The sequence below is a fragment of the Poecilia formosa genome, unplaced genomic scaffold, assembly GCF_000485575.1.
Source record: "Poecilia formosa unplaced genomic scaffold, Poecilia_formosa-5.1.2 Scaffold94, whole genome shotgun sequence".
Classification (NCBI taxonomy): Eukaryota; Metazoa; Chordata; class Actinopteri; order Cyprinodontiformes; family Poeciliidae; genus Poecilia; species Poecilia formosa.
The window spans coordinates 342,003-414,091 of NW_006800033.1; the positions used below are offsets into that span (position 1 = coordinate 342,003).

The following is a 72,089-nucleotide window of genomic DNA, read 5'->3' on the forward strand; positions in this document are numbered from 1 at the left end:
ATTAGGAAAGGTTACAGCACCAGAAGCTTTAAATGAGCGTTTGAGGAAAGCCCCATTAGGCCGAAAAATAAACAAGACTGCAAATTACCGAGAGAGGTTGTGTTAGTCCGAAAAATGTAATTATTCTTTTTCAGGCAAAAACTAATTTATTTCACTACAGAACCAGATTAAACAATGAGTTACCCTGAAACGTATGTAGATGTATTTATCATTTTATGAAATAGAGACTAGCACAAAACGAGACAGCAGTTTTCTGGGATCTATCTTAGAGTGAAAAATGTTTAGCTGGATAAAACACAAGAAGATAAACCTGACGAATCAGGTGAAATAAGGAAAACAGCTCAGATTCTTCAACAGATTCTGGCTGAAAGCTGCCTAGACGTCTAATGGTTCTGCTTTTAGCCCGATGGCAACAGTTCAAAACGTCCGCAGAGAGGGTGTGAAGAGCGTCTGACAACATTCGGAACCAAATTTAGGTTCTGAAAAGAACGTAGAGACTCTAAAGATGTTCTCAGCTCCCCTCACAATCTGCTGCAGGACAATAACTGTTGAAATGCAGCGTCAAAATCCCAACTACTGATGTTCTGAGGACGCCTTACAAAACATAACATAGGAGCAAAATACAAACCATGTATTATATTTTGATATTGCTTATACTGCTAATGTTGCTATATATGTGGTTGCTGCCACAAGAGTTGAAGAAAAGCATCTTTAAAAAGGTTTTTAGTAGCTGAATGAAGTTTGCCAAACTTACTTTATTAACATTTTCTTTAAAACTTGAAACTTACTAAATTAACTTTAAATGTAATTTCTTGTGACTGATTGTTCTTTTTCTTCAGTGTAGAGTTTTTTTTTCTTTGAAACCAATGGTTTACTTTTTAAAACTTTCAAATAAAAACAGATTTCAAACTTTGGTTTATTGAAATTTAGACTCAGGTGAGTAAATTTTAATCGTCTTCGATTAGTTTTGGTAATTTGTAATAAGAGATTTAACACTCTACTACTGATTCTGTACTTTTTTTTTTTTAAACCCTCCCATGTGCTTAATTTTTTCTGGCTGCCACATAGATATAACATACACATAAGCGTTTCTTTATACGATTCATGAAAATAACTGCCATATCGGGGGATCCAGTTAAACTGAAATATGTCAAGAAATGTGACTTCTTTTAGTTTGAAAGACCTGGTTCAGAAATACAATGAAGCCTCCTTGCCATTTCTTTTATATCATCACATGAAAGTTCAGCGCAGACAGGCCGCCTCCCAGCCTCCTTCAATCTCTGGTCTTGTCACAGCAGATACCTTTGATCTGTCTAATCAGTGAACATCAGGAACCATTTTTGACAGAATCCTGGGTGGAACATCTTCTCCACACACAGACGCTCAGCATCCAGCTCCATGTGAACCCCAAGATGCTGGAAGCTGATGTTTAGACGGGAGCTGGGAGGGTGGGGTTCTTTCCCACACAAGGTATGAAGAAACCTTGGAATATGGACGTGCAAACAATCTAGGCATGTGTTTTTGCAAAGCTAATGTCCGTCCGGACAGCTGGAGAGCAAAGACTGGCAGCCTTCCCTGAGAAACAAGAGGTGATCCTCTGCCTAAGCCAGCAGGAAGAAGAGTGTTGAACCACATTTCCAGAGTGTTCCTCCTATAGGGAGCGTATTCTACACAGAACGCTGCAGCATGTGTTCTCACAGGGGTGAATGACATCAACTGGATATGATATGATAAACGCAAACATTTGGGATTCCTAAAACCGCCGGTCCCACAGCTACAGCGCTGCTAGCTGTTGATGTAAATTGCAGAATGCTAACACTTACAAATGAATTCCTGTCAACGTAAAGGGACATACGCACCTGCACTGGCAGGCTCCCAAGGCTCTTTATCATTTTTTTATTTTTTTTGTTCCCCATCGAGAAAAAGGCCAGATTTCATTATGTGCTCTGAGCCATTTACACCCACACATGCTGTCCCAAATCTAAACGCTCCATTCCTAGATCCTCCTGCACATAAAAAGTGGGAATGAGAGGCAAAGTTATAATTTAGAAAACAGGAACAATATCCTTTAACTGATAACCTCCTTATTCCAGCTGGCCTGACACGCACGCACGCACACACACACACACACACACACACACACACACACACACACACACTAAAAGCTTTCAGGCTCATCGCGCCCCCAAACAGGTGCCTGCTCTCCCTCAGTCCCCATGTTTCTTCCATCAACTCAACCATTCTGAACTTTGACCTGAAAGCACAGGTGACAGGTGTGCTTGCATTAGTGCAGTCATACTGGGAGGAAAACACTGAACTACATCTCACACCAGTGAACAGTGGAACCTTTTCCAACAGCTTTGAGGTCATTGCAAAAACAGATGCAGGATGCCAAGTGGCCTTATTGCATTAAGGGTTTTAAGCTTAATGCAATTATGAGAGTTTAGTATTTTTTTTATTTAAAACCTGTGTTTTCATGGTATGACTTAATATTCCAATATGGACTATTTGAGGCCATTTAGGGGTTCCAAAATGGGAAATGAGCTTTTAAGATTGTGCACTTTGTATGTTAGCACTGGTTTTATATCTCCATGCAGCTTTTGAGTTGTTTATTTATATTTTTACACCAACCTGTAAAATTATCACAGAGACATTTTGTAAATTATAATGAAAACAATTTAAATGCACATGTTCAGCAGAGCGAAAAAAAAAAAGAAAAAAAAAAACATTTAACTTTCAGTGTTTAAATTTCCATTTCACTGAATTCATACATTTTTAGTTAATCCTCACATGACTCTGTTAGCAACTGACTGGAAACATGTGTGAGGCGGTGCTGTACCTGCAGCAGCATGGACCAGGACGCTCTGGTTCGGCCGCAGGTTGCCAAAGTCAAACAGCATCAGGTAGGCGGTGATGTAGTTGACTGGGAGGGCAGCTGCCTCCTCGAAACTCATCCCGTCTGGGATGAGGAAGGTGTGGCTGGCTGGAACCACAGCCACCTCCTGCCACAGCCCAAAGCGGTTCAGCACCATCACCTTGTCACCAACCTAAAAAAACAAGACGGCGAACGATGAGACGGACTCACTGAAAATCAGAAAACAAATGGTGCCGAGGAAACATTTATTGTCTTGGCTCGTAATTCCCTGTGACTCGCATCCTAGTAAATGCATAAAACGACCCTATAACTTTTAAAGCAGTGGTTCTCTGGAGTTTTAGCTGTTACTTTTCTAATTTCCTGCATGAGTTGGCTGTGCAGCAATGATATTGCTAGCTTGAGCATAAATGGAAACACCTTGCAGTGATTTGGGACAATGTTGTTTTAAGGCTATTTATGTCCAATTCTTTTTTTTATATAATACTTAGTATGTTTGATTTAAAAAAATATTTATCATTTGCTCCTGCTTATGTGTGGATCCCTGGATGTTTGTGGTTTAGTTTTTGCTCATTTTTTCTGTGGGACATAACTAGAGCACTAGTTTAACCTAACCTTTATTCAAAAGAAAATTTAGCTTAGAAGCTGAAATACTTTGGCTGGTGTTTGTAAAGCAGCCAGGAAAGTAGCAATCAAATCCTTTGGCACTGATTGGTTTTACCCCCCCACCAAGAGTGGCAACAAGGAAAGCGATGGGGGCTTACGCTGTAGTGCCAAGATAGTTTAAACTATACATATTCCACACTAATATGATATGACAATTGACAAAAATGTTACTTTAAGGCTGTGGAAAAATAAGGAGTAAAATCATGAAGTCATTGGTGTCCTACCTGAACTGTTTCTTTGATACATTTGTGAAAGATGCAAATTGCATGCACGCCTGGGAAGAATGGGAAATATAGTTTGCTCAGACAAGGTCATTTGCTGAAAAAGAAACACTGGGCATGCAAGGGTGCAACCATAAGTAGAAAATAAAATTAAATTTGTATGGCGGAGAACATGGACGGTTTCAATGGCTCAAAAGTCATCAAGAAAAAAGTAACAAAGTACCCAAAACAACACGTTTTTTAAAATAGAAATAAATGTGATTAGGGATAAAAGATTAATCATGATGAATTGATTGTTGAAATATTGTCAAATAGTTTAATAATCAGTTAATACAAACTCAACATATTTGGGCCAGTAATTAAGCCAAAACTGTGCAAAAACTATATACATTTTGCATTGAAGATAATAACACTTTTGTCTGTAAACATGTTTTTTTTCCCCAATACTCCTAAAGTGTCATAGCATTCACTAAAGGAATTATTTGAATTATTTCTCTAATTAAAATAAAGGAATTGAATAATTTGTTTGCATCATTAAAGTATTTGTCTTACTCTAGAACAAAGGTTTACGTGGTTAGATGAAAAATCTGCAGAATGTAACAACTTTTTTAACCATTTAATCATCAGAATAAATCAACAGAATAATCGATTACTGAAATAATTGTTAGTTACAGCCCTTAATGTAATTTTCACCAACAGTTTTGGTTCCTTTCAATTTTTAAAAGCAACGTGTAGCAACCTGCACATTCCCATCTCCTCAGCACCCAACCTTTCCTTATCAAGGCAGGATCCTCAAATACACAACTGTCTCTTTCCAGAAGAATGAGCCATGATATAAACTTCCCCCCCAGCCCCAAAACCAGCCAATCAGGGGAGCTCACTCGAGGGACAGAGGAAACAGAGACGACAGCGGCATTATAACTCTCTTCCTGTTTTCTTCCTCCCCCCTTTATCCAGCCCTCCCAACACAGCCTTCCCTCCCACCCCGTTTCCATTCTCCTCACTTTTTCTCTTCCCTTCTTTCTCTTTCACTTCCTGAGTCGTTTTCCTCTTACAACTTTAGAACGTCTTCCTTCCCCTTCTTCAGTTCCCCTCCGTCTCATCCTGTCTGTCTTGTGTGGCGCTCCTGCTTTCATCCCCAGCTCCTCGTTTTGTTGTCTTCTTTTTTCTTCTTCTCCCCCCTCCTTTGTGAGGAGTGTCCCCCTTCCATCCCTTCTTCTTCATCAGCGTAACAGGACAATGGGGCCCATCTTCTCCCCTGGCTTCTCTCCACTCATCAGCCTCCCTGCCAGATTCTTCCTCATGGCTGAGCATAAGACAAGCCCTCTCCTCCTGGGAACAAACTCTCTCTCCACCTGGACCTCTCTAATGGTCTGGAGGGAGCCATGCGTCTCGCTGTCAAATCTCTCCAATTAGAGAGATTCCCGTCTCGTTCTTTCCGAGCCCTCGACTCGCTGTCATTTGGTTTACTTTCTAAACTATATATAATTTAATTTTGTTGCTGTCGCTTGGTTTCTTTATTCTGTCTACATCTCCATCTTTTTTGTCAAGGCGTTGGAGTCTTCAAACTCATCAAGCTCACTGGATAATTGGGGTGCAGTGCGGTACAAAAATCGATATGCGGGGGAGTTCAAGCTTTTACAGGGAGAAAAAAAAACATGACTCACTCAGTCAAAAGGATCTGCCACCATTCTTTCATGCCCATGCAAAGCATGTGAGTTACTGTCAGTCATACAGACACATTAGTAGGAACATTCAAAGGCAAGCAAAAAGGCCTTGTGACACTTCTGTTTCAACATCTTCACAGCGTGACACAGAAACAAGCAGTCACTTCTTGCATTTCCTCTCAGCCTTCTTTCTGAGCAGTCTCAGTCGGGGTCAGGAGCGAGGGGGGAGGTCACCGAACAAAGACACTTCCAGTTAACTTTATATGAATAGACTTAATCAGATGGTGATTCAATTTTGGGGTATGCAGCCCCCCCCGAGTCAGCTGGCTTTGTAGTTCGGAGCTTTGACAAGCTCAGCAAAAAATGTATAAGGGTGAACAGATTCCTTTGAGCCGCGTTTCTGAGTCAGGCAGAGTCAAAAAAAAAAAAAAAAAAAAGGTTAAATGTAACACTTTTGCAGCAGCACACTCAGCTGTGACTAAAGCCTGTGGGGTAACTGAGCTTTAAACACCCATCACATGATGTTAGGATAAACGCCAAACTCAAAAGTGAAACAATACGAGTCTCGTTTTGCATCAGTTCAAATATTTGAATTAGGTTAAATGTACTTTACTAACAAGTTAAATTTTATACTGGTTCATTTGCACATTTTCAAACTTTTGACACAAATATTGTGAAAAGAAATTAATTGGTTGAGTCTGGCTCATGACACTACGGTTAAAGATGACGGATGAACAGATTCTCACTGCAATGGATGACGCCAGTTTTTCATATACACCAAATGGACAGTTGCCCAGGATCAAACAGACGATTTATCGCAAATGATGTTGTCATTGCAGTTTTCAACAATATCACCACTGCTAGGTTGGTTAATATCATGCAGGGTTAATGTACTTAACATTCTGTATGAGTCCCAACCCCAGAAAGCCATTAGGCTGCAACATGTGCAGTCCGTTTTTTATTTTATTTTTAATTCTCACCTACTTTCATATTCATGTATTATTCTGTGAATAAAACAAATCTGGATCTACCAAAATGAATGCATTAATCCACTGCTGAGATGTTCCCAATTAAAAAGGGCTGCATCATGTGACCTGCTTTTTTAGCCTTTTGTGCAGGAAGAGCTGTGCAGAAAGCAGCTGAAACACTAGTCACTAATAATTATGATGTTCAAAGCAATTTTATGATGTAGAAGACTAACTTTTTTGTTCAATTTTAACACAAGATTAACTCAGACCGACCCGAGATATTTTTTTACAAGTTGATCTATCAACAAGTACATCAAAACAGAGAGCGAGCATGTTCGCGCTAGCTTAGCATTTCAGTAACATGTGCCTCATGAAAACACAATTGAAGCAAGATGCGTTTACTGAAGACTGAAGCTGCATGAAACTTTGACGTTTCTCTTTTACTATTCAAATGAATGTATCACCTCATCTCATTTTGCAACTGGACAAACAAAGTGAAAGTTTTCACCTTAGAAAATCAATTAAATTTTACCGTTTGCCTTGTGTTGTTTTTTAAAAGTGAGCAACGAGTCATCTTGCTTGTCATTCGAGGTATTCAGATATGACCAGCGGGTAAAGGGGGGTTTCTCAAGATGACTTGAGACCAGATAGATAGGGAAGGGGGGGGGATGGAGGGGGATGACGGAGGAAATACCAGACTGACAATGTGGACCGGAGGGAGGTAATTGAGAACATATGGATCAGATCCCTCCAAAACTTGCCAATGGAGAGTCTCCATGTTTTTTAAACAAGCCTGGAGGAAGTGCTCCTATTTGGCATCAGGGGAGCTTTGGTGTGATTTGTGATGTTTCCTCTCTCTCTCACCGCTTACTCTCCATTACTCTCCCAACAATCCCTCTTAGGTCATGTCGGGTGAGCTCACTGCAGGCTCACTCAACATTACCGAGGATCTGAATGAGTGCTTATTTTGTAAAAGTTATAGGATTACAGCAAAATATGAAATCTGCAAGACAAAAGAAGTGGAATCAATCATCAAACGAATAAGTGAGCCTGGATGGCTTGGATGTGTCTGTCAGGAGACATCCAAGCCATCCAGCATAGATTACAGTTCTATACCAAAGTTTATTTTCAATAAAGAAATCTAAATGTTTCCAATATTAATATCATAAATTCATATTACAATGTATTTTATGGTTCTGAGAGGCAAACAAATTAAAGAGTGAGAAATGTCAGAAAGATGAAATAAAATCCCATTTGATTTGCTGCATATGTTACTTAATCTGTTTAAAAAGCATCATGTGTTTGGAGCTTTCTTAGAAGGAAACACTCAGACACACCCATTGTGTGTCTTTGTGTGTGTGTGTGTGTGTGTGTGCGTGTGTGTGTCTGTGAGATGGATAGAGCAGCAGAGAGTGAACCTCCCTAAATAAAAGCTGCAACATCGTGGTCAGCAAATTCTCTCTGACTTAGAAGTAAAAAGAAAAAAAAACGGATCTCAGAGATCTCCAGTCATTAGAGGGATTGGCTCTTAATTCAATTAGCTAAAAAAAAAAAAAAAGAAAAAAAAAAGAAAGGCTGCCAGTGGATGTGGGAGTGTGATGACAAGCTGCATATGTGTGCGCGAGTGTGTCGTTTGTGACCTTTAAATCCAATCAACATCACTGACAATGAGGAAAACAGCAATAAAATAATCTGGGCTGAACTCTCACCGCCGCGTGCATCCTGCGCTCAGACGCACGCGCCACGCCCAGCCAGGTGAAGTCAGTCTGCTCGCGCTTGCATCACACATGTGCTAATCAGGGTGTTATCCGGAGTATGATGCTCAAACAATGCGAATCCTCACCGCTGTGTGTGAGAGGTGAAATTGCCTTGCAGAGAACGTTGCCGTGGTGATGCCATGCAGCCAGGAAAAGAGCCACGAGCGACCACTGACCTGTGACTCATCATGAAATGCAAAAAGACGCTAAGCCCCCCGTTCCCCCCGCCACTCAGCCCAACAATCTTCTTATAGTAAGATTTGAAATTTAATTATGCTATAATTATTGTTGCACATATATTCGAGCCTGCAGCCTTGCAGCTGTGAGGACAAAGACGGCCCCACTGCTCACACCTGACGGTGTCTGTTCCTGCCGCGCCTCGCCCTTTTCCACTCTGCGCGTTTGTGCGCCACCGTCGCTCCCGGTAACAAAAGGCGTCGCTGACTCCGATCTCCTCCACCGGTGTCAAACCACATCAACCACTGTGAGCTCCTTCCGATGACTCTCCAAAATAAATTGCTGCCTCTCCACCAAAAAAATCAAACGTCTTTGAATTCACAGTTGCCACTTACGCAGATTCTGGCACTTCACAGTGTTTGTTCCACGCCCCTCCCCTCTCCGTTTATGTTTCCTTTTTTTATTTTTTATTACGTTGCGCTGTTCATTCTAAGTATGTGTGATCAAAAACGGATCCAATTCGCAACGGACAGAGGAGAGCTTTAACTTTGAAGGCAAGAAACTCCAATTTCCTGTCTCGCCGCTTGCCAGCTTAATGCAGCGCTCCGCACCGTGGCGCACATCAAAGCGCACAGCAGCGTGGGTGCAGCGACGATCGAAGGCATCGCGTGGATTTAAACGGTCTTATTTAGCTTTACGCTTACAACACACGCAGCTTTGGACAGACAGAAACAACAAACTGCATCTTTGCAACTTATTTGCAGCTTATAATGGAAGTTGGCTTAAGTTGCAGCTTTAAAAAAATGGTGAGACAGAAGGGGCGACGCCTGCTTTCTGGCGGCGTTACAACTTGTGTCATCAAAACACTTTTTACAGACATTAAATGATTCCCGATCCGACAAAATAAACCAATAAACTCAACTTTTATGCTCCTCAATTATTCAGACGTGAGAACTAACTGAATAAGCTGCATATTATCAAGTATAGGGCAATCAAAATGCACAAACGGATTGTAATTATTGTTACGTTCGTTTAAAAAAAAATCAATTTGAGCCTTGAAGCTTGAAGTTCATTACATTGTGCCACTGACACAATGAGGCTGCGCTGCCGTCTCCGAGCAGCGAGTGAAGCCTGACACGCCCATATCTCCACAAAGCACCCCAAAACGAGCTGCTATTAAACAATATCCATCACTTTCGTATTAAAAAATAAACACAGAAACAAATATTCATCTGAATGCAAAGAATGCTGGAGGGATGTGCGCTTACTTTTCTGTCAGTCACTTCTTCCCCCACAGCCTCCACCACCCCGGAGCACTCCATTCCCGGGGTGACCGGCGGGGACGGCAGCCGGTCGTAGAGACCCTGTCTGGCCATCAGGTCGGCGAAGTTGAGCCCGCAGACCTTGACCCGGACGAGCACCTCGCCGGCTTTGAGCGCCGGCTTGCCCTTCTTCACCTGCAGCTTGACTTTATCATAGCCTCCGTAGCCGGTGAGCACCAGAGCGCGGTAGGTGAACGTCTCCTCCTCGGGGGCCTTCTCGGTGGTCGCCGCCGGGGTGGCCGCTGCCTCCGCGGACTCCGTCTTGGGCGGCTCGGCTTTGGGCTCCTCGGCGGGCTTGGTCTCCTGCTTCTGGTCCACGGCGTTTTGCTGCTGAGCAGGTGCGTCCTCTCCAGACATTGTTGTGCAGAGACGGTGGGGGGATTCTAGAAAAAAAAAATTAACTTTAAAAGGTTTTCTTTTGTTTGCTTGTTTTTACTTCTTTCTTTTTTTTCTTCTTTTTTTTTCTTTAGAGAATTCTGCAGCCGTGGACGGTTTCTCCGGGCGGGAAGTGTACGATTTGCTTTGCAAGAATAAAAAGAAAAAAAGTCAGAGTTTCTCTTTTCAGCAGTCTTGCATGGAGACACAAACCCCGACAAAGTGGGTTGATCAGTGGCTGTCAACGCCGCGCTCTGACTGAGAGTGTGAGTGGGGCGAGACGGAGGCAGACTGGAAAACACGGAAAAATGCAGGGATTGGCTTATGTGGCTGTCTGGGTTTGGCTGTTCGGATGGAGCAATAAATTAAGTCCATATAGCATTAAGCAGAGAGATCAGCTGGAGAAATAGTCACGGGGAAGCAAAGCCAAGCTTAATAAAGCTAAAACCTGCCTTAAAACTGCTGGCCAGACTATTCTATTAAAACAGTTCAACTGCAGATAATAAATGCTTCTATTTATTTGGCTATGTTTTTTATGATAAGGCTCATTAAATAGAAAATCCATCCTCCTACATCTACATACAGTGCCTTGAAAATGTACTCTTAATCCTTGAACAATTTCATATTTCTTCACATTACAACAAACTATAACAGACCGACATTTAGCATCAGTGTGAGCTGGATAAAAAAAATAAATAAATCTTTAAATGCTTTCAGAAATGCTAATCTGTTAAGGCATTTCTAACAGTTTTTTTTCCCCAGAGTGCCCCTGTGCCTGCTGAAGACACAAATTCCCAGAGGATGATGCTGCCACCACCATGCTCTGACCAGAGCACCTTCTCCCACTTTTAATGGGAATCCTCATGACTTTCTCTCCTTTCTTCCTGCTAATAGCTGCTAAGCTACATTTTCCAGATTTTAATCGGTAAAATTTTTTAAACCTATCTCTCGTTTTCCTTTCACTTCCGTTATGCACTACTTTTTGTTAGTCTCTCATGACATTGGAATAAAATACATTGAAGTCTGTGATTATAATGTGATAAAACATGGACAAAAACTCAAGGGATTAAGAATTAAAGCTCTGTATTCCTGGAGATGTTTTTTGAGACCATCTATTTGAGATTTTTTTTTTTTTGCTTTTTCTTCTTTATTTGCGTGTTTTTTGTTTCAAAGCTCTCCACTTTTATTCTGCATTGATTCAGCAAAATGTTGACATTTCAAGACAGTTTGTCAGCAATAAAATGTATGAAAGCATGTGGTAACCAATGCCAGCTAATCAGCTTGATTCTTATACTTCCTGTGACACAAATATACACACAGGTTTTTACCCAGCTGTGGTTTGTATCAGTGCATATTTGTTAGTGTTAGAGTTTGTTTTTTAATAATAAAGACAGAAAAGACAAAAGTTGTTTCTTTTTCAGCTTTTGCTGACATTTTTCCCCCCTTTTTGGTCTGATTGCCAGATAAATCACGAGCTGCACTGACACAGTTAAGGGATTTTAATTTATTGCCACTTGCATCTGCATTCTGTTTACTGCGGCGTGTTTAGCAGAGAGGTTTTTCAAACTCCAGGAATGGGAGGAAACGTCTGTTTATGTTGCCTATTCTACAGTAGGACTTGCAGGAACCTTGGGCCTGCGTATGGCTCATTGTTGCTACTTCCCTGCACGGCACCTCAGAAAAAATATGAGCTAGTGTTGAGGTCAGGCCAGTTTCTCGGTGAAATAATATTATCTGCTCCGTACTGCTTGGCCAGGAGTGAGGGGGAATCCGGAGCTGGCATGTGGGATGACCAATGAGCGATCACAAGAGACATTCACTGAGTCGGATTGTGTACATTTGGGTTTTCCTGCAGGTTTTACAGTTAGAAAGAAGCGTGTCTTTGACGAAACCAATTATCGCTGCAATTCATAATGGCCCCAAAATAAAATAGAGTAGATTTCAACGAACCGCATAAAAGTCTTGCCCAGTGTCCATCAGGGAGACTGACCACAGGAGGAGTGCAGAGACACCTTGTGGCTCTAAAGTGCCACTCAGCACTAAGTCAGCAGAGTCCCAATCAATATGCCACAGGGGCTTAATGATGTATAATGCTGGTGATATAGATCGGCTGCTTTGACACAGGCAAAATGTTACAAAGCAAAATGTTTTCTCCAACTGCTCTGTAAATACTCCGCAAGACTTGAGTGAGGCCTTTTTATCTTCCTTTTTTTCTGCCAAGGAGCCAGAGTTTAATCTCTCAAGTTTTTTCTTTGCCATTTTGCAGAGCATGTTCCAGCAGCTCAGCCGGGTGTGAAATGCATCCGTCACAGCTTAACATGGCTGGAGTTAAAGGACGAGCACGACGAGGGAACAGATACGTGCACACCTGACGTCGTCAAGAAGCTTCTTGTTGCAGTAGGCCGCAGAAAGCGTGATGCTGCTCAGCAGGATAATCAGCCTGGATAAACTCCTGTGTTCTGTTCCAGGCAAATAGACGGAGTCTGCAGGGAGTCTCTGAGGATGTGCTGTTTGAACTGTAAACACACCCACATTGCCGTTCCATTAAGTTGAGCAAACACTGAGATTTGAAAGAGATCTATGAAGATAAATAAGTAAGATTCAAATCCCCTACATGGCTGCCTGCATGACTTACTGCTAGAGATTTAAAATTAATACCTTTGTGTGGCTTCAGTCACTTATCTGCTCATCAGTCAACTCATCGTGTTTCAATGACAAGTTAAACCTGTTCACCTTCTTTCACCATGAAACTGTAAACCACAATCTGAATAAACAGATTGAATTGCATATATAAGAAAAACAAGATAAAAGCCTTCAAGCCTCAATCAGTCCAATCCAGTAACTCCATTTCACATAGTGCAATAAATAACACGTTTCTTTTTTTTACAATATTTATTTCATTTTTTTTGTTGTAAAATGTTATTTTTGTTCTGCCATTTTGTTGTATTTTTTTAATCCTGTTTCTAATCCAAAAAGCAAATAGACTTCCCTTTAACTTAATAATTTTTTAAGTTTAAAAGATAGCAGAAAAAAAAACTATTTTTCAGTTTTTTTTCTTCCACAGTTTTAAAAATACAAACGTACTGAAACACCGATTTCCTTAAAACCAAGAGTTACTCTTGATTCATAACAACTGGAAAATTGATTACTATATTTGAGGGATTTTTGATGATTATTCTTGATGATTTTGGTGATGGGAGTTGACAAAATGTTTGTTTGTTGCGAGTTTCATAATTGCTTACTGTATTATATGTTTTATCACATAAAGCACTTTGATCTCCTTGTCACTGAAATGTGCTGTACAAATAAACTTGACTTTATTTGACTTATTCAACAGTAACTTGATCTAAAACAATAAAAGAGTGGCTTCATTAGAAGAAGATTAAAGTTTTTATACCGGTGGCCCAGACCTGAAATTCACTGAAAGTCTGAAGAGGGTTCTGCGTCAGAATCTGACTTGATTGGAGATTTTATTTTCTTTTTTCACAGAAGAGGAGGTAAATATTCCCACGTCAAGATGTGTCATGTTGATATACTGCTATTCAAAAAGATTGAGAACTGTGATAAAATCAAAAGGTGTTTCAACAGATTATCAGTTGAATGGTGTACTTGTGCAACCACATGATTTAGTTGCTTTTTTTTCCACCATAAAAGTGACAGCTTGTTTTTCAACTTTCTCTTATTGGTCAGAGAGAAAGTGCAGGTATTATTATCTTTTTTCTTTTCTTTTTTTCCCCCTCTAAAACAACCACTGTTATTCTAACAGAAGCAGATAGACCTTTTATATGATATATTACTTTTACATTAACTAGACCTTTGGGTCAGTTGCTCTGCTCTGTAAAGGAGTCAGTTATGTAAAATGTTCTTTACCTAAGTTGAATTGTATTTAAATGATTAAACAAGTAAAAGTACAAATACTATTTAATCTTCACCTTACAGCATCATGGACAACGCAAACCTTTTCAAAATAGATGCATTCACATATTATTGATCGAACAAAAGTCATTGTTCTGTTTTATGTAGAGAGTTTCTCTTATATCAGGGATCTTTTAACACCCGTTTCCATCCCACACCTAAGAAAATAAACCACTTGATTTTTGCAGCATGTGCACAATGCAACAGCATGCTAGGATTGTATTTATTTATCAAAGCTTGTGACCGTTCTACGATGACTTTTGAGTCCAACACTTAAGCACATTTTAACTGAAAGAAGATCCTCCGCTGCCATGTCAAACTTTAACATTTTCGTAGCTCAGTGCCACAGTCTGTGCTGTAATGAATGAATACTGCCACCTTCTGTTTTATTGCTGCCAACATTCAAGACATTTAAGGTAGAGAGTGTTTTTATTACCAATAAAACGTTATAAAGCCAGCAGACACTCACAGCCCTTATGGTCGGCTAAGAGAAGCTGTTCCAGTAGGATTGACCATAGAATATGGAGGACATGGATTCTGTCATATTAGTAAGGAAAAATTATGGTATTGGAAGTCATGTTTTGCCTAGAGAAATTTCACAAGATTCAAAGTATAACTATTTCTTTATTTAGTTTTTTTTTATTGCTTCCTTTCATCATTAAATGTTTGCACATGTCAGTAATTAAACTCTAAATCGTTTTAAGAGCTTGTTTATTTGCAATGGCAGTGCTTTTACACTTGTATCGTTTTCAAGCAGGACACATTCAGGTTGTCTCTCATTTTGTTTTTTTCCCCATCACTCTTCACCTTGAACCCTAGATTTCTAAAGATTAGGGCAGCGGTTAGAGAAATGACCTTTATAGCCCTTGAAAGGGAAACTTTTTGAGGCTGCACTTGCAAATTTCTTTGACAAACACTCATTCAATAAAGTAGAATATTACTGACAAGATAGTTATGTTTTTCCACCAACTAAACAAATATGATTACTATTCAATTTCTTCTAATTTTTGGCTTGATTTGCTGCTTTTATTTCATAGTGATTTCTTTGCATCTCATGTTTTGCTGTGCATTTCCTTCATTTTGAGATCAGCTTGCATAAATTATGTTTTATTCATCATGGGTTGTTTTTCTTCTATTTGTAGATTTTTTTTAATTCAATTTTGGTTATGTTTTTGTATTATATAATGGTATTATTATTCTTTAATAACTGTTTTAAGATGTGGCATGCCATAGTTAGGATGCTTCTGTTGGTTTTGTATTGGTAATTCTCTATACTTGGAGGCAGTTCAGTGCCTCCTAGTGGCCATTTTGAAGATATGGTCGTTAATCATGTTCACACCCACTTATTCCAGTGTTTCTTTCAGTAGCTGAGTTTTGCAGCGCTTTGGTTAAACGCGGCATCCGTAAACTCATTTTTGAAGTGATTAATAAAACTGGTTATTCACTACTGAGTCCTAATGAATTCTATATAGGTAATGAATTCTATATAGGTAATTGCATCACATATTTTTTTCAGAAGATGAACAACCTGATTAAGCTTAAACGTAATTTTTTTTTTCTGCGTCCTTTTTTTTCCCTTTGTTTGCACTTTAAACTGCAAAAAAGTCTAAACATTTTAGGCTTTATGTCACCGTGTAGCTCAACAAAAGATTCAGATATTTTTTTATAAATAAAACTCAAGGTTATTAGAGACCTATATGTTACTCATTAGTAAAATAGTTTCTCTTTACTTGCAGAAAAAAGACGATCAAAATTAATTTCATACTAAAGATTCTGAAATGAATGACTCATTTCAAACAGTTAGTCTCCACAAGGGGGCGCTGTCGGTCTGCAGTGCCAAAAGAATGACTGAGCATTGGCGAAGAGGTGCTTCGTCATTCATTCAGAAAAACGCGTCAAAGGTTTCTTTAAATGAGCTATTAAGTTTAACTACCAATACTAATTTTTTTTTCTTTGCTACAGTAATATTGCGATTAAAATGTCGTGCTTCCTGTAAATGAATTCGCTTTTTAGCCATAGCCCATATTTTATTTAATAAATATAAAAAAAAGAAGAAAAAGAAAGTCGCTTAACATTGCAGAGGGACCTAAAAACTGTTTATTTTCTTGCGTAAAAGTTGTTTATCAGTTTGGATTTGATCTCAGCTGAAAAGGTAAAAATAGTTGAGGGAGGTAATAATAATAATAATAATGGCACTCAGCAGCAAAAATGTCCCCCCAGGTTACGTGGATTCTTATATATAAAATATATTTCCTGGCCACAAAACTTAAAAAAAAAAAAAAAAACATTTTTTTTTAATAGGCAGAGTGATTTTAGCGCACATCACCAGAGGGGAGCAAGCAGCTGTATTTTTTTGCAAATCTATCAAATACATTTTTGATAACCCAGATAATTAAAAAAAGAAAAAAAATGTCAGAGATTCTTTAGTTTCTCCCTCGACCCCAAAACGCAACCTCATGTGTGTCAGACGCCAGTATTGGGAAGGCGTGGTCAGTCATTAAGTACCAGAGTTTCCAGTGGAGGCTCTGCGCGTCTTGCTCCTGGTTTCGGCACCTACAGGCTCAGACAGAGTCCGTCAGTGGAAAGCAAAGGGCTGCGCGCAGAAGACCACAGACTTTGGATTAAAAGGCGCACCGGTCCTGCGCATGAATTTGCTCATTTTTATTCTCGCTGTGCGACTCCTGTGCGCGTTTTATCGGAGGCTGGATGCAGGCGCTCGCAGTGTCAAGAATCCAGCTCTGACGGACTAACCATGGACAGCATAGGCAGCAGCCGCTGCAAGATCGTGGTGGTCGGGGATACCCAGTGCGGGAAAACGGCGCTCCTGCACGTCTTTGCCAAGGACTGCTACCCAGAGGTGGGTTTAGAGAAAACTCTCAACTTTAACTTTTACAATTTTTTTGGCACTAATTGACAGGAGGATGTAGAAAAAAGCAGAGAGAAACATCAGGTCTGATTCAGCAGGTTACATCCACCTGCCCAACAGAGAGAGACAAAGAAGTGCAGATGCATGCAGGGGTCTGAGGAGGGGGATTGTTAGAAAATCACAGAACAAACTGCCTGTGTCCTTACATGATGCATCTATGTTTAATCCTTAAAATAATCTATGCATGGAGAACTTTTTACCGGTTGTAGTATTTGACTGGATTTGACTCTTGAATTATAAAAGCTGAATGGAATCTGTGATTGGATTGCATTGGTATGAATTGGGAAGTCGTGAAAAGTGTCAAAAACATTTTAAAAGCGGCTCGTCGTGCTCTCCGTCGCTGAAAGGGATCTTCTGTTTTCAGAACTATGTGCCCACCGTGTTTGAAAACTACACTGCCAGTTTTGAGATCGACAAGCACCGGATTGAGCTGAATATGTGGGACACGTCAGGTAAGACAGCTTCATATTTCTGTGTGCGCCTGCTGCTGATATCAAACCCTGCCATGCTGCCTGTCTGTCCCAGGCTAAGATCGTGAGAGGTCTGCCTCCATCTCCCCCTCTCCAACTTTCACCACCTCCCCACCCACCCCCGTCATCTCTCTGACAAATTGCTTTGACCTGCCAACTTTACGTTTCTTTTTTTTTCTCTTCTTGTCTCCGCTTGGAGGCATTTGGTTTTTATGATTGTTTTCTTTTCGAGGAGACTCCAGTGCCAGCCGTGCTTCTGTGCGCCTTGTGTTTGCATTCCTTCCTGGGCAGGCCGCTTGTGTGTGGCTGACTCTTCCCAGGCTCCGGCTGAGGGTCAGGCGACACTGGGGGAGGAGACAAGAAAAGAGGGTGAAGGCATGGATAATTCAGACAGGATGCGCCTGAAGGGACCAGTAATTGCTCTAACTGTTTAAATGTTTTCATCCGATTTAGATGAATGCAGTTTTGCCAGACGGTCGGGTCAACTATGTGGTTTGTCGTCTGCAGTTTCACAGTGTCTTGCAAAAGAATCCATACCCTTTGAGCCTCTGAGAAGAAAATCATACTTGGGTTTCTATTTTTTTATTTTTTTTCCCACAAATGAGAGTCAGAAAAGTGTAATGCAATGTATCGTTAACTTTTAGGGTGTTTTCCCCATCTGATAGTTTGGTAGGCTTGGTTCAGTTGAGGACAAAAATCACATTTGTTACATTTTCAGCTGGTGTGGTGAACCAAACAAAACAAAGCCTTTGAGCAGCCTGTTCACCTCCTTGCCTGTGGTGGCGCTGCAGCAAGAACCACTGAAGGAAATGACACAAAAATATCTGAACAAGACTCTGAGTGCAACTTCCTTCTTCACGAAATGCTTGCAAAAATGGTGTGGCGTCAGATTTTAGCGAAGGAGTTTCAGATTTATTTGTAAAGCACATTTCAGCGTCAAAGAGCTTTATATGATAAAAACTTCATATGGTGGTTCTACTCTGAATACAGATGTAGTTCAATGTTCAGATTCATTCATACGAGTTTCAGCTGATGGTTTTAGTCACCTGATCTCGTTTTAAAACGGATGACCCGTTATAAAAATAACAACTGCCGGTGACATCAGTGGGAAATACGGTGGAAACGGATAGCAGCTGAATAGTTAAGGTTGAAGTAACCGGTTCTTGCTGAGGAAGTAGATTTCCCCATCATGCAGCCCAGCAAGATGAACTGGTGAGACTCTATTTTGCTCTTGTCAATGTGGATGGATTTACTGCTCTGAGCTACCCTGAGACTTTGCATGTCAAAGCAGTCTCGGGCCAAATCGGCTCCTGTCAACCAGGCCGGTGACATGGGTGAGCACTTCTACTGGATCCTCCCACGGGGACTCCTTTTTTTGTGTTTGTTTTTCTTTTAACATAAACATTCCCAAACCTGAACTGAAGCCATATTCCAGCGGAGAAATGATGGGAGTATTTTTGTGTCACATGATGAGTCATGGAGGAATGTTGTTTCTCCTTGAACCGAGCCTCGACCCAGAGAGTAAATCAGCTTGAGCTTGTCACTCAGAGGGTTGAAGTCCTCTGGGGCCCGGGGGCCACAGTTTAGAGTTGCTTATCTCTCAGCTGTAAGAAGTTAATGATGCAGTGGGAATATTGTGCTTCTGTCCATCCTTGAAACCCCGGCAAACCACCTCTGGTGATTTCAGGCCTTAATCTTCAGTCAGGAGACGCCTAATTGACTACAAACATGACGTCACCAGCCCACAGGGCAAATGTGTGTGTGTGTGTGTGTTTGCGTGTGTGTGTGTGTCCTCAGAGGTCCTTGCGCAGTGCGGGATTATTCACTGATTCACGGCAAACACAGATGTTCATATTTTCTCTCAGCAAGAAGGAATAATTGGCTCACACTTAGATGAAAAAAGCTTTCAAGTAGAAAGCGGTCCGTCTTCTATCATTCCCCGTTTAGACACCAATTATTTTTTTTTAACAGTTCTTCCCCTTCTTACCTTTCACCTCCTTATTGTTTAGACCATTTTCTTCTCTTAAGACACAATCACTGCCAGTTCAGCTACGCGGTAATTACACCAACATTCAGACCAAAGCGTGTTTTATTTTTGTTTTTGATCAGTTGTAAAAGATAAGACTCACTTGGAAAACAGGTAAACGTTGCAGCTTGAATCTCATTGTCTTCTTTTTTTGTATAAAACTTGACTATAGAGTCGGAACTCAAAAAAATCCAACACCAAAAAACACTTACAGGTTGTGTTAACAGCACTCTTCAGTGTGAAAGTTACAACTGGGGGAACAATACTTATCGTGAGCTATTTTCAGTATCCGAGGGGTTTAAATACAAAGTTGGAGGAAGAAAAAGCCGTAGCTGTTTTTTACTGCTAACTAGTGAGGTAAGAAAACAAAACAGTAGTAAAAATGTCCTGAAATGGACTAAAGTTTCACCCTGATGGATAATATGCAGTAAACTTTAATATTTTGAGTTCTTATTTAAAGGAGCCACACCTCAGGTTTTCAGGGAGTTTGTTCCAGAGCTGAGAATCATCAAACCAAAATGCTGCTTCCTCTTGTTTAGTCTGTTCCTGGGAGTCAGATGGCCTGAGAGGTTTATTACATCCATCTTGGTTCTCTCATCGAGCAAGTCCACTGATTTAAGGACAGTTGAGATGCGCTTCGTTTTCCTGGTGTTAGTCTGAACTCTGCTGGAATTTCGGAAAAGCAACTTTCCATAAAATTTCCTGAGACACCATTGAAATAATCTAACTTATTTAAAATAAAACGATCTCTCATTTTGGGGTCTTAATCGAAAAATCTTTAATGTGGCAAACCTTTGATGGACTGTAGTGATGTGGTGACAGAGATAAAAAGTTGTGTGTCACCACCAGACGTATGGTAAGATATGTTGTACTCCATAATTTAGGTCACATGGGTCAAACTCGAGGGCCGGGGGCCAAATCTGACCCACTGTAGCTTTTTATTTGGCCTTCTAGACTCAAAATGACATCAATAAGTCCCTCTAGTTTTTCAACAAATTAGCAAAACTCACTCAAAAGTTCACACAAAATTTACAGATTTCCATACTTTTCTTCTGATTTTTAACAGTCGTTCTTTTCTTAAAGCTCTTTAAGAACAATCAGATTTTTGATATGGCCCAAAATGAAAATGAGTTTAACACTCCTGATCTAGATGGTGGAGAACATGGATACTGAATAAAAGTGTCCCATCATGTAGCCCACTTATGATCTTTGTTTGTGTAGATTCATATTCAGCAACTAACATTAAATCTTCCTCTGCCAGGAAGCTCTAGCTAATTCCTAAAAAAACCCACTCACCTATGCACTCTGTCAATTAGTAAGTTATCATTCAAACACTGGCATCCAGTCAAACCAGCACAGAAGTTATAAGTGCTTTGCTGCTTGACTGTAGTCATTTACCAATGCAGACTCATTTCTGTGGAGGGATCAAAATCATGACGAATAGCATTAAAAAGAGCTAAATATTGTCATGTCTTCACCGTTTTGTATTTTAGCAGTTTTGGATGCTTCTTACCTCAATATTACAGGTTGGCAAGTCTGTCTGTCATGGAGCATGTTGGATTAGAGCTTTTCAGAAATTTCTTATGGAAGCTACACTCTCTTGGAAAATGGAGACTGGGGCTAACCATTGCAAACTGTGCTAACTGGCACTATAAGATGCTAACTGGCACTATAAGATGCTAACTGGCACCATAAGATGCTAAATACAGTTTAAAAGACTGCTTTAAATGAGTAAAACCGTGTTTTACAGTGACTGCTGTCTGAAACATGGTGAAAAGTTGCCTGTGCTGCTAGCATAAATAATTAGTGAGTGCTTGTAGGAGGATGGTTAGAAAGAAATATTTTGGATGCTGTTAATTAGAGAGAATGTAAGTGGCTACAATTCATTTAGGGAGGTCAAAGCTTTACAAAAGCTTGAACTCTCTGATGATTTTCTACCTACTTTCTGTCCAGCTACAGTCCACTTGACATTTTTATGTCAACGAGAGGTTTGCTTCAATTTTCCACCTGCTACATCAAATCCACACTTAGATCTGATTTCCTTTCCTCAGCCCTCACATGAAGAATTGTCTCCTCTTTAATTGCCTCCAAAGTCAGGCTTCTGTATTCTGGCTTTGTCCACAAAACATTATTGATCACTGCTTGAGGCCAGGCTACTGCGCTGCACCCGGCTCACATTTCTCTGATGTGGTTATGTAGTATTACCGGTATTCATTGCTGCTGCATGGAAGTTGGCCATTGATTAGTTTGCTTTCATTAAATCTAACACTTCCTCGAGGTCAGAGCAGGAATGGTGAGCTTTGCATCGGAGTGAGGTTGATGTTTCTGCATGTCATCAGATCTGGGTTTTTGGAAGAATTTAAAGTTTTAAGGTACTTTTTTTGTCTGTCCTGCAGCTTTTGGCCATCTGGAGAGTTAAAAAGATGAAGTGGGTATTACAGACTCATGCTGCAGAACATTGCTGAGCTGTCACATAGAGATGAACAGGAAAGTCTGATTCACAAAGCACTTATCTTTGTGTTTTTGATTAACTCTTTAAGTAACTCAAGCTGCCAACCAGTCGAAATGTCAATGCAGCTCGGTGATAACCTGTCTGAGACCCATTAGTGTTTTCTGTCAAACGCTCCGGGGCCCCACTGGTAGCCAGCATGTCTGGGGTTTTACTGTGCCTGAGGTATTATTGCACTTATTTTGTTCCCAACATGCTAAGAGAGCCTGGGAAAAGGTCTCTGTGGTTCTGTCGTGGGTTTGAAACCTCTCAAAGAGGTCGGCGTGTTGCCTCTAAAGCCTGGGCAGGCCAGGCTCTCCTTATGTTTCTGCTGTATGCAGTGTAACTCGTGCATCTCCCTGTTTTACTTCCAGCTGCCTCATTTATGCCTAACGTGATTCTCACTTGAAACTCTTGCGCTCTGTTTAGTCATGCGGGGCTGTGCTGTGAAGAAGCAATCCGCAAGAATCTTGCTTCTCTATCTTCTTTTGAAAACATCTTTAGTGCTACTTTTCATGTTAAACTTTAAAGACGCGACTTTTCATCCAGACCGCGTGTCCATCACGCTTTTCCTGTTGGTTTCTTTCCTCACAACGTGGAAAATTACCCTAATTTTTCAGCCATCTACTTCTTGGAGTATAACATTCCTGCTGTTTTAATTTGAGATAATTCTATGCAATGGGTCCTCAGCTTTTGAACTCATTTTTAATTTTCCCATTATGAAATTTCCTTGCAATTATATTTGACTTATGAGGCAATAACAAGATGGTTACAATGCGCTACGCCGTTCCCAGTTCCCACACGCTCTTAAAATCAGCCTGGTCTGAAAGAGTCTTCTTCGTCTCGTGTCCGACTTTCCAACATTCCTGGTGACTTTATGCTCCTAAAGCTCCACATTCTCAGCTCAGTGGACCATCAGTGCATCCAGCGGCATATAAAAACACGCTGAGGTCAGTGGGCTTTGCGATCCTCAACACTTTCCACTTGATTAATCTTTAATGGACAATGAGTGAACTCAACCCACAGTGCAGAAATAAAATCAACACTCCCCTCAAGCATGCGGCTCGCTGGAGCAGCGGGATGCTCGGGAAATGCTCCAAGATCCGATATGATCTAAGTAACCACAATACGGTAGCCTACATTAACTTCTCACAGTTTAAACAGCTGCTCAGATTGGCCTCTCTGAATCACAGAAAGACTGGGGCTGGGAATTGAACCCAGAACCTTCTTGCTGCAAGGCAACAGCTCTACCAACTGCGCCACTGTGCAGCCCATCCTGGAGGAATGGATGGTGAAACCCTTTCAACTCTGGTTCAAAAGCCCAGACATAAGCGAGAAGCGTTGGCCTTAAAAGTTGTTGCTACTCTTTGCCGAACCTGCCTGGGGCAACAGCTGCCTAAACGAAACCTGTTTTGATGATGCATGCAAGGAAGAAAAGACAGACACTCCCGTCTACTGAAGAAAAGTGTCTGCCAGACGCATTCATCAGCAAACTAAAGCACAAGATTGAGGAAAAACTAACATCAAGATGTTTCTTTTTTTTCTCCATTAACTTACAAATTTTATAACTATGTAGGTTTTATTTCTACATCAAGTGATTAGCTTTAAAAGACTGCAAAAGCAAAATATTTTACCAAGTAATTTTGGTCTAGTTTGTAGAGGAAATACAGTAGTATTTGAAATAAGACGAAACTAAATGAAAAGCAACCTTTCAGCTTTTTTTTAAGTCAATAATTACTTAATATTGATAAAAAAAAAAACAGTGCAGGTTCCAATAGCATTTGCAACAAGACATTTCCCCATGTTTTAGGTGAAATAATCTGCCAGTGGAAGTAATACTTTTTTAAAGATCAATATTAATGAGTTATTTACTAAAACAAGCTCCTGTGGCTTGTTAAAAAGTTACTTGTAAGTTCGATTTTTCTTATTTCTAGTGTACTAAGATATTTGCACAAGAAAATAGACACAAGTAATTGGTTTTGTGGAAGCCATCTAGCAGATGAATCAAGATGTCTATGTTATTTTTGAGAGGAATTAGTCATTTTGAAATCATTTCATAAAGGCTTCTATTTTTAAGTTAAAAGGCACCAATTGTGCTTTGTGTCTTTTTCTGGAGAGAATAGCATGCCTCTTCAGGTAAAGGAAGGAGGTATCTTCAGGGTTAATGGAGTTGCAGTTATTTTTTCGCACCTTCTGTTATTGTGGGGTTACTTAGCATTAGCTAGATATCAGCTTTGAGATATACAAGGCTTTTAAAAAATTAATATTTCCCCTCGTCCGAGGCCCTTTGGCTGATATGACCTGCTGTAGTGATCATTTCTTTCCTCTGGCCCAAACAGAGCATTTGGTCTCAAGAAGCCCGAGGAAATGTATGAATTGTCTAAGGGCATGCTTTTTTCTTTCTTTCTTTTTGATAATATATGTGTGGATTTTATAAACCCCAGAACAGAAAGGATCTGTCCTTCTTTTTTCTATTTAAAAACTGACACACACACAAAAAATTGTGAGCACTTGAAGTATCAGCACATTAGCGTTGACATTGAAGACTGAGCCTGGCAGCACAAAGACTCCTTCACTGAGACACAAATATGGCTGCAGATTTTATAAATAATGAAAATGCACATTGGGGGAAGAAACAACTCTACAAATTAGATAAATGTTTCTGTTCCCATCAGAAATGTTAACATAAGAGCAGCTGGAGCCAGTTTAGAAAAACATTGCTGGATTTGTGTGCGCTCTGTTGGATGCTTACGAAAGTCTAACATTTATTACATATTGTGGCCACTTTTAAAGCCACATATTTGAAATCTTGCAACGATTTTTTTTGACAGAAGGACTACTGTTCTGTCCTCTTAAGATGTACAAGCTCAAAAATAAAATATGTATAAAGTGCATTGTTCTTTTTACTGATCACTTTATTAACTGTGAGCACATTTGAAATTCAGCCAATCACAGAGTTGCTGCTCAGATATTTGGTGATGATTTGTGGGAGTTTAAACTGAGCCCAAGAATTTGGTTGGTGCCAGATTGGTTGGTATGAGGATTTTATGTTTGCAGAAGATGGAAATTATCCAGCTATGTCTTATTTCTGTCAGAGGATAATGTGGAGACTGGTTTCAGATGATAGGAAGGCAACAGTAGCTGTGTTTCCATTACAAATGTGCAAAAAAATAAAAAGTTAAAATAACAGTTTTGGAACTGTGGTCTTTCCATAAAATACAAAAAGCCAGTTATGATCACATCTGAATAAGTTTGTTCACATGGTGAGTTATTTATCATCATCCTCCTTCTACTTCCTGTTCACCATCTTTGTCTTTTCCACTAGTAGTAACATCCAGTTGTTGATCACATGACTTGTGTAATGCGGAAAAAATGTTTCCATTTCATTTTTGCGAAATACACTAATTTCGATGTAGCCGAAAAACCAACTTTTTTAATAAAAACACCTTATTTTTTTATTTTTATTTTTAATTGTCATGTTTCTATTTAGCAAATTTATTTTTGTAATTCCAATTAGCACAATTAAATGGTCCTCTTGTTATATTATGCAGAAAACTACCTGTGAACCTGGTGAACTTTGGGGGCTACACCAGCAGAGGATCACAGTAGGTGCCACTCCAATCAAACTGAGGCTAAGACTCAAAATGTAACAATAGGAGATTGAAAATTATTGCCTGGTCTGATGAGTATTGATTTTTACTGCTGAACTCAGATCAGATTCAGGTGAATCTGCAGCGGCTGTGTGATGCTAACATGTCAGTATGGTACAAAGATCTCGAGGGACATTTCTAACATTTTGTTGAACCTAAGTCATGGAAAAGGCAGAATGGAGTCAAAATCAACACCATTGATTGACGACTACTTTTTTTTGGCTCTTTGATTTAATCTTTCTGTCATCAGATTTAAAATAAGCTTGTTGTTCTTTGTACTAAGCCTGATATCGTAACCTCAAACCCACATAAACGAAACATGTTTCCTTTAAGAAACTGTAAATTTGCAACATTTTTGGCATAACAGAGATCACCATATTCGAAATAAATGAAAAGTGATGTTGCTACATTTATTTTAAGTAAACGTTTGTGCACACAAAAGAGCTGGACAACAGCACTGGCTATGGGGAGTACATTTTAGCTTGGAATTTTTGAATGAACTTTCCATTTTTCTTCCAGAAACCAAACGATTAGTTTGCTGCTGATCCATTTTTAGGATTTATTTTCATTTCCAGCACTTGACCCCAAAATCTGCTTCCAAAAAGACCATTCCTACAGCAATACCAACTCTATGCTGGGCCAGAACAAAGAGCCTATTTAGCTTTCAGCCAAGCTGACCAAATCCTAAAATATTAAGAGGACCATGTGTAAAAAGTAAAAGAGTGAATGTAGCATATGACTTAAATCAGCACTGTACTTGCATGAGATTATAGTTTATTATTTTAACTGTATAGCATCTTTCAACATTATTTTCATTTTGTTAGTAAGATCACCAGTTGATATTTCTAATTTTGATTAAAAACTGTGCTTAAATTGTGTTTGTGATGTCATTTACGGTTAAAGTTCATAATCAAAAATCTTGTCTTAATTAAAATCACCTTTCAAGAAACACACAGCTTCTTTTATAATACATTTTTAAAAAATTAAACAGGTAACAACTATTATTGTTTGTCCAGATAGCTTGACTTCCTTCACTATGATCCAATTAAAAAAATACCACAGGGTAAGATTGATTGCAGAAAAGCATACTGGTGTTTTTTCAAAAGAAAAGCCCAATCAAACTATTTTGGAGGTAAAAAAAAAAAAAAGAAAGAAATAAAAAAAGTACAGTAATTGCTTCCTATATCTCTGAGGCTTTTTAAGATGAATGTGATAAAGTGAACTAAATCATGAAAGACGGCACCGGAGGAGTTAAAGCTACTCATTTGAAGGTGAACTGTCAAGTACATCTTTTTTCTCAATTCATCCTCCGCTCTTTCTTCTCCCCTGTCTGTGTTCTCCATCTCTGATAGCCCATTAGCGAGGATGGCGGCCACAGCATCGGGGTTAGGTCACTCGCAGTTAGCGATTGTACGGCAGCTGGTGGTGGGCAGATGTGTAATTACCGCCAAGAATATGCTGCTCTCCTCAGCGACACATAGCAGCACAAAAAAGCACACACCACCTCTGCTCATAACGTAGCACAGCTAGTTGCAAGAGCCCAAGAACTTCACACACTTTTAAATGCACACAAAGGATTTAAGTTGCCCACCTGCCCATATACAATGAAACAATCACCTTAGAGGATGCAACTCCCCACTATTTCTGAACTCCTATTTAAGTCGGATGCTGCAAATGTCTCTATGGTTACAGCTACAGGTTGATCTTCCACCACATCAGAACCTCTAGTTACAGTCGTCCTCATTGCTTAGCAGCAGGCAAAAGTGTATAATCTGCTTGAAAAGCACAGCTGAAAAGCACTGCACATGGCTGATAGGCTGCTTTCAGCTTCGACTTAGTTAATGTCCCTATATAGGAGTCACAGCGATAAGTGGGTTGGGAGTGAACATTGATTGGACAGAATTAAAAGGAACTCTTTTGGTACGTTGTAAAAGAAAAGGAACACTTCGAGTTCTGATGGCTCGCTCTATCTCAAATTACAAGCACTTTCTTAAGCCTCGTCATGGAGTGCTATTACCACAGAGCAGCTTTGGCTGTAACAATGACTTGCAAAGTGCAGAAGGACAAAATCAAGAGTTCTTATAATTTTATAGGCGAATGAAAACAAAAGTGCATAGTGTGAAATATGAGAATGAAACAAAAGTACACTCATCTGTCCTTTTGCAGTTCAGATCATCTACTTCGCTGGCTTTAATAAAAATGTAAATATTAAATGTTGATTGTCGCAAATGGTGTGGTTGCTGTGTTTTGCTGAAATGACTACATGCAAGAGATAACAGGGTGAGGAGTGAATACGCAGAACATGTCAGTTATGTTCTGAGGCAGTGAGGCAGTTTTAATGGTTAAGAGATATTTTTACTTTTGATACATTGGTTAGATTCAAAATACTCTGTGAAAGGAGATGTTGTAGAAATTGATAAATATCTGACTGGTTGTTCTGTTTGTCATGAAGTGATTTTTGCTTATTTTCCTTAAAGTTTAAGTGAATTTGGTGTTATTTACACCTCTCCAGAACATGGACGATTTAGACTTAATCTTATATATTTAGTAAGCTGTTGTGTTGACTCAACTGTCAGGAATTGAAACTCCAATGAAAACTAAAGTGAGGCAGTCTTTTCTATCCACAGTTTCCGGTGAAGCTGACTGATCACAAAGGTTTTCCTGAGATTGATGTGACTCCATTTCCATTTTCAGCTGTTCCCTCTTAGATCAAAGTCATGTACTGGAATACAGAATTAATTATTAATTGATAATATCCCTCCATTATAGCTTTTAAGGGATAAGCTGTTGTATTTTTTAGACATATTGATCCTTTAGTGTTTGTTTTGAGGGTGTTATTTAGTTCTACAATCAAGAAATTGATTAGAACTAGTGTGGTTTTGATTTTTTGTATTTTATGCATTTAAGTAGAAACTGTTTGGATGGTAATAAATGTGAGTCTAAATTTTATTGGATTTCAAATGTTGCAAGATTTTGCATTTAATTGCCATGTAAAATCAGTTTACTTTAAAAGAAACTGAATACTGGGAAATATATGAAAGACAAAGTACACACTTTTGACAAGTTGAGTGATTAATTTAACATTATTATTCAATGTAATTAGAACTTCAATACACGTCTGAGAATTAGTTTTCTACACACGTGCATGAAAAATATATCTTTTCCGCATCTTTAAAGAATGACTTTAAAGCCCCCAAATCCCTCGAAAGTTTTTAAATTAAAGAAACAACTTTTTCCACATCTGTAAATGTTTTTTTGTTGTTGTTTTTTTTAATTGTATTTCTTATATCAAGAAGTAAATTTAGGCCCAACTGATGTTAATTAGCTAACATCAGTTGGGCCTAAATTTAATAAAACTTAATAATTATCAAAATTATCTGCTGGTCCAACTAAAATGTTACAGTCATGACAAAATTGGGTTTTCTTTGTTTGCAACCAGAGAAAAAAAACAAACAAAAAAAACCGACTTAAATTGTTGAATGTAAAGTCAGTTTAGTTTTTTCTCACATACCTTCAGATAACAAATACCATTTTTCACTATGGAGTGCAAATAATAGATGACGGATGTGTGTGACCACATGTACTTAATCATATGCATGATTGAGTCAGTTGGTGTGTGGAAATTCCTATAGCTCTGAGCTTTTGACCCTTCGTATTGTTGCAGAGCTGACCCAAGGCGTAACAGGGGTTGTTTAAGGGCTTTGGGGGGGAGCAGGAGGCACAATAAGGCCCAAAGTACATCTGCTGCCCTGAGCAGTGGGCAAGAAAAGGTGGGGGAGTTATGACTTCAATATAATAAGTACAGAGGGTGTGAGTGGGTCGCCCTCAGAGCAGGATGTGCATGCAGCGCACTGGATTGAAAACTAGAAGGGATAATGGGGTGGAGAACAAGAGTACATCTGTGGTTTTCCCACTTCCATCCAACAGCCGACTGTCGGAGGCTTTGTGTTGCGAGTAAAATTTGTTGGTTGTCCCCTGGAGACCTGACCTGCCCTGGTTCACAGAAAAACAGATGCCCAACAGCAAGCCGTGTCACATTTTAAACACGTGTAGCCTGTTGTTAGATGGTGAACTTTCAGCGGCATGTAGCAAAATAAAACCGTCCTACCCGGAGTTTACTGCTCTCGTTTCGTCAAGGGCAAGTGTGTCTGTGTTTACAAGATCCCAAGTGGGAAAGGACACCAGCAATGAACATTTGCTGCAGATTATCAATCTGGAAAGGGTGGAAAACATTTCACTGACATTTTTTTTGTTTTTCATATGTGAAAAATCACCCCAAGGTAAGAACCCAATCTGAGAATCTGCAGGCCTCAGTTTGCATGTTAAATCTTAAAAAGCAATTTAAAAAGTCTGAACAAGGACTGGTTATTTGGAAAGATTATTAGGAGAAAGCCCCAATTTGAAAACAATGTCTTTTGGACAGACCAAACAGCAAAACGGGTCAAACCAAATGTGCACGGTGGTGGAGTAGTGGTGATTTGTATCTCACCAGAAACTTCTCTGGATGTTTTCCTGGTGGCTTTCCAAACTCGGTAGCATCAGAATGACTGTAAAAAAACAAAGGGTGAAGGACTGAAGCAATTAATCGTGACTAATAAAATATTGAAATAATCATCAACTAATTTAGTAATTGATTAATCATTAACTGAAGTGTACAGATTTTTTTAAAGAGCCATTTGTTAAAAAAAACAACATATTCATAGCAGTAATTAAGGCAAAACTGTACAAGCTAAATATAGATTTCACATATAAAATAAACACCATTGTCTATGAATATATTTTACCCAAAACTCCTCAAGTGGCATTTTATATTCACCCAGGACAAATTCACTAATGCTATCTTATAGTATTTTAGGCAATAAAATGTTTGATTTCTCAATTAAAAAAAATAATTTACCATCTCGTAGTGAAAAATCTGAAGAATATGCCATTTATTTTGTCTGCTCAATCATCAGAATAATCAATAGATTAAAATAATCATTAGTTGCAGCCATAGATGTTACAGTGACCCAGTTAAAGTCCAGACTTCAGCTTAACTGAAACAATGAGAAATGTTGAGATGACAACTAAACCAAATAAGCTGAAGCAACATATTTTGATGAAGTCACAATGCCTCAGTGGTTCATGCAGTCACGGAAACCTGAAGCAAGAACCGCAGCTCTGTGTGTTTTTCTTGCGATCCGTTCCCTCCTCTCCGTACCACAGTAACTGTTTCAGCTCCAGCTTCGATCAGCTCTGAATGGTTTGGCCCTCCGAGTCCCTCTGGCCTCATAGCTTCCACATGAGCAATACCCCTTCAGCGTCTGTCTGCTACCCATCCAAGCGCGAGGAGATACGGGATGCCTCCATCCTTCAGCCGCCGACCTGCACCTGGCTCAGATACTTGAAAGATCCAATCATTTATGAATGACTTTATTTATAAACAAGGTCCAAAGCGCTCACTTTCTCACTGCTGCTCCTGGTTTTTTGCACTTAAAGTGGTTCCCTGGCTCCCTGGTGGCCTTCTTTGGAGATTGCAAAGTGAGCTGCGGTATAGATAGCACCATGATAGGGATGTGTTTGGATGGTTATACACCAGAGGAAGTTGAGTTGATGGGAAATGTTGTCTTTTTTTTTCCCCCTCCCCAGTTTTCTCATATGTCTGAGCAGGAGCTGACTGGATATTCATTTTCCTTCTTTCACATCAGACAGACAGCTGTGGACAGAGGAGAAGCTGTCACAGTGTTATTACAAGTTTAATGAAAACCTTCAAGTTGAGATACAAGTTTTGAAAGATGAATATGAGATTGATCGAGGAGTAGGAGTGGATGAAAAGGCTGTGATTGCCCTTTTCAGGAATGTACAGATGAAGTTAAAATTCTGCGGGTGTGGAGTGCTCTTTCTGCAAAGCCAGGAGTGCTTTGAAGTGATGACAGTTGACTTGGTGAGCTCCCAAATAAAGTAGAACTCATGCTTCAAAATAAAATTTTGTGCAGCTTGTCTTAGTGTTTAGTAGTCGGTGTCACGGATGTCAAGTAGATGATTTGCAGAAAAAAGGGAAACGATTTCAAGAAAGCCATGTACTCCCTTATCTGCCATTTTGCACCACACATTTGAAGTATTTTCTAAAGTGTAAAGTCATTTTTAAAAGAGACTTCAAAGCTTTTCGCTGTTTTATGGGTCTTTCACATATGGATGAACTTTGAAAAAATGGATGCCTTTGCAAAAATAATGTCCAGGTGCTAAGCTGTAAAAGAGAAGAGCAGAATTGATTGTTGGATGTACGTCAGCTGCCAGTGAAGCATCCCTGCTTTTGATTTTGACGAGAAAAGAAAGATGGATGTGAATGAAATTGGATTTTCGTTTATAATATCCTTGGGAGAGAACAGGAGGTTCTTAAAGATTAAAGTTCTTAAAGTTCAGTCTGTTCAGGAGAGAAATATAAAGCATAAAACAAAATGGGTAAATAAGCTTCTTAAAAAAAAAACCCCGCATAGATGGGACATGTAACTGTGTGTTGTGCTCACTTCGACATAGTTTTTTTTTTTTTAAATCATGTAACGGCAAGAGAGGAAAGGCTTGGCAAAATTAAGTGACGAAACCTGCCATCCTTGCGTGCAATTAGGAAGCAAATTATGGATTACATGCCATCCTCCAAGTAAAAAAAAGAAGTATGCAGTATCAATTTGTGTTATCAGTTGATCTGATTGGATCATCAGCGGGATGATGATTCCATGAAGCTGCAGACTGCTAGTATCATTTCAGATAAAGTCAGCTAAACCAGATGCACACCATCTGATTCAGCTGATGTCAGTTTATTTACTTTCCAACAAGCTCGGGTTGAAGTGACAACTAATGTCGATCATAACTTCAGAGTCGCTCATTTCAGAAAACGCCAACTAATCCTTTACGGTTAGGCTCAGGATGGGCCAAAATGCCTCTTTACGAGGGATCCAAGGTGAAACACACTGATGACCAACAAGAACATAAACGTAGATTTCACAAAAAACATCTTGCTTAGTGCCAAGACTCTGACTGATGAGGCAGAGGTGGACTCTTTAGATAATTTGCATACCATTACCTCTTGAGATAAAAACAAACAGTATTTTTCAAACCAACACTCAGACTGACTTGGGCTGATTTACATCATCACTTCCTGGTCGACTTCCTGCTGAAGTAGAAAAATTGTAAAAAGGAGATTGAATGTTTAATATTCATACCCAGTTTTTACTGTTAACAACTGGATTACAATGCTATAAAAATTAATTAAAGATTAACTTCAGCACCAGCAGCGGTTAAGTAGTAGAATTTGGTGAAACCCCTTTTGGAACCCAACATTTAAACCCAGTGCTATATTTAGTTTGCACTTCCTTCTATCTCCTTTCGTTGTTTGGTGGTACTTGGGTAACAAAGCTAGCTGGCTCTACTATTCAGTCTTTTGTTTGGCTCAACTTTTCTACAATATTTTGGATTGATTTTTTTGTCTTGTAAACAATTTTTGTGTTGATTTGTCCAATGTTTTTGAAGGAGAAACAGTCCCACAGCATCACTGATCCTCCACCATACTAAACTATAGGCAAGAAAGATTTTTTACGCACCTTGCTTCTATGTCTCGTTCCAGCTGAAATGCCGGTAGCATTATTTATTTTATGGTTTTTAAACTCTGCTTTCCCAGGGGGAAACTTTACTTTATACGAATGCTAATGAATGATCTGCAACACTTTAAAAGAGGAAGGTGATTAAATAAGCCACCTCTCTTATTACTGCTTATTGCAGGCAAACCTTATCCAATCATCCTCACATGGCTGCTGGTAAATGTCATACTGAAGGCAGGAGGAGGAAGAGCAGGAGTCAAATTATCTTATGGGTTTAGTTCTTAATTAATGTCTAGTTTTTAATTCCACCCTGATTGATTATAAGAACTATTACATTACTCTGAATTGTGGAACGCACGTTGCTGCGGGTCAGTTAAAATATCCGGACTTAACTTTTATAAAGTTATATGTAAAATTCTTAAGTGACAATTAGATTACCGTCTGTTTTCAAAAGATTGCACAGGGTACAAAAGTCAACTGATTCCTCGGCCAGTTATCTGACCGTGTTTATCTTTGATTCAATTTTACTTCACTTTTATGTGTGCCCCTTTGAAGCTCTGTCTCCTCTGATCTGATCTGATCTGATTTGCACTGGATTGTGTAACATCCCTCCTTTCTTCACAGAAACGGCCACAGTTTCTCCGAGGGCTCTTCTTATTTTACATGCTTGAGCCAAGCGGACAAAACCGAAACTGTGTGCGTCTGGAACCATGTCCGCTCCAAAAACAAGATTTAATACAGTCGACTGTTGTCTGAAATTGCCAAACTTACAGAACAACAAGAATGAAAAGCGGACAAAACTCTTTTCTTCATACACATCCTGCACAACGCAAACAATTATTTACAGTCACCTGCTTTTTCCAGTCAATTGCCTGCAAATGTTTGCAGTGCGGCAACAAAGACGACGCACATCTCTGAGGAATAAAGGTTGTCACTGTTCAGGCTGCCACACATCTTTTCAGTTTCAAGCAGTTGGCAGGGGAATAAGTCGAGCAAAGCTGGAGAATGAGTGTGCATTTAGATCATCAGAAGACGTCTGTGTGACAAAGAAGCTCAGTGATCTTTGAAAGCAAAGCTCAGCATGAACCAGAACCCGAGACAGACACAGAGATCAGACAGCGACGGATGAAATGCATAGCTGCTACTCTGGTGAGATGAGTGTGTGTGTGATAATGAAGGAGATGCTGGAGTTGAGGGAAACTGAGAGCAGACACTCTTCCATCTCTATTCCACTGAGGCGTCTGGGATGCAGACGGCCATGATGCTCTGTCTCCTACCTCATCGCTGTGAGTGCTACTCCATAAACCTGCAACAGGACAACAGTCATGAGCATTAAATCAGCTTAGAACCATAAAAGCTGCTTGATGCCCTTCAAAGGCTGCACAGTCTACAAAGGAAAACTGCTGCTTTGATCAATATCTCTCATGCAAAGGCTGCAGACATGGAAGGTTAATGGACATTTAACCTCGTGTCGCTTCCCCTGCCTAGTCTGCCTGCTAATGCTTTTGAAATCTTGAGACAGCCATAATCAACAGCTCAGCCTTGTGTGTGTGTGAGACTGGAAGAGCAATAAAAGCATAGAAGCTCCGGTTCTCGGCCGAGGCCAGCTGAGGTAGCTTCATTACACGTCTAATAAGGACTTACTTCTCTGAGCTGAGTTTATTTTCTGACAGCCTCAAGCTCCTAGTGTAAAACTGCAACAGTGTGTGTTAGTCAGAACTGTATGTTTCTTGCACTTTAACAGACTGAATAAACTTTTGACGTGTTCGTCTTATGAACTCTGCAGCTTTGAAACAACCAGCCAGCGTTTTAACTCTTCCTCTAATGAAATCATATTTCCCAGCCGTCTGTAACTGAAGCCATTTTCAGCTCAAGCAATTACAGTTAAATCCAGTTCCAAGCAACTAAAACACAATCCCATCACAATGCAGCTGCTGCTCAGTCCAGCTAACCTGCAAACATCGTTCAGTTATTTTGGAGGTGCAATTCAGTTCACTTATCAAACAACTCAAATTCAGTGCAAATAGAATTCAGTCAAGTTAATATGCATTTTTATCCCGTATAAATGCAATTCAGTTCAGTTTTAATGAAGTTGCCATGAGTCTAATGAGTCTAATTCTATTGCAATTGGCTGATTGGAATCCCATTACAGAACAGATTATAATGCAAACGCAACTCAGTCCAGTTATTATACAATATAGGTAAATATCACAAGTGCAATTAGAATAAAGTAGTCTACAAAACGTTTACATGTTTCCTTATTGTAAATTCAAATGTGATTTTTAATGGCGGTTAAAGAAATAGTTATTTTAATTTAAATCTGAGAAACATTTGACTGTTTGACAAATGACTCTCGAGGTTCAAATTGGGACCGGAAATCCTTGGAAAATGCTTGAATTTTAGTAATTTAACACTAAAAGGCCTGCTTGGAAATTTCATTTCTAATTTTAATGTGCAGCTACAGTCATTTCCTTTTTTAAAGAGGAAGTATTTTTGATTTAAGCTCCGACTGCTACTTTGTGATGAACAGTTTGCATGAATTGAAGGACAGATTTGCTTCCCAACTGCACGCAAGAAAACGTTTATGCACATCTGCCCAGGCGGGTTCTGCTTCATTCTGAAGTGTGAACTGACAATTTTTGTGCTGGTAATAAGGTCAGGGGCTTTTAAACTAAACAATATTGGTTTCTGGAGGTGGTGACATTGTAAGATAAAATTTTGTGCAGCCCATCTTTCACATAATGAAACACATGCTGGTTTGTATTGGAAAGGGCTTGCACCGTGGTCACAGTAAATCCACCTCATCTCCAAAAGGTGCATCAGCAGGTTTTTGCCTCAAACTGTTTACCTCAGTTTGAGGCAAAACTTTTACGGGGGAAAAAAAAAAGCCACAGTGGTTCAGAACCTGTGAAAGAGAGGAGCAGCGACTGAAGTCACTTCCTCTTTCAGAGCGTCCTCTAATCACCGAGGCAGCGGAGTGCCGCCAGAGCCCCGTCGCTTCTCCTCTCTCCTCCTCCTAACTTCCTTTTAATGCCTCACAATGAAACCATTTGCCTCCCTGCAGGTTGCTACGACACTCTACCGGCACAACTTGAAATGCCTCCCCTTAACTTTGAAGGTGGATTTTGAGAGGGATACAGCGGCGGTAGAAGAACAAAGATCAAGTGGCTTGCTGTTGTCGTTTGCGCAAGCATTTTTCAGACATTTACCAAGGCTTTTTAGAGGTTCTTGATGGCTTAATGAGAAGTTCCATTGCATGAGCTCAACGCCGGTTTAATGGTTTCCTTCTTGGTTACGAAGTGTTGGAAGGATATAAACTATGCTTTGAGGTTACAGAGTAATGCAGTGAGACGGGCGAGGCTTCGTAAAGTAGCGACACACACTCTGCCTCCCCAATCAAATGCCTCACTTCAGTTTTACTGTCTTGTTTGTTTTATTGTCTGTTCTTGCATAGCCAGAATATCCCTAAGGAGCTGTTCAACGAGCAGTTAGAGCGATGTCAAGTTTCAGACAGACTGTCCTTATGGAGGGAGTCCATTTCTCAGGAGACAAAAAGCGTAAATGAACTCCTACCGCAAACCCTCAGGCCTCATTAAGGTACTATACCAAGTTCCAGTTCACCTCAGCATCCTACGGTTTATTCTCACCGTTTGGATGAAGCCCAACTGATGGGTGATGTTTTCCTCCCTCTTCTGTCACCTCCTCTCTGCAAATACGTCTGCAGCTCGACTCTTTCTGAAAGGGAGAGAAGATTGCATGCGTTAAATCAAGCGAACGCAGACTATTTCTTTTTGAGGGATGTTTTATGCTTTCACTTGGCACGCTATGGCAGGGTGCTCCCTCCTTGCCAGGCATGATGGTTTTTAATAGCCCCTGCCAGGGTGTTTGCTCCTTCCTCCTCGCCCTGTTCCTGCCACATCCATCTCACCCTGCCCCCGTCTTAAATTCAATTGACCTTTTGTTCCACCTCACATTGAATGGGCTCAAACCAGCTTCACCAAGACTTTTTTTTTCTTTTTTTTAATGTAATCTGTCCTACCGAGTCCAAAGCTTTCATTTTGTGTCCATGCAGCCGCTCATCCTTTCCTCTGCAGTGCCGTTCTCCTTTTTGCCTGGTCAGGGTCTCTTTTTGCTGCTTCCCTCTGTTGTTCGTTCCCGTGATTGTTACGGTGATTGCTGTACTTTATTTGCACCTCTTCAACTTGCTTCAAACACTGCAATTTGCTCATCCTGTCCCTCAGTGCACTTCTGTGTTTTTTTTTAATAAAGTGCTGATGTAGCCTTGCTGTCACTCAGGACAGAAACGAGCTCTGCATTGGTTTGGCTTGACAAGACTTGTCTGGTGAATTACCTGCCAATCATTTTCAGCAAATTCGCCCCAATGGGCTCAATTCAGGTTCTTATTACATACTCATTTCAAACGAGTACAGTTGTCTCATCTTTGCTTCATTTGCCATTTCCTCAACTTTCTCTGGATTCTGCTTTACCTCTATAGCTGCTTCTCTCGCTGTTGTCAGAGTCTTCAAATCTTTTTTTTACCTCATTCCACCCCAAGTACTCACTTTCTTTTCTTCCCCAACTCTATACCTTAATAGAGGTCTGCAAGTGCGTGATACATATTAAAGACAAACTTGCACAGCTACAGCACTTGAAGTGAGACCGGCACCAATCAGGGCCTGCTGTCATACAATGTAAGGTTTGCTGACTGTTGGACTTTCATGCGATTGGTTTCTTTTAGCTGTTGGTCTGCAGTCTCAGCAGTACAGAAAAGAGGCAATCTTGAGGTAATGAGATCGAGAGTGGATTTCCTGATACCGTCCTGTAATATTTAGCCCACTGTAAAAACTGTATGTGGGTAGTTTCTAAAGGCTTCTCTGTGACAACATGAAATGTTTCAAACTGTTTTATTTAGGGGTTTTCACTTCACAGTCTTTTAAAAAGCAACAACAAATCAAAATGAGTTGTAAAAAGAGTTTTAAAAAGGAAAATCAAGCATTCAACAATAGGGATGCAAGTTATTGATTAATGAGTTACTCTAAAGTTAATTGATCGACTTACGATTAATTCATAGGTGGCAATTCTTAAAATCTGAGTTTACTCTCGTATCAAGGGTGCCAACTAACTTAAATAGCTAAATATTTTATCATAGGCTACGCTGAATTAAAAAAACCTACATTATTAATTATTTGTCAGTTGTACTAAATACTGACTGAATAAACAGGAAAAAAATATGGCTTTGTATTGGACATATAACATAAAAAGTACAAACCTATTGGATTACTGAAAGAAAATTAAAAGATAAAAAGGATAAAATATGAATAACACTTAATCCCACGTCAATTAGCAGAGATATCTATACAGAAGTATTTTCTGTAGTTGCTCTCTGAGTAATAAAACTCGACTCCGTGAAGAGCATGAACTCACCCTCAAAATCAACTGTGCTTATTGGCATTATGTATTTTTTTCCATCACATTATAATTTTTTGCGTAACGCTGTCATTAGATCCTCACATTTGTAGCACATGAGTAATTTTTGAATGAGAAGCTGATCTCGTCCCACAGCGGACTCCGTTTGGACCGCATCTCTGTCCTGTTCTGACATGGCTCCGCCATCTTGTATCAACCGCTGTGGTTAAGGATTACCATCGGCGCCCTCTGCTGGATGGCGGCCAAAGTACGACACTAAAAGAATGTCTAAGCAGACTTTATTAATCAATTTGGACATTTTTTTCCCCTAATTTATCATTACTAGACAGTTAATCGTAAGTGGATTAACTGTCACAATTAACCCTAGCTCACAATTAAAATAGTTCTGGCCGCAATGTGGCTAAACGTAGTTGTTTCATGATTTAAGCTTTTCACTGGACCAGGTTGGTTTTTATCACTTTTTTCTGCAGTAAATAAAATCCTCATTTGAAAACAGTTTTTTTCACTCACCTTTTTTATTTATTTATTGAATTTTAAATAGTTTAATAATCTGGATCATTTAAGTGTGACACTGGAAAAAAAACCCTACTTTTTCACAGCACAACATTTTTAACACAGAGTAGCACACTTTAATCCACAGAATGGGGAAAAAAACATTCTAAGTTATTATTGCCAGCTGAAGTGTGCAGTAAACTAATGCTTTTTGGTATTCAGTGCATTTGTAGCCCAAGATGACAAAGTGCTATAAGGCGAGAAATGAATTCAGAATTAAACTGCGACTCTTATTTATTCATCCAGTGATTTTGCAACAGATGCTCTGATCTACTGTCCAGCTGTCACTGCAGGACAGCTGGATAAATGACGAGGGGATGCAGATCGTGTGCAGCTTTTGTCATTGTGTCATTCCATCACTGACAAAAAAGGACCCAGCAAATGCTAAAAACACTTTTTCTTTTGTGCAGACTCGATTTACCTCACGAGACAAAGGCACAAGTGATTTCCTGCAATGTGCTAATCTTTCAGCCTAAACAAAATTAGAGGAATAAATCTAATAGTCAAGCTTTTCACCTCACTGACGTGTGCAAATATTTGATTTAATTTGTTAATTTCCCTGCATTCCAAGGGGTGTAAAATGGGAACATTTGTAGCAAACAACTGCTTCTTTGTGCCCTGAAGTGCAGTTGTGGACATCAACCTCCTGTCAAGTCCTAATGGGAGGAAGAGGGTTCCCTCCACAGCCGCAGCCACATTCCTACGATTGCCCAGATATTTTTACAAGTCTCCTAATGAGAGCTGGGTCGCATAATCGAGAAGTCTGTGGCTGTACATGTCTCTTTAAACTTGATCCAGGCGCAATAATAAAACTCAAGAGTTGGGAAAATGCAGAAGTGGATTACACAAATTCATTAGAAAATGTGCGATTTGAAAGAACAAACAAGGTTTTTTTTACCGAAAACCAGTGATTGAAGAGCGTTTACTTCAACCTCTCAAAAGCCATTTTGAGATGAGTATGGGTTGAGATGAGCCTTCTAAAATTCAGTTTTGTGTGTGTAATTCTCTGAGCTGCCCCCCTCATGTGACAAGAAGAGGTCACAGCTGTTTGGAAAAACCCAAGAGGAAACTACACAAAAATATGCACGCATAACTGTGAAGATCAGGACTCATTTGCATCTGCAGAGTGTGTTCGAGTGCATGGTACTGTGAATGCTTTAACGTGTTTTGCATGTACTAATGACCTTTCAGTCACCTCTCAGGAAATTTCTCATTGATAGGACGAGCCATCTCACTGAGATAAAACAAACTTGAGGGGTTAAATCTGGTTCAAAATAAATCCTTGCAAGATTTTTTTCCCAATTCTCCATGACCTTATACTATGTGTCGATGTGTGTCCACAGGTTCCTCTTATTACGACAACGTAAGACCGCTGGCGTACCCCGATTCTGACGCTGTTCTCATCTGCTTCGACATCAGCAGACCAGAAACATTGGACAGTGTCATTAAGAAGGTCAGTGTTTTTATTTCTATTCTCAAGCGCTTTACATCAGCACTTAATATGTGCTTGTGGAGGAAAAGCAACCAGAAAATCCACCCGATCAGCATCTCATAATGACGGATTTCTGTGCCAGCAGCTTTTCATGCTCCAACGGTTGATCAAATGAGAGGCTACAGCCTCCCGTTCTTTTCTTTCATCAAAATGTCCACGGATACTTGACCTGCATCGCCTTAAGAAATAAAAGGTCAGCGTGAAGAATGAGAAAGGAGGCTTCGCAGCCGGGTGTCTTCGAGAAATATATCTAAAATGCAAATCAGTCAGCCATATCCAATGGGTTGCTTCAGTGACTGCTACTACAAACTGAGCTTTTAGAATTTCAAATTTAAGTTTAGCTAAACAGCTGTCTGGATGTTAAAATTCATTGGTGGAGTTCCCCCTTGTGGTTTGTGAAATTTTTACAGCCAGTGGGCCACAAATGGAGAAATATCTGAGGTGTTTAAATGACCAACTTGATGAGTTTTCTGTGCTTGCATGTCTATCATGTGAACCTGGGCTTTTTCTTTTTACTAGCGTCGCATCTTGAATCCATGTGTGTGTTCGCCTTTAAATTACACACTCTGCAGACTAAAGACTTTCCCACAGCTCCCCTGTTGACGTGTTTGGAGGTCTGTGGGGAGCTGGTAAAATTCCCTTGAAGTTTTTGCAGGTCTAACCCTTGACGGCGTATCTCGGTGGCCTCTTTCAACAACGGGGAGCATCGCCTGCTTCTCGTTTTAACTTTTTTTTTTTCCCCAGGAATTACTTTGCAGGAGGGGCTGCCGTGACCCCTGGCCCCTCGTTGTCACCCCGGTAATCCCTGAAACTCAGGGGGCGCATGGAAAACCTGTTGCACAATCCGCATCCCAAATTAGACTTTTGACCTGCAGAAGCGAGGAGGCCTTAGAGGTCGCTGGATGACAGCTGGGGGAGGAGAGAGGGTTAAACAATCAAAGCTTTTGACGGGGCCATATCAACAGAATAGGGGCCCGTTTGGAAGGTTAAAGGTGGCGCTAAGCGTAAAGGATGAGCGGACACCGTGACATTTTGCACGCGGCAGGCGGTAAAACTCTGAGCCGTCTTGTATTTGGGTCGCCGGGAAGAGAGACGGTGTTGGTTGAGCCGTGTCTCAGAGTGACATTTAATCTTGAAGTGAGTTTAGAAGGGAGACACCTAGACTTTGTTCTGAGGAGAACTTGAAATAGATCTGTTGACGGAGAATGCATGAGGAATGTGTAATGTTTTCTAGGTAGAGTGGAAATCTGAGCTGCACAAGATAACACACGGATCAGCTCGCGCAGTGAAACACTGAACACTGCTTCAGACAGAGGCAGAAGGAAACTGATTTCAACAAATCGTTTTTACTTGCGGATATGACAAACATCAGTGCAGCCTCTTGGTAAATATGGCGGCTGATGAAAGGAAAAGGGCAAAAACATTTTTCTCATCATAATCAGAGAAGTTGTTGTTTCTGAGTAAATTTTCAGTGTTTCCATTTTCTGCAAAGTGGAAACGCTTAGCAGACAACATGTGAATGCCAAGCGGACCGGAGACCTTCCATGTGAATCAGCTCACAGGGAAGAGCCTCCATTTAGAGCTGCAATAAAATAAACAATGAGAGGCCAAGTTATTTTTTACTAAGTGTACTTTAATAGTAAAGTAATATTGATTACTTTATTATATATTGCATATTTCTTTATAGTGTTCAGCTCCAGCATTTTGAATTCAGCTGGCAGCATCGGACCGAGCTACTTGGACAACCATCAAAAGGAAATAAAATATTCAAACTCTGAAAAAACAACAATTGCTAGATGTTTTCTTTTTGTGGTTCCAATTCTGGCTGATATTTTAAACACTTTGTTCTGAGGGCTCTGCCTCTGACCACAAACAGCCAACAAATCCTACCTTTCATCAACTATAAGGCAGCTTTCCTTCAATACAAGCCTGAGAGACGGAGGAACTGACAGTGACCCTGAGCCAGGCATTGCATGACATTTATTTCATTTTCTTTTAGGGTGATGATTTTCAAAGCTTTGTAAAACTAAATACTTCCCCTAATCATAGCCTGATAAACTCTTTAACTCAGAGATTTCCAAGAATCTGCAGCTGTATATCACTATTCCAGAATAATCAGTTCTTTGCATTAATGGTCCAGATTTGTTAAAGTGGAGTTCTGCGGGTTATTTCCAGAATTCACAATCGTATCTGTTGTAAACAGCATTCAGCCTACTCTCTTTCTCAGAACTTTGTTTCACTCTGGGTTTGAGCTGTTTGCCAGTCAGAGTGGAGCTGCTTCCAAAGCAGAGTTCTGATATTTTAGAGTAGCAGCATAAAAAAAAAGAACTTTCTGGTACATGCAAACATGAAGAGATCTTAAAAACTGTAAATTTGGCAGATTCCCCTTAACAATGGTAAGATACTGACAGCTGATAACAACCCACAGAACCCCGCATCAAAATGTCCATAAATGTTTTCTCAGTTTAATCAGGACTTCTTGCGTTTTTGAATTTCTCATTTTGCCTTCCCTATATAATAAACTACTACTGCTAATAAATAAGTCATTCCAAGACGATTTATGGCCTTCCAGATATATTTTCATATTCATCTGCATGTTTGTGGATTGTTGGAACAAATTAAAAGCAAGTCTTTGTTGAAAAGACTTTCTATATATCAAATTGAAATCGGCAAGAACTTGAAAATGTACAAACATTTTCAAGGAAATCCCAAAAAGTATGCAACGTAAAAATGAAAAAGCAGTTTTGTTCAAATCCCAAAGAAGATGAAATTATTCTCTTGGTTGTTCATAAAAACACAACTTTCAAGGTTACATGCAAAGTTTTACACAACTAATCAATTTTCATTACTCTCCAGCTCCTCTGCATGACCAAAGAACTGCATAAATGCAGCATTAAACTCCATCTGGGAGCCAGAAGTTTCAAACGTACCTCGCCTCAGCTTTTTTTGTGTTTGTGTGTGACGTGTGAATATAGATTTTTTTCCTTTTTCCTTTTGTCTCTGCAGTGGCAAGGAGAGACGCAAGAGTTTTGTCCCAACGCCAAAGTGGTGCTGGTGGGCTGTAAGCTTGACATGAGGACAGACGTCAACACCCTGAGGGAACTCTCCAAGCAGCGACTAATCCCCGTCACTCATGAGCAGGTAAGGATGAGCTGGGGATGAATATCTGAGATGAAAAGGGGCGGTTGGGATAAATACACAGATAGCGTTTCCTCCAAGATGGCTTCCAGAGAGAACCCTTGGAAGAAACACTTCTTGAAACATCAACTAAAGCAGAAGGGAAGCCACCAGGGGTTTTGCATTCTTAACAATCAAATACTACAGGAGCACAAAAAGTGCAGAGTAAAATCCCCTGAGGATGCTTTCTGTGGTTGGCACACTGACCAAGAATGTGCTGATATGTAATTCAAGGCTGCTTTTTTTTCTTTTTTTCTTTTAAAAGGCCACAGAAGAACAAGCGGCAAGTGGAGTTTACGTCCACAATAACCATGCAGATGTAGAGGGTTAAAAAAAAAAAGAAAAAAAAAGCAGAATGACTAAAAAACGGACGTTGATAAACAGGCGAGTCCTTTTATCGCATTCAGCCTTGGCCTCCAAGTCAAGGACGCGGGGGAAGAGAAGAGGGCAGGAGGCTGATGATAAACTGTAAATCTGGGAATTTTTTAATCAGCTCTCATTGTGCTTTTGTTACTGTCCTTCTGTGTTCGGTGTTCAAGTCAAGGTTTTTCTCCAAAGCTCAGCCACATAAAAAGATTAAACAAACAAAATCCAGATAAACAGAGGAGCAGATCGTATGCAGACCACATGAAACACTTGTTTTGGTTTCAATTTTGTGTTTTGGGGCAGCTGTGTTTGAAGATACCACCCCCATCCCAAATAAAAAAAATAAATTAAAAAAATCCTGAGTCTACCAGCAGAGACCAGAGCTGCGCACACAAACATTTTGGTGCTCTAATCCAATAGCTTGTGTTGTTATCCTGCTGTTGATCTCAAATTGATTTAGAGCAGAGCTGAAGAGTCGCCAGCGAGAGTGACCACTGGGTGAACTCCAGGTATTTCCACTCTAATCTGCTGGAGATTCGATCAGCTGGGGCCCCCTCCAACCTGCCGCAGCCGAGTCTAAAACCGCTTTTCCACCCGATGAAGGCTTCGCTGCTCATTACACGAACCTGGGAGCGTGCGCCGCGATAGAAATCAAACCGCGTCAGCTGAGGATGTAAGTGCCGTTTGGAGAGCATGCGGTTTAAGCTGCATCCCGTCTCCCACAGTCTCTGCATGCGAATTAAAAGCCGCTCGTGAAACACGAGAGATCAGCCGAGTCTGAAGTACACCGCTGAGTGGGGCTGAGGGATTTTAAAATTAAATTTGCTTCACTCGATCTTAAGTAAACAATTTGCGGTCTTAATTGTCTCTGCATATTGTTAGATTACTCAGGGGTAATCTTCAGAGCCAGATGAGTTCTGTTTGAGTTTAGGCTCTCTGAACGGCTTCACCGACAACATCAGGCGCTTCCTCTTCCTCAGAAATCAGCATCTGTGTTCATCTTGTGACAAAAGGCCTTTATTTATTCACTAATTGTTGCATTCTGCAACCTGAACTCTTTGTGCAAAAGTTACATTTAGCAGTCTGAACTGTCCACACATTTAAAACTGAGTGTAATTTCTTTGCTATGGAGCCTCCAGGCTATTTTCTATAATCTTGAAGTAAACTTGGCTTGGTGTTGCCCGGGTTTACATCTGCTTACTTCAGTCTTAGCATCGACCAGCAAGGAAGAATCAGATGGAAATTCAGATGAATATCAGACTTTAAACGCAACAAGTTTCATGTTTAAAGTCTGATATTGTTGGAAATATCTTATAGAGTTGCAACAAGCTTTGGGATTTTATAGATTAATTTTGGGCTAATAGACTAGAGTTTTAGGAATTTGTGCTTTGAAATGTTGGAGTAAAAAAATTGAAGGAACCCAGTTCAAGGAAATATGTCAATCTTTGAGTTACATGGGACCCAAGAGATTCAGCTTCCTTCAGTTGATTACCTACTGTATTGTAAATTACTATTTGGTCCTAAAATCCTACTTTTTCTATGTCAAAATGTTTATTCTTTAGTATTTTTAGATCTAAATAAAGAACCAAGACTAAGAAATGCCTTTGAGTCAGATTGTTGGCAACCAAGTGTCTGAATGTGTGATTTAAACTCGGTTCTTTGCCAAGTTATCCGTTATGTGTAGACACAACACTCATTTATTCATGAGGATTTACATGATTTTTTTTTTTTAAGGATCAGATTTAGTGACTTATAAAGCATAAAACACTCATCTGAAACAACCAAGTACTGGACTGAGTGCAAGCAGAAAACCTCTGATCAAAACAACTTTTAAAGATTACAACAAACATGAAGATGTCAGATTGCATTTGTTTGCAGTGAGAATCAAGTAACAAAAATGTAACTTATCTGTTGGTTGCACCTTCAGTAATCTACTCAAACGACATATTTCTATTGTGTTTATGCATGTGACGTCAGTGGGAAGTCAGTTCTGCCCATTTCCTGTCAAGATTAGGAGTAGTATTTTACATGCTTGGTGCGAAGCTGCTCTGTATTTTATCCTGCCAAAGAATTTAGACGTTTTTCTACAATATGAGTGTCGAGGCCTAGGACACTTCCATCAAAAATGTTTTTTTACGTTGTTTCTGTGGTTGGTAAGTTAAACTGTGCCGCTTTCTTAACTTCATCTCCTCCCTTTGTTTGTTGCAGGGAAGCGCGATAGCCCGACAGATGGGGGCAGTGGCCTACGTGGAGTGCACCTCCAAGGTTTCGGAGAACAGCGTCCGCGACGTGTTCCACATCACCACCTTAGCGTCGGTGCGGCAGCCGCATAAGCCTCAGTTAAAACGCAGCAGTTCGCGCAGAGGCCTGAAGAGGGTTTCGCATCTGCCCCTGCCGCCTCTGACGGGTCGGACTGAGCAAACGGACCCCGCCCCGGCCATCCAAAAGGACCGGGCCAAGAGCTGTACGCTAATGTAGAGGGAGCCCCAGCCTCAGTGATATGCAGTATATATGTAAATACACAAAACAGAAATATATGAAAGAGAAAGTCTATTTATTATTTGAGAGGGTTTTTTTGTGCATTTTCAATTTTTTTGCACTCTAGATGAGGGAGAAGAGAAAAAACACCGCTCAGTGAAAACAAATGCTTTGGATTTAATTTCCCTATTTTTGCTGTGTGTGTGTGTGCGTGTGTGTGTGTGCGCATACTTTAGAAGCTGTTTACTTCTTTGTGTTGTTTTGAAACCATGGCAAATTGGACTAACCCTCTGGAAATGCAGAAGCCTCGATAGTGGAAGTGCGGTCTCGTCTGAGGGAATTAAAGTGAAATTAATTTCCTGAGAAGGATGGCGCGGCGGCGGCGAGCGGGAAGTGGCCATGTGAGGGGAGCCGTGTTGATTCAGGATATCAGCGAATGAAACTTGTTGTTTTTCACGGGAGGCGTTGCTCGGCTGCCTGAAGTTGCTTCTCCTGTTGCTAAATTTGGGAGGAAAACAAGCAAATCCATCATTTATGCTGAAAGTGGACTCTGGTGTTTATCTGAATGATGACGGTCCATTAAGAGCAGGTGGTGGAAGGAGACTGAAATGTTGTTAATGGTGCGTGTGTGTGCGCGTGTGAGCACTATCACCAAAAGTGCATCTTAGGAACAAAATATTGTATTTCCTTTTCTTTTTTTCCCGCCTAATTTAACACTATTTTTCCTCATCTGCTCCATTTGTGCCAGTTTGACTCACTGGAATTAATGCTGTTAACACAATTTTAAAGATTTGTGGGAAAATAAAATGCTTAAAAACCTGGGCTATTTTGTTGTGCTTGGACTCTGGGAAAGTGTAATTTCTGGTTAAACTGTATTTTATTGTTTTCATTATTTCAGTGGCATTGAACTTGCTACAGATGGATTTCTTCTGTTTTTGCTTTTTCTTCCTGACGAATTTAAAGGTTTAATTTAAAGGCTTAATAAAGTGCATCTTGAATATCTGAGCAAACTGAAAAAAAAACAGGTCTGAAATTATGATTTCATTAACTACAGAAATCTATCCAGAAAGTTGTTGCCTCCTAGATCTAATTTGTTGTGCCATCCTTGACAACACTGGATGAGTTTTGGCACTATTTTATTTTCAAAATTGTTTTATTTCAGCCTCATTTGAGTTTTTTTTTTTTTTAACGTAAGCTATTTGTTTTAAGGTTATGCCACTGAATTTCAATCATGCTTATTTCTGGACTTCCTGGGAATTCATGTTTCTATTAAATACTGCAAATGATCAAATTCCTGAAGCAGCCCCAGACAATAATGCTTTTTTTTCTGAAATCCACTTTTGTCTTTTTGATCCAAAGAATATTTTCTAAAAGTTTTTGGGATCAACAAGGTGTATTTTCATCATATCAGCATCATATTTCTGTAGCTTTTGACCACCAGTAGTAACCTAGTCTAGTTCAGTTTGTTAGACAGGTTCAACTTAAGCGGTCTGTTGAGTTGTGGGATAATGAAATTGCCCAAAAAATCTGGCTAACAACAATGAAATGATGATTTAACAAAGAGGTTAGTTAAATGACGTAGAGCCATTTGGTTTGCACAGTTTTCTTCCCTCTTAATGAATGAAATCATCATTTCAATTCCGCTTCTTATATTTGATTAGCTCATCATTATCTAATAGGAAAATATATTTGATGACCTGAAGCTGCCAAGTGTGACAAAAAAGCAAATAATTTTGCAATGGGGCAAATGCTACATCTATAACCAAATGTCATGCTATGCCCAATCTAATCTAGAAAATTCCCTCTATTAAGATTTGAAAATCTCTCTTTTCTTGTTTTTTCTTGTTTCAGCATGGCAAGAGTTAAACTGAACAGCTCCGTTGCTGAAGCTCAACTAGATAGCAGCTCTGATTAAAACGACAGAATCCATCCTTTGTCAGAGATTTATTATCTTTACCTGACAACAGTTTTACCTGTAGGCTGAATCCAAAGCTGAAAATTAGTTTCTTTCTCTCTCTGAAATGCTGAATTAGTCAATCTTACATTTGTGAGGTGTCAAATAAGAAGAAGAAGAAAAAAAATCTTATTATATATTTGGAATGCGAGTGCGAAAACATTGGTGGAAGACGTCAGTTTCGATAAACCTCCTTCCCCTCTTATCATATCTCTCTCCTCTGCCGTTTACATCACTCCCACTCCGTGTTTCAGCATCTGAGCCGATATAATCTCCAGGCCATTTAACTGGAGTGATGTGGCCACAACATGATCATTATGTGCGCTTACATAATTAAACTGGCATTGCAGAACCATCAAGCAGCAGCATCCACGGGTTACAGTGGAGCGCCGCCCCCCCCCCCCACTCCCTTCTTCCTGCTAGGTGAATGAATGTCTGCTTTGGCTTTCTGAGAGAAACACATTTCCACTAACGCGAGAAAGAGGAAACAGCAGGTCGCAGCAGATGCTCACTTCCCATGGACACCTGCTTCAACATTTTTATCTGATTAGGCCTCCTTGATTACTTGCTCAGTCAGGTCAGTAGCAACACTACTGTTTATTGGAGAAAAAAAAAACATTTTCAGTTGTAAAAACACAGAGAGGTTTTACCACTTTTTAAAAAAGTACTTCTGCGACAAATAAAAATGCTAATATTCTCAAAGTAAACTTCCAGTGGATTTGATGACATAATCTGCATCCTCATAACGTCATGCAGAGATATTATCGCTGATAATATCACTGATGTTTGCAGCAAATGGAAGATTCTACTCGCTTTGGTCTGAAGAGAACCAGAAAACTGCCTGGTGAGCAAATAAATAAATAAAAATAAAAATCACAATTTAAAATGATGTTTCTGAGTTGTCCTCTCAGCCAAGATAAAAGCGTCCAGCTGGTTCTTTATTAGCATGAATACATGATACACATCCATAATCTCACCGTTAGTGCCAATTAAAATAAACAAGTACAACATATGTTCCCACATAGATGTTTGCTTATTATAGCCAAACAAATTCCTCATTCATTGGATCTGTCAAACTCTAGAAAAAAAAAAAAAAAAAAAACATTTTATATTTAAGAACTGAATGAAATAATTTAAACTCCTGGTTTCCCTATAAAAACACGTTGACATCTGTAATCCTCGGCTCTAGGCTTTCTCTGAAGAGACAAGCTAAGGCAGCAGGGATGGTGTGTTTTAACATAATGCTGCAACATTTTGAAATATCAAATTTTAGAATGTTTTTTTTATTTTTTATTTCCCAGCAGGGTTATAAATATCCACAGCATCTTTGAACTGTCTGCCCACAGAACGTAAAAGCATTTCATCTCAGAGAATATTTTCTAAATCTTTAAAGTGTGGGTTCTTCACTACTTACTGTACATCTGTCAATATTTTCAGACTTAATGTAGTAGTTTTGTTTCTCTTTATATATTCCTTTATTTTACCCTTGTGACCCACCAAGGACTGCAAATGGAGGCTTTTCTGTCCCTTTCAAATAATAAAATACGGTTAGAAACTTTTTTCCAGTTTTTTGAAGACCTAAAAAACGTATTGCTGCTGCTGCTATGGTTACACATTTCAGGCCTCTGAGGTACAAGATTTTATCACGTTAGAAAAGCAGAGGCTCATCAATTCTACATGGATAAAGAGATCAGTGAGCTGTAAGGAGGGGCTGACCAGGGCTATAAAGGTGCGAGTCCTGCTGTGTCCCCACAGTTTAAACTGACACTTGAGAAGATTAGTCCAACACCGCCTGTGTTCTTCACAGAGGAAACATCATCTCCGCTGCTTTGTCTATGAAAGCAGTCATCCAGACGCTGATTTAGATGCGTCCTGTCAGGATAAATACAAATCAGCAGCTGCTTTGTTAGACGAATCAGATGGGCATCAGACATTATCTTGACAATCTACTCCCACTCACACCCAGGATTATTACTGCAGGATGTCTCGCCTCCGTTTCAGCAATCTAATCAGCCGCTTGCCCTTTTAACGCCCAGACCGCACGGGAATCAGAAGTACCTTTGTGGATTCTCTCCTCTGGTTTTGCATTCTTTGGTTTCCCTGCTCTCCTCTGATGTCCCGAGCAGAAAGAGTTCAGTCAGCTTGTGCCTGAGCGAGCAGAGTTGACGTCTTTCGCACATTAAACCCATCATTCTAGATGTTCCTGGCTAATTATGACAATTTGCAGACAGGGTCACGTCCCCATGGTGTTAAAAAAAAAAAGGAAAAAAAAAAGGAGAGTAATGAAGAGGAGGAGGAGGAGAGAGTTGGCACTTCCTGCCTGCTGACAAAAAGGCTGCAGAGCACGGCCACAAATTGCGTACAGTCATCAGAGGATTTGTAATGAGCAGCAGTATGTGAACTCAAATGCATTTTTACCAGGAAGTCAGCAGAGGGTTTTGGCATTTCTCATTCCTGGTGCTGGAATAATCCATCACTACTGCAAAAGCAAGAACCTTGTAGAGTATATTAGTATAACTGCGTCTCCTCTGACACCTTTTAAAATGTTCCAACTTTATATTTCCATATTTGCCTGCAGATAAATCCCAAAAGGTAGAGATGGGCCTGGATTCGTCTCCGAGGTGTTTAGGCAATGAAAACCGGGACCAGGGGGATTAATTAACCTAATCTTTAATGCTTTCTGCCCTAAAGTCATGTTCATTAAAATATACAAGCCTGTGTTTATCTGTATTTCCCCACATGTCTATATTAGCTCAACTTCTCAGCATGTCTTTACATAGAATTACATCACAATTTCAAATTGTTTACTATGAACTGTGAAACAGGAAGAGTCTGATTAACATGAGCTAGCTTTATTTTGGATTATTTGGTTTAAAACGTCTGAATGTTTACGTGTGTGTGTGTGTGTGTGACCGAACTGTGCGAAAGTAGATCAGAACTCAAGAAAATACTGCGATCAGTTTCCCATTGTTTAGATTTTGAAAACGGAGGGCAGACTCTCTGCCGTGACTCAGAGCAAAAGCTTTCAAGGCTGTTGCCGGGCAAATCAAACAAACTCCTTCTTGAAATGAACAAGAATCTTTTCACTTGATAAATTGTAATTGATTTCCACTTTGGTATGAAAATGCGAAGCCCAATGTGAGCAAGAGAGAGGGGGATTGTTCCAACGCTCTGTTTATCTGAAGAAAAATTCTCCCCAAACATCCATGAGGTGTGGAAGATGAGTATCGCCATACAAGAGGGGAAACAAAACACCTTTCTTGTGAAATACTTCAACATCTGCTGAACTCGTAGGAGCAATTCTCACTATAGAGAACCGTTTGTGATGAAAAGTTAAATGCTACGCGATGTACTTTGCTAACTTTAAAGAAATGACTTGCAGGCAAGACGCTTAAGAAGGAATAAGTATTATAGATACATTTATTGCCAAACTATTGCAAAAAGAATTCTGTTAAAGACACAGAATGGACTGTAGTGCTGTAGAGAAATTTAAAACTAAAAAGTACAAGAATAAATTACAAAAGTAGATTAAAAGACATAATTCAGATCTTCTAGCGCTTTCCCTGGCCAGAGATACGCAAGAGCAAACACCAAAGGCATGCAGACTACTTCTAGACAGATTTGTGAAAGAATAGGTGGCTCTCAAGAGCTCAGTAAATTCCAGTTTGGGGAATTATTTAAAAAACTAATCCTTCTTTAAACTTCTTTCTCCACAGCTTCATCCCTGACCTGTCTGCCGTGTTCCTTCGTCTCCATGATGCCGTTTCTTATCTAGTGTTCTCTAACAAACCTCTGAGGCCTTCGCGCTCCAGCTGGATTTATTTTGTTAGACCAGTCAAGTTTAAATTATGCACAAGTGGAATTTATTTAGAAAACGTATGGTTTCAACGTATGGTATGAAACCATACGTTTAGAAAACGTATGGTTTCAGATTTAAATAGACTTTATTCACAGACGAAACAGTAAAATGGACTAAATACATGAGCAGTAACACACGTTACATTTTTATTTGTACCATTCCTCCCTCCCTGTTAAAAATGATGCACTGCTTTGTGTTGTTCCATCAAGTCCAGTCTCAATAAAACATGTTAAAGTCTGTTGTTTGGGTTGAAGTTTGAGACTAGGGTTGGTGAGAAGACGTGTGTGACTTGGAAAACATTTCAGTCCAAATGGAAAGGTTTTGTTTTTGTTGGTTTTCTTTCTCTCTTCATAGTTTTATTGTTGCTGCAGGAAGCTGACAGCAAAGAGACCTGATGGATAGACAGGCACATATGACTCAATTTAAATCACAGTTTCCCCATATAAAGCAGGAAACTCTGAGTTGAAATAAAATCTTTATTTATTTTGAGGAAGAAAAATGTCACAAAAAAGTCTCATAATAAGGAAACAGAAAAAAACCCCTAAACATTAATATCCTGTTGAAAAGAAGATGCTTATTAAATCCTACCACCAACTGGATAATCTAAATATGTCCCACATTATATACATTTACTCCATGTCACAATTTCTACTCTTTTCAAATTGTATCTGTAAAATTCTTATATTACATTTCGATGCAATGTATCAGTTATTAAAGTCAAATAACATAACTTTGGGACTTGGATGGAAACTAAATAAACCAGCTTAAAAGCAAATAAAATGTAAGAATGCTTACTATTTGAATGTATGTAGTTGCTAAATATGCAACTAAGCAGAAATCCACTTCACTGTGATGGAGTTTTAACACCACAACTGTTCACCAGCAGCTTTTTACTGGGAAAAACGTCTCGCACCAACAGAGTCTGTTGCATGAAGCCGATTTCCTAAGACCAGAAGAAATATTTTAAGTCTGCCTAATCAAGCTGCCACACACACCACCTGTCAGCAGATAATTACACAGAGAGCACAGCGAGATGTTGCTGTTTAGATCTGTTCTCACCCAGGAAACAGATGCTCGGTATTTTTGGATCATCAGCAGATTGCTTGGACTTAACGTTTCAGTGTTTCAAAGCGAGAGGTCACCTTTATGCTGTCTATCGTCGCCATAGAAACTGAGTCAGCTAATGCAACTTCTGTATCTGTGTGTGGCAATTAACGAGTGTAAAACAGGAGCAAAGCTGTACTTTCACTGTACCTCGAGTGTCAGAATACTTTGAAATAAAATAAATGATTGCCCAAAAATTCATATACTTGCTTACCTAACTGGGGATTTTTATAATACTTGCATGACGTCGTTTATCTACACGTACACACATTAGGGAGATGGCCTTTTAGCTGTTTGTTATGTGGCCATCGAGCAGCTTGAGGTGAGTGGCTGGGGGTTTAGCGCATTGACGAGGACACATCACTGTCGTCCCCCCAAGAGACAGAAGAGCATTGCTTATTCATCCGTCCCAAAAGGGTAAGATCCCTTGAAAAGCTGCGACCTTACCCTTTGCTTTGAGCTCCTAAGAAAGCGAAAACATCAGTTTTGTAATTTTGGACGTTTGTGATTATGAGTCAGCTGATCTTTGGTATAAAATTAGGCCATCAAAGTTAATCTGCAGCTGCAGACGCGCGTGTTGGCGCCTTTAGAGACGTGGTGTTGAAATGCGTCAAAACGAGACACACTGCTGGGCAAAAAAAAAAAAGTCAAATTTACAAGTACAGATGGAGAAAACCAGAATGACGTAGTCTTTGACAGAAAAAATAGGCGTAATGGGAAGATCTGTGAAGAAACTGACAAAAAAATGGGTTTGTTAATTGAATTTACTGAGTTTTAACTTTGCAGAAAATATTACTTTTACAGAGCGTTATTCAACATGTATTCACATTCACAACAAAAGAAGAAACTTACTTTGAGAAAATCAAGAGCACAATCTGTGACATTAAACTTCTTTAATGTCAACCTGAAGGCATTTTTCAACTGTTCTCATTAGAATAGTGGAGTGTTTACATGTCTGTAGAAATAAGTGTAGTCAAGGTCAGGTATTTTGTGTTTTTTGACACTGCACTCATTGTTATGGGATTGAAAAATAAAGTGTACGTTGAGCTTTTTGTCAGCCATTAACCCAGTGGGTTAATCCAGGAAACGCACACAAGGAAAGAAAAGGAAAGGAAGCAGTGGACCTCGTGCATCTTAAAAAAAAAAAAAACAGAGGGAAGAATAATAGCACCAATAATTTTGACAAATAACAGCTTTTTTTTTTTTTTAGAGAGACTGAGGAAAAGCGGTCAGCTTGTTCTCAAGCAGTGTCACTGTAGACTTATTTCCACAAAGTTCACCGGTAAAGGTGCATCATGCCTTTTATTTCTGTCGTTTATCCTAAAACGAATGCTAGCAGGTAAAGCCACCAAAGCCCTATGCTTTGTCCTTTTGCTGCACTAATTTAGTTTCCTCACGTCTTTCTGTGTTTGTTTCTGATGCTGAGTGCCCAGAATAATGCTGCTCCTGTCTTCTGCTGTGGCTGGCTGTGATATGAGGAATCAATCAGGCATCCATGTACATAACGCGCTGAGTAAACACATTAGTTGCATTTATCAATTAAAACACTGCATCGGTACTTAATATATGACCAGCAGTAACACCAGGGAGATAATTCAAGTTATCTTAAAGTTAAGTAGATTACATCACACGCTGGTCAGTGGTGATGGCGTTGGCTCCGTTTCAGTTTTTGGTACTTTATCCTCAAGGTTAATTTGGTGCCTTTAAGAAAATGAATGAACACATTCAACCTTGAACCTCAAAAAACATATAAAACAGAATAAAGAATGATAATTTCCTAACAATATGCAAGGCTGTGGAAAAGTCTTTGACGCAATACAGATTTCTTTTGTTGTTGTTTTTTTGTCAGACCATAAAAGAAATTCTAATGCACCTTTTCAAACAATAAATTATCAATTTTTTTTTTTTTTACTGACCATTGCTCTCTGAGCTATAAAATACCTTAAGTAGAACCTGTCTGACAACAAAAAGTTGGCTAAAATATCTTAAAAGCAACACAACATGTCCCAATCTAAAGAAATGAAAGAACTGCTGAGGAACAAAACCTCTGATATCTGGTTATTTCTTTGGCTTTGGAACTCTAGGAATTACAGTAAGAGCCATTATCCACAAATGTAGAAAACATGGAAAGGTAAATAACTTTCCCTGGAGTGACCAGCCTTCTCAAACAACTCATCCAGAAGGTCACAACCCCCCCACCCCCAAAAAAAAATAAAAATCCTAGGACAAAATATGAAGCACTGCAGGCATCCCCTCCCTCGGCTAAGGTCAGTCTTGACTAATAAGAGAAAAAACAAAACAGAATTTGCATCCATGGGAGAGACAAGCTGCTGCAGAAACACCAAACATTTGCCAAAAAACAGTTCTGTGAACTGATAAAACAAAAGTGGAACTTTACCATTACATTCTTGGTACAAAGCTAACAAAACATTCCAGAAGAAAAATGACAGCATGGTGGTTGCAGTGTGATGGTTTGCTGCTACTTTGCTTCTTCAAAACCTAGATGACTTTTGATGAACTATAAGTCAAATCTCATTAGAAAGTTTTGAAGGACAAAGTCTGCCTTTAATCCAGACCGAAGCGTAGCTCGAGTGTCCAGCTGAACAACCTTCACTCTTTGCATCGTGATCAACCTTAATAATTTGATTTTATGCTGTTATTTGAGCATAAAATGCTCATTAGGCTGCAAGGAATGAAGAAAGCCGTTTGTGGTGACCTAGTCAAAGTCTGGACCTAAATGTTATTGCGATGTTGTAAGGTGATCTTAACACTTGAAACACTCAGTGTTAATGAAAAGCTTTCAAAAAAAAATAAGTTTTCCAGCAATAATTCAGAGTGAAGTGAACAATTTACCAGTTTCTGTAAATGCTTATTATTAGTTATTAGGTTTAGTGGTATTTAGTTTTACGCTTAAGTCTGGTTTAGTCAGAATAGATTTTTTTTTCCAGTGAATTAAATCATCATTGTGTTAGTTAGGTTACATTACTTGTGTTAAGATCATTGATATTTTTAGTTTTACAAATTGCATCATTTTTGACTCCAAGCTTTTTATATTTGAGGAAACATTCTTTTTTTTTTTTTAGACTCGGAGCAAACAGGATTATTATTCTATAAGTAACTACCAAATCATTAAGCCTTTTAGAACAATAAAGTAATCAAAAGGCTTCGTATAATGAGTCTCTGCGTGACATTGAAAATGTAGAGGCTCATTCGACGTGTAGTAGAACAGGCACTTTAGAAAATTATAATGTCAGTGCACCTTGCAGGAGCGAGCGACCTGCATCACCGATTCTTAATGTCAACGGGGAGACAGGGCCATCATTTGTCGTCTCTTAGGATAGAAAGTGTGTCAGTCGCTTAGTAAGGGTGATTAAAGAGTATGAAAACCCATTTCCGAAGCTATCAAGCTCATGTTTTGCTCAAAAGAGACTGCAGACTTTTGCAATGGACTGGAACTCTAGTTGAGGCAAATTAAACACACACAAACGAGCTGTTTTGTCTCTCCTTACTCCTGTTGGGTTTCTCCAACTCGTACGCGTTCTCTGCAGGCAGGTGTTCCAGACTCAGACTAGTTTTCATCGGTGCACAGCACAACACCACCGATTATGAATTATGAGAGCAGGAAGCAAGCGACAATTATCGAAAGAGTGTTTTCTGACAACCTGACGGTATGAATAGTAATACCACTGTGGCGCGAAGTGAATCTGACCCTTAATGGCTGTGTGAGTTTCCACAGAGACACTGACGTCACGGCACCTTTGATGAGGATGAACGTGCCTCAGAATGGTAATGAACTCTCTCAGGTCCAAGACATGTTGTCAGTTACCTGACATTGGTGAGTCACTCCACGTACGCAAACACAGCAGCAAAACAAAGCGAAAGTGCAGCACGTTGTTAGAGCCGGATGGACAAAAACAACACGAAGAGGAAATATGAGCATAGGCAGTCTGATGGTACGGGGGAAAAATAATAAATAAAAAAAGCAACTGAGTTACTTCTAATCAGGGCTATGAAGCCTTCAGCACACGATCCAACATGACGCACAGCCCGGAGAGTGTTTAGCCCTCTGTCCACCTCCTCTCTTTGCATCCTGCGTGTTCTGCCTCTGCATTATTAAAGGTCACAGATGTTTTCCAACCTGTGACTCAGGACTCCGTCTATAAGAAAAAGTGCACAAACTTCGAGAATTTGATTTATTTCAGGAAGAACGGCATCAAAACTCTAAGACCTCCCTTATGTGTTGCTGCACATAGCGATTCTGCAGTTGAAGCCAGATATTTTATTATCTGTGTAGTGCAGTCTCTGCGTGCAATCATCAGGATTCTGTCTGTGTTTAGGTGCTGCTGCTCACCTGTGGGTGTGGCCAGGCAGGCTGCAGCATTCACACCTGACTGCAACCTCCTCATTAGGCTGCAGGGAATAAAAGAAGCTGTTTGACATTCTCAGCACTTCTAGACTCTAGTCCGTTGTAAGACTTTCCTCCTGAGATGGCTGATCTCTTAAGTCGTTACTGCCTCCCCTACACAGTCCCTACTTTCCTGTTTGCTGTTCGCGCTCCTCCTCTCTCTTCTACACCCAAGTCTGCAAACAGTTGGAGAAGCAAAACATTCTGCCTCTTACATTCAGTTAGCAAAAGTTGTTTGTGCAAACTGCAACTCCTAAACCAGCAAGGCAAATATTCACCTCTCGTTGACCTTTTTCTTCTCTTCTCTTCTCTACTCCAACTCCAACTCCAAACTTGATCAGAACATGTTGAATAAACCTTTTAGTCTTCCTAAGCATTGTTTCCTGTCTGGTTCGTGCATGTGGATCGGGAAGTTAAGCTCAATCTTGACATCTATCAGCTAAATGGCAAAAATGAGATTTTTTTTAAAAACTGTCTTCAAAGTTTAGCCTTCCTCACACACTTTCCAGGTCTGCTCACAATTTTTCTGTGGGTTTGAAATCAGGGCTTAGCAATGACAATTTTAGTCTTGGTCTTTTTTTCCTTAAGCCACTTTGTAACTAATCTAACTCTGTGATTACAGCCAGTTTGAATCCGGAAGATTCAGACGTGTCAAAGTGTACATTTTCTGTCTTTTGTCTTGAAATTTTCCTTGAATTATTTCCACACAAGTTTCTTTCCTCATGATGGGATCTCTTAGTGAAGTTCTCTAGTCTCTTCTGAAACATGAGGACATGTGTCCAATTTTTATTTTTTTTTTTTCTTGTGTTTGCAAACCGTATTGATGTTGGGCTCTTCTTCGCAGAATGGCTTTTCAGTCCGTGTCTGTACACGACTCATTTCACCAATCATAATTACCCTCTCTCACCAGCTTCTTGACAGGCCTTTTGATTTTGTTCTGGTGTTGATTTGTACATTTCACACCAAAGAAAGTTCACCTCTTCCTCATGAACAGTACAGCAGAAATTCCCATGACGTTTATGATTGCATTTAATTGTTTAAATGGATAAAAATTCAGGCATCTAAAAATTGTGCCCAAGATTTCTTTAGAATTTTCCATTATGCTTCATGTGTTCCCTTAAAATGAATAAATAGATATGCTTGTTGGTAACTCAAATATAAAAAAGCTATAAAGCCATGAAATTATTATCTGGACATTCACAAATTATATAAAAAAAAAAAAAAGCGATCTTCGCATACTAAATGTACACTTTTGATTTTGAAGCAGGTAATAAAACCGTCTCCCAAAACAACCTCTCTTATTTTTTTTGAAATTACAAATTATTTCAGTATTGCTAGTGATCTAAACCTTTAGTGTAAAACATTTAGTGTGATTTAATGTCAGGCAGTGAAAATATGATTGCGTTTTTTGTTTTTCTTTTTAAGCAGTGTAAGCATCTAGTTTCAAGCTGTATGCATCATAGTAAACCATCCCCGATTTGCTTGTGAACACGAATGTGTGTTGTTCAGTGAGCTTGAAGGGTTTTTTTTGGATGCTGTCCTGACCCAACTAAGCAATCGTGGCATATCACCAAGCCGGCAGCAGCCGCTTTCAGACTCAAAGGCCAGAACAGACTGGCACCTTGTTATGTGAACTGCTGTTACAGAGTGTGGTGTTATGCTCTGTAGTTGAAATGGCAGCAGAATAAAAGCACAAAAACCGGCTCTGACTTACTGTCGGTAATTCAGTTAATGCTGTGCAGGAGAAATTTTGCATGTTATCATACAAAAAAAAAAAAAAAGAACAATGGTATGCTTTCTGAGCACTGCTCTTTTTATTTTAGAGATACTTTTGTCTATTAGTAGTGTGTTCTCAGTGATATTACAAATGTATGCCTCGTTATAAATAATTCATTTTTTCTTTGCATCAAACTGAAGGTTAACAACTGCTTTGTGGATGCCCTTAAATAGGCTTCTACACTTTATTTGTTATATTGAATGTGTGTGAGCTTCTTTTTGCATGCACTTGCTTGACTGGGTGGCTTTATTTTTATGTATGCAGTGTTGCAATTCATCCATTTCTATAAGAGGAGAGCAAAGGAGGGGCGGGGCGTCCAGGTAGAATGGTTTAAAGTGCTATGACAGCACGTTTTTCCTTGTGGAGGTCTTTAAACAGCGTCCTGCTATGTAAAATAATAGTAGGAAGGAGGGCGAGTTTGAAATGCGAGTAAGTTAGGGTTAATTGCTTAAATATAAGTCTCACGGTGTTTTTCTTTTTTGGGGGGTTGAATTTAGTCAATAATTTAATGAGGGTGGTGTAGTTTACCTCAGCTACTGAATGAAATTCACTACCTGAGTTCAAGACGGGATTACAGAAGGAGAAACACATGATTAATCTCAGATTTCTTTTCCCCCCATAGCGGTAATATTTTAAAGGCTAAATAAAGTCATGTCAGGCTGAGGAGCTAAAACCTAAAAACTGATTTCTACCATGCTGTGCTAATCCTGTGTCCTGAATGTGCTGGGAGGGAGTGGAGGAGGAAATTAGTTCTTCTAATCAGATTTACTGGGTTCAACAGCTGCAACTTGTGATTATATCAGTGCAATCACATCTGAAACTGAAATCACTTTTATCTCGGAGCAAGTTTTTTTTTTTTTGAAGGATCCAGAAGATGTTGGCTCGCTGAGACATATGTAACAGCAGCTGCAGCTATTATTTAACAATTCAAACTTAATGCAGAAGTCTTGAGAGTTGCAATTGTTTTCATTTGTATCTTAGAATATAAACTGTTGAATTTTGCAACACTCTGGGTTGATCCAGAAAAGCATTAATTCTTTGCCCTCTACAGACCCTCTCTCTAATTTCTGTAACCATTATTTCCACTAAGGTTTTCTGAATTTATGGTTGTATTTAAAAGCAATTGCTGTGAAAGACTAAAGTTTACTATGAATGACTGGTTTTCAGTGTTGTATGTCAACCAAAGTACCAATTATTTCTCTAGGATTTAAAAGTTTAATGAAAATATAAACTGTAGAGGAGGTCAAACTGGGAACGTTTTTTTAACAACCATCCATTAGCTCAGCGTCTATCCAAATTGTTTGATTTGATTCTGGAAGAAGCGTAAAGCAATGGCCATAAAAAAGAATAAAACACCCTTGTTCCTGGAAAAGGTTTCCTGCAGCAAAAACACACCTAAAGGTTATTTTACTTTGACTGGGTTGTAAACAAGAGGAGAACAAAAATGAGATAAAATTTGGTAAAAGGGGGGGCGGTAGAAAAAAAGCGATTTTGCTGCCTGACAAACGAGCATCCAGCAGGATTTCGCCACAGCTAAATTCAGAGGAAAATGGTGAAACGGTAAACATGAAGGAAAAAGGAGGCGGATCGTACAGAGAAAATAAACTTCACAGCCTGCCGAGACACTTAGAGCTTGTAATATAAAGGCAGCTCATAAAAACAACAACAAATGGAAAAAGTAATCATCCAGAGATTACCAAAGCTTTAAAAAGACAAATGATTGCCCCATTGTTTTTAATCTTTCTGTTCATATCAAGATGTTCTCCATTCCATTAAAGGAACCCATGAGTCACTGTGTGAAAGTGAAGAAGTTTTAAATTAACAATTGTCTACAAACGTAGCTTAGCTAATCATATTCTAAAAAGATTTTCTTAGGTTCCAGTGGTCTTTGTTAGTACATAAGGAAGAGAGAGAAGGGGGGAAAAATGCAGCAAAAGACTCAAGACAGGGAACCAAACACAGGGAACTGCAGCTTNAAAAATAAAAATCACAATTTAAAATGATGTTTCTGAGTTGTCCTCTCAGCCAAGATAAAAGCGTCCAGCTGGTTCTTTATCAGCATGAATACATGATACACATCCATAATCTCACCGTTAGTGCCAATTAAAATAAACAAGTACAACATATGTTCCCACATAGATGTTTGCTTATTATAGCCAAACAAATTCCTCATTCATTGGATCTGTCAAACTCTAGAAAAAAAAAAAAAAAAAAAACATTTTATATTTAAGAACTGAATGAAATAATTTAAACTCCTGGTTTCCCTATAAAAACACGTTGACATCTGTAATCCTCGGCTCTAGGCTTTCTCTGAAGAGACAAGCTAAGGCAGCAGGGATGGTGTGTTTTAACATAATGCTGCAACATTTTGAAATATCAAATTTTAGAATGTTTTTTTTATTTTTTATTTCCCAGCAGGGTTATAAATATCCACAGCATCTTTGAACTGTCTGCCCACAGAACGTAAAAGCATTTCATCTCAGAGAATATTTTCTAAATCTTTAAAGTGTGGGTTCTTCACTACTTACTGTACATTTGTCAATATTTTCAGACTTAATGTAGTAGTTTTGTTTCTCTTTATATATTCCTTTATTTTACCCTTGTGACCCACCAAGGACTGCAAATGGAGGCTTTTCTGTCCCTTTCAAATAATAAAATACGGTTAGAAACTTTTTTCCAGTTTTTTGAAGACCTAAAAAACGTATTGCTGCTGCTGCTATGGTTACACATTTCAGGCCTCTGAGGTACAAGATTTTATCACGTTGGAAAAGCAGAGGCTCATCAATTCTACATGGATAAAGAGATCAGTGAGCTGTAAGGAGGGGCTGACCAGGGCTATAAAGGTGCGAGTCCTGCTGTGTCCCCACAGTTTAAACTGACACTTGAGAAGATTAGTCCAACACCGCCTGTGTTCTTCACAGAGGAAACATCATCTCCGCTGCTTTGTCTATGAAAGCAGTCATCCAGACGCTGATTTAGATGCGTCCTGTCAGGATAAATACAAATCAGCAGCTGCTTTGTTAGACGAATCAGATGGGCATCAGACATTATCTTGACAATCTACTCCCACTCACACCCAGGATTATTACTGCAGGATGTCTCGCCTCCGTTTCAGCAATCTAATCAGCCGCTTGCCCTTTTAACGCCCAGACCGCACGGGAATCAGAAGTACCTTTGTGGATTCTCTCCTCTGGTTTTGCATTCTTTGGTTTCCCTGCTCTCCTCTGATGTCCCGAGCAGAAAGAGTTCAGTCAGCTTGTGCCTGAGCGAGCAGAGTTGACGTCTTTCGCACATTAAACCCATCATTCTAGATGTTCCTGGCTAATTATGACAATTTGCAGACAGGGTCACGTCCCCATGGTGTTAAAAAAAAAAAGGAAAAAAAAAAGGAGAGTAATGAAGAGGAGGAGGAGGAGAGAGTTGGCACTTCCTGCCTGCTGACAAAAAGGCTGCAGAGCACGGCCACAAATTGCGTACAGTCATCAGAGGATTTGTAATGAGCAGCAGTATGTGAACTCAAATGCATTTTTACCAGGAAGTCAGCAGAGGGTTTTGGCATTCCTCATTCCTGGTGCTGGAATAATCCATCACTACTGCAAAAGCAAGAACCTTGTAGAGTATATTAGTCTAACTGCGTCTCCTCTGACACCTTTTAAAATGTTCCAACTTTATATTTCCATATTTGCCTGCAGATAAATCCCAAAAGGTAGAGATGGGCCTGGATTCGTCTCCGAGGTGTTTAGGCAATGAAAACCGGGACCAGGGGGATTAATTAACCTAATCTTTAATGCTTTCTGCCCTAAAGTCATGTTCATTAAAATATACAAGCCTGTGTTTATCTGTATTTCCCCACATGTCTATATTAGCTCAACTTCTCAGCATGTCTTTACATAGAATTACATCACAATTTCAAATTGTTTACTATGAACTGTGAAACAGGAAGAGTCTGATTAACATGAGCTAGCTTTATTTTGGATTATTTGGTTTAAAACGTCTGAATGTTTACGTGTGTGTGTGTGTGTGTGACCGAACTGTGCGAAAGTAGATCAGAACTCAAGAAAATACTGCGATCAGTTTCCCATTGTTTAGATTTTGAAAACGGAGGGCAGACTCTCTGCCGTGACTCAGAGCAAAAGCTTTCAAGGCTGTTGCCGGGCAAATCAAACAAACTCCTTCTTGAAATGAACAAGAATCTTTTCACTTGATAAATTGTAATTGATTTCCACTTTGGTATGAAAATGCGAAGCCCAATGTGAGCAAGAGAGAGGGGGATTGTTCCAACGCTCTGTTTATCTGAAGAAAAATTCTCCCCAAACATCCATGAGGTGTGGAAGATGAGTATCGCCATACAAGAGGGGAAACAAAACACCTTTCTTGTGAAATACTTCAACATCTGCTGAACTCGTAGGAGCAATTCTCACTATAGAGAACCGTTTGTGATGAAAAGTTAAATGCTACGCGATGTACTTTGCTAACTTTAAAGAAATGACTTGCAGGCAAGACGCTTAAGAAGGAATAAGTATTATAGATACATTTATTGCCAAACTATTGCAAAAAGAATTCTGTTAAAGACACAGAATGGACTGTAGTGCTGTAGAGAAATTTAAAACTAAAAAGTACAAGAATAAATTACAAAAGTAGATTAAAAGACATAATTCAGATCTTCTAGCGCTTTCCCTGGCCAGAGATACGCAAGAGCAAACACCAAAGGCATGCAGACTACTTCTAGACAGATTTGTGAAAGAATAGGTGGCTCTCAAGAGCTCAGTAAATTCCAGTTTGGGGAATTATTTAAAAAACTAATCCTTCTTTAAACTTCTTTCTCCACAGCTTCATCCCTGACCTGTCTGCCGTGTTCCTTCGTCTCCATGATGCCGTTTCTTATCTAGTGTTCTCTAACAAACCTCTGAGGCCTTCGCGCTCCAGCTGGATTTATTTTGTTAGACCAGTCAAGTTTAAATTATGCACAAGTGGAATTTATTTAGAAAACGTATGGTTTCAACGTATGGTATGAAACCATACGTTTAGAAAACGTATGGTTTCAGATTTAAATAGACTTTATTCACAGACGAAACAGTAAAATGGACTAAATACATGAGCAGTAACACACGTTACATTTTTATTTGTACCATTCCTCCCTCCCTGTTAAAAATGATGCACTGCTTTGTGTTGTTCCATCAAGTCCAGTCTCAATAAAACATGTTAAAGTCTGTTGTTTGGGTTGAAGTTTGAGACTAGGGTTGGTGAGAAGACGTGTGTGACTTGGAAAACATTTCAGTCCAAATGGAAAGGTTTTGTTTTTGTTGGTTTTCTTTCTCTCTTCATAGTTTTATTGTTGCTGCAGGAAGCTGACAGCAAAGAGACCTGATGGATAGACAGGCACATATGACTCAATTTAAATCACAGTTTCCCCATATAAAGCAGGAAACTCTGAGTTGAAATAAAATCTTTATTTATTTTGAGGAAGAAAAATGTCACAAAAAAGTCTCATAATAAGGAAACAGAAAAAAACCCCTAAACATTAATATCCTGTTGAAAAGAAGATGCTTATTAAATCCTACCACCAACTGGATAATCTAAATATGTCCCACATTATATACATTTACTCCATGTCACAATTTCTACTCTTTTCAAATTGTATCTGTAAAATTCTTATATTACATTTCGATGCAATGTATCAGTTATTAAAGTCAAATAACATAACTTTGGGACTTGGATGGAAACTAAATAAACCAGCTTAAAAGCAAATAAAATGTAAGAATGCTTACTATTTGAATGTATGTAGTTGCTAAATATGCAACTAAGCAGAAATCCACTTCACTGTGATGGAGTTTTAACACCACAACTGTTCACCAGCAGCTTTTTACTGGGAAAAACGTCTCGCACCAACAGAGTCTGTTGCATGAAGCCGATTTCCTAAGACCAGAAGAAATATTTTAAGTCTGCCTAATCAAGCTGCCACACACACCACCTGTCAGCAGATAATTACACAGAGAGCACAGCGAGATGTTGCTGTTTAGATCTGTTCTCACCCAGGAAACAGATGCTCGGTATTTTTGGATCATCAGCAGATTGCTTGGACTTAACGTTTCAGTGTTTCAAAGCGAGAGGTCACCTTTATGCTGTCTATCGTCGCCATAGAAACTGAGTCAGCTAATGCAACTTCTGTATCTGTGTGTGGCAATTAACGAGTGTAAAACAGGAGCAAAGCTGTACTTTCACTGTACCTCGAGTGTCAGAATACTTTGAAATAAAATAAATGATTGCCCAAAAATTCATATACTTGCTTACCTAACTGGGGATTTTTATAATACTTGCATGACGTCGTTTATCTACACGTACACACATTAGGGAGATGGCCTTTTAGCTGTTTGTTATGTGGCCATCGAGCAGCTTGAGGTGAGTGGCTGGGGGTTTAGCGCATTGACGAGGACACATCACTGTCGTCCCCCCAAGAGACAGAAGAGCATTGCTTATTCATCCGTCCCAAAAGGGTAAGATCCCTTGAAAAGCTGCGACCTTACCCTTTGCTTTGAGCTCCTAAGAAAGCGAAAACATCAGTTTTGTAATTTTGGACGTTTGTGATTATGAGTCAGCTGATCTTTGGTATAAAATTAGGCCATCAAAGTTAATCTGCAGCTGCAGACGCGCGTGTTGGCGCCTTTAGAGACGTGGTGTTGAAATGCGTCAAAACGAGACACACTGCTGGGCAAAAAAAAAAAAGTCAAATTTACAAGTACAGATGGAGAAAACCAGAATGACGTAGTCTTTGACAGAAAAAATAGGCGTAATGGGAAGATCTGTGAAGAAACTGACAAAAAAATGGGTTTGTTAATTGAATTTACTGAGTTTTAACTTTGCAGAAAATATTACTTTTACAGAGCGTTATTCAACATGTATTCACATTCACAACAAAAGAAGAAACTTACTTTGAGAAAATCAAGAGCACAATCTGTGACATTAAACTTCTTTAATGTCAACCTGAAGGCATTTTTCAACTGTTCTCATTAGAATAGTGGAGTGTTTACATGTCTGTAGAAATAAGTGTAGTCAAGGTCAGGTATTTTGTGTTTTTTGACACTGCACTCATTGTTATGGGATTGAAAAATAAAGTGTACGTTGAGCTTTTTGTCAGCCATTAACCCAGTGGGTTAATCCAGGAAACGCACACAAGGAAAGAAAAGGAAAGGAAGCAGTGGACCTCGTGCATCTTAAAAAAAAAAAAAACAGAGGGAAGAATAATAGCACCAATAATTTTGACAAATAACAGCTTTTTTTTTTTTTTAGAGAGACTGAGGAAAAGCGGTCAGCTTGTTCTCAAGCAGTGTCACTGTAGACTTATTTCCACAAAGTTCACCGGTAAAGGTGCATCATGCCTTTTATTTCTGTCGTTTATCCTAAAACGAATGCTAGCAGGTAAAGCCACCAAAGCCCTATGCTTTGTCCTTTTGCTGCACTAATTTAGTTTCCTCACGTCTTTCTGTGTTTGTTTCTGATGCTGAGTGCCCAGAATAATGCTGCTCCTGTCTTCTGCTGTGGCTGGCTGTGATATGAGGAATCAATCAGGCATCCATGTACATAACGCGCTGAGTAAACACATTAGTTGCATTTATCAATTAAAACACTGCATCGGTACTTAATATATGACCAGCAGTAACACCAGGGAGATAATTCAAGTTATCTTAAAGTTAAGTAGATTACATCACACGCTGGTCAGTGGTGATGGCGTTGGCTCCGTTTCAGTTTTTGGTACTTTATCCTCAAGGTTAATTTGGTGCCTTTAAGAAAATGAATGAACACATTCAACCTTGAACCTCAAAAAACATATAAAACAGAATAAAGAATGATAATTTCCTAACAATATGCAAGGCTGTGGAAAAGTCTTTGACGCAATACAGATTTCTTTTGTTGTTGTTTTTTTGTCAGACCATAAAAGAAATTCTAATGCACCTTTTCAAACAATAAATTATCAATTTTTTTTTTTTTTACTGACCATTGCTCTCTGAGCTATAAAATACCTTAAGTAGAACCTGTCTGACAACAAAAAGTTGGCTAAAATATCTTAAAAGCAACACAACATGTCCCAATCTAAAGAAATGAAAGAACTGCTGAGGAACAAAACCTCTGATATCTGGTTATTTCTTTGGCTTTGGAACTCTAGGAATTACAGTAAGAGCCATTATCCACAAATGTAGAAAACATGGAAAGGTAAATAACTTTCCCTGGAGTGACCAGCCTTCTCAAACAACTCATCCAGAAGGTCACAACCCCCCCACCCCCAAAAAAAAATAAAAATCCTAGGACAAAATATGAAGCACTGCAGGCATCCCCTCCCTCGGCTAAGGTCAGTCTTGACTAATAAGAGAAAAAACAAAACAGAATTTGCATCCATGGGAGAGACAAGCTGCTGCAGAAACACCAAACATTTGCCAAAAAACAGTTCTGTGAACTGATAAAACAAAAGTGGAACTTTACCATTACATTCTTGGTACAAAGCTAACAAAACATTCCAGAAGAAAAATGACAGCATGGTGGTTGCAGTGTGATGGTTTGCTGCTACTTTGCTTCTTCAAAACCTAGATGACTTTTGATGAACTATAAGTCAAATCTCATTAGAAAGTTTTGAAGGACAAAGTCTGCCTTTAATCCAGACCGAAGCGTAGCTCGAGTGTCCAGCTGAACAACCTTCACTCTTTGCATCGTGATCAACCTTAATAATTTGATTTTATGCTGTTATTTGAGCATAAAATGCTCATTAGGCTGCAAGGAATGAAGAAAGCCGTTTGTGGTGACCTAGTCAAAGTCTGGACCTAAATGTTATTGCGATGTTGTAAGGTGATCTTAACACTTGAAACACTCAGTGTTAATGAAAAGCTTTCAAAAAAAAATAAGTTTTCCAGCAATAATTCAGAGTGAAGTGAACAATTTACCAGTTTCTGTAAATGCTTATTATTAGTTATTAGGTTTAGTGGTATTTAGTTTTACGCTTAAGTCTGGTTTAGTCAGAATAGATTTTTTTTTCCAGTGAATTAAATCATCATTGTGTTAGTTAGGTTACATTACTTGTGTTAAGATCATTGATATTTTTAGTTTTACAAATTGCATCATTTTTGACTCCAAGCTTTTTATATTTGAGGAAACATTCTTTTTTTTTTTTTAGACTCGGAGCAAACAGGATTATTATTCTATAAGTAACTACCAAATCATTAAGCCTTTTAGAACAATAAAGTAATCAAAAGGCTTCGTATAATGAGTCTCTGCGTGACATTGAAAATGTAGAGGCTCATTCGACGTGTAGTAGAACAGGCACTTTAGAAAATTATAATGTCAGTGCACCTTGCAGGAGCGAGCGACCTGCATCACCGATTCTTAATGTCAACGGGGAGACAGGGCCATCATTTGTCGTCTCTTAGGATAGAAAGTGTGTCAGTCGCTTAGTAAGGGTGATTAAAGAGTATGAAAACCCATTTCCGAAGCTATCAAGCTCATGTTTTGCTCAAAAGAGACTGCAGACTTTTGCAATGGACTGGAACTCTAGTTGAGGCAAATTAAACACACACAAACGAGCTGTTTTGTCTCTCCTTACTCCTGTTGGGTTTCTCCAACTCGTACGCGTTCTCTGCAGGCAGGTGTTCCAGACTCAGACTAGTTTTCATCGGTGCACAGCACAACACCACCGATTATGAATTATGAGAGCAGGAAGCAAGCGACAATTATCGAAAGAGTGTTTTCTGACAACCTGACGGTATGAATAGTAATACCACTGTGGCGCGAAGTGAATCTGACCCTTAATGGCTGTGTGAGTTTCCACAGAGACACTGACGTCACGGCACCTTTGATGAGGATGAACGTGCCTCAGAATGGTAATGAACTCTCTCAGGTCCAAGACATGTTGTCAGTTACCTGACATTGGTGAGTCACTCCACGTACGCAAACACAGCAGCAAAACAAAGCGAAAGTGCAGCACGTTGTTAGAGCCGGATGGACAAAAACAACACGAAGAGGAAATATGAGCATAGGCAGTCTGATGGTACGGGGGAAAAATAATAAATAAAAAAAGCAACTGAGTTACTTCTAATCAGGGCTATGAAGCCTTCAGCACACGATCCAACATGACGCACAGCCCGGAGAGTGTTTAGCCCTCTGTCCACCTCCTCTCTTTGCATCCTGCGTGTTCTGCCTCTGCATTATTAAAGGTCACAGATGTTTTCCAACCTGTGACTCAGGACTCCGTCTATAAGAAAAAGTGCACAAACTTCGAGAATTTGATTTATTTCAGGAAGAACGGCATCAAAACTCTAAGACCTCCCTTATGTGTTGCTGCACATAGCGATTCTGCAGTTGAAGCCAGATATTTTATTATCTGTGTAGTGCAGTCTCTGCGTGCAATCATCAGGATTCTGTCTGTGTTTAGGTGCTGCTGCTCACCTGTGGGTGTGGCCAGGCAGGCTGCAGCATTCACACCTGACTGCAACCTCCTCATTAGGCTGCAGGGAATAAAAGAAGCTGTTTGACATTCTCAGCACTTCTAGACTCTAGTCCGTTGTAAGACTTTCCTCCTGAGATGGCTGATCTCTTAAGTCGTTACTGCCTCCCCTACACAGTCCCTACTTTCCTGTTTGCTGTTCGCGCTCCTCCTCTCTCTTCTACACCCAAGTCTGCAAACAGTTGGAGAAGCAAAACATTCTGCCTCTTACATTCAGTTAGCAAAAGTTGTTTGTGCAAACTGCAACTCCTAAACCAGCAAGGCAAATATTCACCTCTCGTTGACCTTTTTCTTCTCTTCTCTTCTCTACTCCAACTCCAACTCCAAACTTGATCAGAACATGTTGAATAAACCTTTTAGTCTTCCTAAGCATTGTTTCCTGTCTGGTTCGTGCATGTGGATCGGGAAGTTAAGCTCAATCTTGACATCTATCAGCTAAATGGCAAAAATGAGATTTTTTTTAAAAACTGTCTTCAAAGTTTAGCCTTCCTCACACACTTTCCAGGTCTGCTCACAATTTTTCTGTGGGTTTGAAATCAGGGCTTAGCAATGACAATTTTAGTCTTGGTCTTTTTTTCCTTAAGCCACTTTGTAACTAATCTAACTCTGTGATTACAGCCAGTTTGAATCCGGAAGATTCAGACGTGTCAAAGTGTACATTTTCTGTCTTTTGTCTTGAAATTTTCCTTGAATTATTTCCACACAAGTTTCTTTCCTCATGATGGGATCTCTTAGTGAAGTTCTCTAGTCTCTTCTGAAACATGAGGACATGTGTCCAATTTTTATTTTTTTTTTTTCTTGTGTTTGCAAACCGTATTGATGTTGGGCTCTTCTTCGCAGAATGGCTTTTCAGTCCGTGTCTGTACACGACTCATTTCACCAATCATAATTACCCTCTCTCACCAGCTTCTTGACAGGCCTTTTGATTTTGTTCTGGTGTTGATTTGTACATTTCACACCAAAGAAAGTTCACCTCTTCCTCATGAACAGTACAGCAGAAATTCCCATGACGTTTATGATTGCATTTAATTGTTTAAATGGATAAAAATTCAGGCATCTAAAAATTGTGCCCAAGATTTCTTTAGAATTTTCCATTATGCTTCATGTGTTCCCTTAAAATGAATAAATAGATATGCTTGTTGGTAACTCAAATATAAAAAAGCTATAAAGCCATGAAATTATTATCTGGACATTCACAAATTATATAAAAAAAAAAAAAAGCGATCTTCGCATACTAAATGTACACTTTTGATTTTGAAGCAGGTAATAAAACCGTCTCCCAAAACAACCTCTCTTATTTTTTTTGAAATTACAAATTATTTCAGTATTGCTAGTGATCTAAACCTTTAGTGTAAAACATTTAGTGTGATTTAATGTCAGGCAGTGAAAATATGATTGCGTTTTTTGTTTTTCTTTTTAAGCAGTGTAAGCATCTAGTTTCAAGCTGTATGCATCATAGTAAACCATCCCCGATTTGCTTGTGAACACGAATGTGTGTTGTTCAGTGAGCTTGAAGGGTTTTTTTTGGATGCTGTCCTGACCCAACTAAGCAATCGTGGCATATCACCAAGCCGGCAGCAGCCGCTTTCAGACTCAAAGGCCAGAACAGACTGGCACCTTGTTATGTGGACTGCTGTTACAGAGTGTGGTGTTATGCTCTGTAGTTGAAATGGCAGCAGAATAAAAGCACAAAAACCGGCTCTGACTTACTGTCGGTAATTCAGTTAATGCTGTGCAGGAGAAATTTTGCATGTTATCATACAAAAAAAAAAAAAAAGAACAATGGTATGCTTTCTGAGCACTGCTCTTTTTATTTTAGAGATACTTTTGTCTATTAGTAGTGTGTTCTCAGTGATATTACAAATGTATGCCTCGTTATAAATAATTCATTTTTTCTTTGCATCAAACTGAAGGTTAACAACTGCTTTGTGGATGCCC

The 72,089-nt window shown here is 39.4% G+C and overlaps 2 protein-coding genes across 2 annotated transcripts in view; one reads left to right on the top strand and one right to left on the bottom strand.

Annotated features, from left to right (window-relative positions):
* vat1 (vesicle amine transport 1) overlaps positions 1–10,295 on the bottom strand; it is a 35,670-nt gene extending 25,375 nt beyond the window's left edge. Inside the window, exons 1-2 of the mRNA XM_007558051.2 lie at positions 9,597–10,295; positions 2,840–3,047 (exon numbers count right to left, since the gene is read on the bottom strand). Of these exons, the coding sequence (XP_007558113.1) occupies positions 2,840–3,047; positions 9,597–10,007 (619 nt within the window). The 5' untranslated portion in view covers positions 10,008–10,295. The remainder of the gene's footprint in view (positions 1–2,839; positions 3,048–9,596) is intronic.
* A 5,893-nt stretch (positions 10,296–16,188) lies between these two features.
* rnd2 (Rho family GTPase 2) lies at positions 16,189–46,692 on the top strand. Its single transcript, XM_007558053.2, has 5 exons — positions 16,189–16,797; positions 17,231–17,318; positions 40,397–40,506; positions 43,552–43,686; positions 46,297–46,692. Exons 1-5 carry the CDS (start codon positions 16,693–16,695, stop codon positions 46,564–46,566), a joined length of 708 nt encoding a protein of 235 aa, XP_007558115.1. The 5' UTR covers positions 16,189–16,692; the 3' UTR covers positions 46,567–46,692.
* Positions 46,693–72,089: the final 25,397 nt, after the last annotated feature.

What these genes read in the sequence shown, in the direction of transcription:
- rnd2 (XM_007558053.2), top strand. Translation starts at nt 16,693, where the DNA reads ATGGACAGCATAGGCAGCAGCCGCTGCAAGATCGTGGTGGTCGGGGAT. An exon ending in TGGACAGTGTCATTAAGAAG is followed by an intron (nt 40,507 to 43,551) that starts GTCAGTGTTTTT and finishes TTGTCTCTGCAG; the next exon opens with TGGCAAGGAGAGACGCAAGA. An exon ending in TCCCCGTCACTCATGAGCAG is followed by an intron (nt 43,687 to 46,296) that starts GTAAGGATGAGC and finishes TGTTTGTTGCAG; the next exon opens with GGAAGCGCGATAGCCCGACA.